Below are 61946 nucleotides of genomic sequence, written 5' to 3'. Positions count from 1 at the left end.
AGCTACTGTGCATGGAGGTAAGTATAAAATACACAGCAGATTTCGGACGCTCAGCATAAAAAGAGAATGTAAAATGTCTCATAATGTTTATATTGATCACATTTTGAAATGATGCTATTTTTTATATACTGGGTTAAATAAAATATATTAAAATGAACTTCATCATTTGTTGCTTTTTACTTTTTTTTAAAGCTTTTTAAAAAAAAATGTTTATTTAGACAGAGAAAGGGAGAGAAAGAGCATGCTCAAGTAGGGGAGGGACAGAGAGGGAGAGAGAGAATCCCAAGCAGGCTCCATGCCGTCACTACAGAGACTGATTTGGGGTTTGATCTCACGAACCGTGAGATCATGACCTGAGCCAAAATGAAGAGTCAGATGCTTAACCGAATGACCCACCCAGGCGCCTCTCTTCTTTCTTTTTCTTTCTCTTCTTTCTTTTCTTTCTTTCTTTCTTTCTTTCTTTCTCTTCTTTCTTTTTCTTCTTTCTTTCTTTCTTTCTCTCTATCATCTTTCTCTCTATTGTCTTTCTCTCTTTCTTTTTTCTTTCTTTTTCCTTCCTTCCTTCCTTCCTTCCTTCCTTCCTTCCTTCCTATCACCTTTCTTTCCCTTTCTCTCATCTTTCTTTCCCTCTTTTCTTTTTTCTTTTCCTTTCTCTTTTCTTTTCCTTTCCTTTCTCTTTCCTTTCCTTTCCTTTCCTTTTCTTTTTTCTTTTCTTTTCTTTCAGTAGGCTTCGTGTCCAGTGCAGAGCCCAATGTGGGGCTTGAACCCTTGGATCAAGACCTGAGCTGAGATCAAGAGTTGAACACTCAACCAACTGAGCCACCCAGGGACCCCCTGTTTCTTTTACTTTTATTCACATGGCTACTAGAAAACTTAAAATGACCGGCATGGTCTGCATTCCATTCCCACAGGATGACGCCACACTAGAAATTCTGGAAGGAACTCCAGGGTGGTCTGAGGGTCAGGAAAGTTCCTGAATGGGGGAGCGGAGGAGAGGATTTCACCAGAGAAGGAGGAAAGAGCTTTATGTTTGGGGGGGGGGGGGAACTATTCTAACTCCCTAGCAGACCAGTGGGCAGGGGCAGGAGGAAGCCACCTGGATCTCATCAGGTGCCTGTTTCAGGTGACTTGTGTGCTCAGGCCAGCCTTCGGTTACCCACAGCACATGGAACCCTCCACAGCACATGGAGCTGGGAAGCTGGGATGTGATCTGTCTCCAAGCCCTTCAGCCCTCCGGGAGGAGAGGGCCCTGAGTTTGCCCTGCAAGTCACTGGTCCAGACAGTGGCTAACACGGAAGCATTTTTGCATCTGGGCGAAAAGTCCAAGAGTGACAGCGGCTGTTTCGGTGCTGCGGCACTTTCCTAAGCCCTGACTGTTCGGTTTTCTCAACAATCCTACCCAGTTGGTTTAATTACTGCCAGTGTTTCCCAAATAAGAGTCGTCCAGGGGTTCCTAACAGGCATGAGGTCATGCCAGGTAAGAGGGGAAGCCAGGACTTGCCCCCTGCCCCTGCCTCTGCACTCTGAGCACCAAGCTCCACCGTGTTCCAGCCTCTGCTGGGACCTGGGCCCCACCCCAGCGGCCCGCCCCGCCTCGCCCCGCCCCGCAGCTGGCTGCTGGCCCGGCGGGCTTTCCTGGACTCTGCTGTCTGCTCCTGATCCAACAGGTACAGCCCGGAGTCCCTGGCCAGCACCGGGCCCCGGGCCCCAGGCTGTGGAATGTAGGAGAAGCATCCAACAGCCCGCACTCCCAATTTCCTGCCGGCTGGGGCAGTGCCGCTTGGGTGAGAGGGGCGGCGGAGGCACCGGCTGCCTCCGCACCCTCGCCCTGCGGTCCCCCCGCCGCTCACTCAGGCTTTGCTCCCCTCGGGGCTCGCGGGGCCTCTGCCTTTCGTCCGGCCCTCTGTTTTCTGTTTCGCCCTGGCAGGTTCCATCTGGCGCTTAGATCTTATAAATAGCCGCAGCTAGGGTGTGACTCGGGTGGAGACGTGGAGCTGGTACTCCACCCTGAAGGGGAAAAAAGCTCATTTAATTCATTTCTGCACTTGGAAGCCTCTCCCTTTTCGAACGCCAATTAGGCGGCAGCTGCTGGGGACTTTTTTCCTCTCCTTATCCCAAGATGGCCGTCTGATTTTCTGCGCCTGTTGACTTAAGCTCTTACAGGAGGCTGGGTGGGGCGGGCGTGGTAGGACCGCGGCCGCTCTGAAGTGGGCTGGCCGAGTTTTGCTGACTTTCCGCGAGAGCCTGTGGGTGGGAGCGGGTGAGGTTCCACAGAGGACCCAGCCCTCGTCTGTTTCTTCCAGGACGCTGGGGTTTGGGGTAAGGAGAAGACTTCCCTGGGAGGGGGAGATCCGGCTGGCCAAGGCCTCGGGAAGCCCCCCCGGACTAGCGCCCTAACCGGATTCCCCGCCGAAGGGCTCTGGGCCTCTTGTCTCCTGTAGGATTTGGGGCTCTGCACCACGCATCTGGCATCCATCCTGTGCTGCCTTGTGGTTTATGTTGGCTCTCAAGAGCCGTGTCCTCATCAGTGTTAGTGGGGGTTACAGTGCCCGCCCAGAGTTCTCGGGCGGGTGGCTTGGTTCAATGCACGGAAAGCATTTGGCACGGAGCCTGGCACACAGTGAGGGCGCACAGATGCCAGCTCTCGCCAGCTTCCGTATTAGGTTGAGACACAGAGCCAGACAAACGCTCAAAGAACAGTTCCTGAAGGCTTGCAAGCAACTTATAGGAAGACCAAAAAGAAACTGGAGGGTTTCCAGGTATCAGCCAAATGTTAATATCTTAAGTGATTTTTAAAAATGAAATTATTAGATAATAAAATGTGGACTGCATATCAATACATAATGAAAGCATCACAAGGTAAAATAATGACAAAGAAGCAGAGCAAGGGGGTATATCAGCAGACAAAAAATGAGAAACACCCAAACAACACTCACCCTCCAGGGATCATTGCTATTGTGAAAACTCCTTGATGTGTGACCTTTTGGCTCCTTTTCTATACATATATTAATTTGCGTGTGTGTGTGTGTGTGTGTGTGTGTGTGTGTGTCCGGGCAGGCAGGAGAGGAGGTTCTGATGCAGTCAGCGGAAGGAGTTCTTTGGATTTCTGTGGATGTGCCTGGGGCTTGTGTGACTGAATGGGGGAGACACAGGCCTGGGGTGTGCAGGGAGCCCCACAGAGAGAACAGGGATGGCGAGAGAGGGATGTCATGGCCTTTGTCCTCAACCCTCCTTGGAATCAGGCTTGAGCGTTCTCCAAGGAGATGGGTAGGAGCCATCGTCTAACGGAACTGCCCTCACGAAAGACTGGGAGACTCTGGGCTTAGGCCTCAGCACCCAAATGACAAGCTGTCCAACAGAGCTGGGGAGGCGGTCTCAGCACTGCCAGCAATGGGCGGTCTCTTTACGGCTCTGGTGGCCCCCAACGATGGTGACTCACTGAAGACAAACCCGATGGAGAGCTCTGTGTGGCTCCTGTGGCCAAGACACTGAGGCCCCTTCAGAATTGCCTGGAAATAACAGGGAGGGTTCAAAGAGGGGCTCAGGTCCTTCTGTTTGGCAAGGGGAGCTCGGAGTCATTGGAATTTGGGTGTAAATGTGGATATGATGTCATTATTAGATAATATTCAGTCATTTGTATCATTTCATAAGTAGCTCCCGCATGGTTAAATTAGGATGAAAACATTGCCTTGATTTGATTATTTTTTTATTCGAGTATAATTAACATACAGTGTTATTTTTTTTTACTTTTTTTTTTTTTAACATTTATTTATTTTTGAGACAGAGAGAGACAGAGCATGAACAGGGGAGGGTCAGGGAGAGAGGGAGACACAGAATCTGAAACAGGCTCCAGGTTCCGAGCCGTCAGCACAGAGCTCGACGCGGGGCTCGAACTCACGGACCGTGAGATCATGACTTGAGCCGAAGTCGGACGCTTAACCAACTGAGCCACCCAGGCGCCCCAAACATACAGCGTTATATTAGTTTCAGGTGTACGATATAGTGATTCAACAGTTCTCTACATTTCTCAGTGCTCATCATGATGAATGTTTTCTTAATCCCCTTCATCTATTTCACCCGTCGCCCCCACCCACCTCCCCTTTATGGTAACCATCAGTTTGTTCTTTAGATTTCAGAGTCTGGTTTTTCTTTGTTTCCGGAGAGTCCATTCCAGCATCTGGAACAAGAATAAGAAGGAAAGATTCGAAGCAATATCCCAATACTCTTTAGATTCTATCAACTGTGAGACACTATGGATTTTCAAAGACGGCTGACTGCCTTTCATGCCTCTGAACTCCGCCCTTCCTTGGCATGATGGAGAAGGAAAATGAACTCAAGACCCACCTAGTACAGCATCTTAAATCTAATTAGGTACCCAAACAAGCGAATTATTTGAACTCAACGCATCCCAAGTTGCAAAAGTGGGCCAAGTCTCTTGGCTCCTAGGACTACAGCTTTGCCTCCTTCAGGAGCTAGAGAGCTGATGCTCAGGAGAACTGCAGGTATGCGCCAGGCCCCGGGAAGAAGCACACCCTCCTGTGTAATGCGAAGGCCACGGCCCAGACTTCATTCTCCCCGGGTCTCAGGGTAAGTGCAACAGCGGAGGAAAATCTAACTACAGAAGCGCGAGCCCTCTTTCTGAGTGATAATGCTGCCTAGCAGGGTGCCTTGGGAGAGCTCGATTGTACGGTACGTCCCTTCTGTACACAGGGCCTGTGAGTCATGCTCCTTAGGGAAGATCAGAGGAGAGAAAGCCTAGTGGCTGGCAGGTGCCTTAGGTCCTTCAGATAGGTCCTTGTCTCGGGGCCCCTGTGACCTGTGAAGATCTTCAGGGGTCAAATCTCTTATTCTCTCTTCTCTGGGCCCCCTCTTCCCAACTGGAAAGAGTATCACCGTCTCCTCAGAGCACCATTTAATTTCCTCTTCATAGACTAAGCCTTTATCAGATGACACAATGTTTTGCACCGAGGCATCAATGTCACTGTTCAGAGAGACAGTATTTTGAAACCTGAAGACAGAGAAGAGTGTGGAATAGCTGCAGATACAGACAGTTGATTTCATTCATTCATTCATTTTTCCCTTGAGTGCTTAGAGAAACACTTAAATCCTCTGTCTCCTCTGCTGCTGCGTTGCTCAAGCCAACGTGCTCTCTGAGCTGGACCGGTGCAGTACTTTCTGAATAGTTCTATTTGCTCCCATTCTTTTTTTAAAAAATATTTTTAAAAGTCCATTTATTTCTTTTTTCAAAATGTTTTTTTTCAATTTATTTTTAAGAAAGAGACAGAGAAAGAGCAACCGAGGGGCAGAGAAAAGGAGACAGAATCCAAAGCAGCCTCCAGGTCTGAGCTGTCAGTACAGAGCCCAACTCAGGGCTTGAACCCACGAACTGGGAGATACGACCTGAGCCGAAGTTGGATGCTTAACCAACTGAGCCACCCAGTTGCCCCTAAAGTTTCTTTCTTTCTTTCTTTCTTTCTTTCTTTCTTTCTTTCTTTCTTTCTTTCTTTCTTTCTTTCTTTCTTTCTTTCTTTCTTTCTTTCTTTCTTTCTTTCTTTCTTTCTTTCTTTCTTTCTTTCTTTCTTTCTTTCTTTCTTTCTATTTTTTTTTAGAGAGTGACAGAGCATAAGCAAAGGTGGGCAGAGAGAGAGGGAGACACAGAATCCAAAGCAGGCTCCAGGCTCTGAGCTGTCAGCACAGAGCCTGACGCGGGGCTCGAACTCACAAGCCATGAGATCATGACGTGAGCCGAAGTCGGACGCTTAACCGACTGAGCCATCCAGGTGCCCCATTTATTTATTTCTAAGTTACCCCTATACCCAGTGTGGGTCTTGAACTCATGATCCCAAGATCAAGGGTCACATGCTCCTCTGACTGAGCCAGCCAGGTGCCCCTGTTTACCTCCATTCTTGACTTTCTCCAACTATTCTCATCAAGGTGATCTTTAAAATTAAAACAAAAACAAAAACAAATTTCATCTTGTCTCTCTGGATCCCTGCTGAAAGTCACTGACTGGCTTTTTCACTTCCCTCCATTCTCCAGGCTACTGCCTCCTCTCAGGGTCAGCTCCCCCTCCTTTCTGTGCTGCAGTGACCTTACCTCTCTTTCAGATCCTCAAATCTGCACGAGCCTCCCCTCTGGCTCCAGAACCTTTGCCTGGACTCACCCCTCCCTTTCCCTCTTCATGTAAAATTAACTCCTTTACTTCAAATCTCAGTTCAAACCTCGCTTCCTCAGAAAGCCTTTCACAGCCTCCAGGCTTAAACAACTTCCTTGAAATACGTTCTCTTAACACTTGGTGATGTGTTTCATATCACTTAACCAGAGTGGGTGCCTGTATGTTTTTCTGGGTGGTTATTTGATACTGACGGGCGTTAGTCTGTCTCCCCCAGTAAATTATAATTGCATGAAAATTGGGTCTGTGCCTGTTCCCTCTTCATTATACTCTCAGAGCCTAGCACAGAGCCCGCCGCAAGAGTGTTCAATAAATGTTTGTCAGATACTTGTCAGATACGTACACTTGGCTCCCAGGAGTTTGTCATCAGCTAGGAGAGAAACATCCCAACTTCTCCTCCAAAGCCCTCTTCTAACGTCATCTTCATTGTGATGCTTCCCTGCCCATTTCCCTTTCCTCGCCTCCCTGGGCAAGAGAAAGCCCCTCCAGCATGTGCCCCAGCCTACTCCGTGTTGCTTAGTAACCCCACCTTGGGCTTTCAGAAGACGGGTCTGCCCTCATCCATACTGTCAACTGGACAGCTCCCCCTGGATGCCTGTATCCCTTTCTTCGGGATGCTGTAACAAAGTACCACAAACTGCTTAAAGCAACAGAAGTTTATTTTCTCACAGTTCTGGAAGCTAGAAGTCAAAAATCAAGGTGTTGCCAGGGCCACGCTCTCTCTGAAACACAGAGAAGAGTCTTTCCTTGCCTCTTGTAGATTTTGATGTTTTCTGGCAATCCTTGGTGTTTCTTGGCTTGTAGGTACATCACACCAATCTCTACCTCCGTGGTCACCTAGCTGTCTTCTTATAAGGACACCAGTCACATTAGATGAAGGGTCTACTCTCCTCCAGATGACCTCATCCTAATAGTAACCAATTAGATCTATACCTACCCTATTTCTAAATAAGATCACATTTTGAGCTCTTGCGGGGGGGGTTGACCCGAACATATTTAAAAAAATATTTTTTAAGTTTATTGATTTGGAGAGAGAGGGAGAGGCAGAGAGAGAGAGAGAAAGAATCCCAAGTAGGCTCCATACTGTCAGCAGAGAGCCCAACGCAGGACTCAAACTCATGAACTTTGAGATCACGACCTGAGCCGAAATCAAGAGTTGGACGCTTAATTGACTGAGCCACCCAGGTGCCCCACTGAACGTATCTTTTTTTAAAGTTTTTATTTGATTATTTTGAAGTTTATTTATTTATTTATTTTGAGAGAGAGAGCGGTGGGGGTGGGGGGCAGAGAAAGAAGGAGAGAATCCCAAGCAGGCCCACGCTGATGGCATGGAGCCCGACTTAGGGCTCAGTGTCACGAACCGTGAGATCATGACCTGAGCTGAAATCGACAATCAGACACTTAGCCTACTGAGCCACCCAGGCGCCCCAAGCGTATATTTTTGAGAGACATAATTCAGCTCATAACAAACACATTATGTAACTCAAATTCAGGTCCCAAATCGCCCTCAGTGTCTTCCCCCCCAAGCCCATTCATCCTCCTATATTCCTTATCTTAACGGGTGGCACCGAGATTCATCTAGAGCAGAATAGACAGTCATCTTATTTTTCTCCTTCTTCCACATTGAATCAGTCATGAAGTTCTACTGACTGTCTCTTTAACCTTTTTCATATTCATCCCCAGTGACTCTATTTTAGTTCCTCCATCATCTTTAACCCGGACAATTGTGGGAATCAAACTGGTCTTTCCATCTCCCGTCTCAATCCTTTTCTAATTCATCCTGCATGCTGCTTCATGAGGGATGCACTTAAAATGCAAAATGACTGTGATACTATGTTTAAAACTCTTCAAAAGCTTTGCTTCGCACATACGGTGGTCCAAACTCCTACGCAAGGCACACAAGATTCCATCATCTTACCCCTACCTTTCTTTCTTTTTTTTTTTAAAGTTTATATATTTATTTTGAGAGAAAGAGAGAGGGAGGGAGGGAAAGAGAAAGCACGAGTGGGGGAGGGGCAGAGAGAGGCAGAGAGAGAATCCCAAGCAGCCTCTGCATTGTCAGTGCTGAGCCTGATGCAGGGCTCGAACTCACAAACCGTGAGATCATGACCCGAGCCACAGTCAAGAGTCTGTCGCTTAACCAAATGAGCCACCCGGGTGCCCCTTCCCCCTACCTTTCTTAACTCAACTTTTGCTACTGCCTGTCTGCACTCTCTTCTCTAATCATTTTGAACTATTCGGTTTCCTAAACGTAGGAAATGGTTTCCTGTCTTTGAGCTTGTGGCAGAGACGTTTGCCACACTCACAGAACAGCCACGTGTCCCTGTACAGTTCACAACCTGATGAAACAGGTGATTAGTTCTGGCCAATGAGTGGGAATGGAAATTATCTCTATCACCTCTGTGCTGAGGAATTCACCTTCAGTGTGTTAGCTTCCAGCTTTCTGTTCCCTGCAGTGCCAGCTTGGAAGCCACATGTTCTGGATGGTAGGGCTATTAGAGCGTATGGACTCTGCTCGTTTCGGGCCTCAGAGGACTGTGTAGAGCAGAGCCTTGCCTATTACTCCTCCTACCCACCCCCGAACCAGCTGACCGGCCTTGGACGTGACTCGAGTGAAAAATAAATCTTAGTTGTATTTAGCTACCAAGGCTTCGGGGTCATTTTGTTACCATGGCATAACTTAGGCCATCCTGACTCATGCAAGGGGTTCCCTCCGCCTGGAAAAGTCTTACTGATCCTTCTAGCCCGATGCTGTTCTCCTTTGTGAAACTGATCTGACCCATTGCCACTGCACCTTGTCTATAATGCCAACGTGGTCCTTATCACCTGTCATCACAATCATTCAATATCCAGTGAATCATGAAATAGTAGATGGTGTGTGCCTCGAGGGCAGGGTCTGTGTGCTGGTCAGCTGTCAGGTTTTTATCTCCAGTACCCCACAGGGTGTTGGGCATAAAGGGGGTACCCAATCCAATAAATAATGAATGAATGAATGAATGAATGAATGACCTGACTGCATGTAATCTGTCAGTAGAGAGTGATGGGGAAGGCCTCGAGGAACATGAAAACACCGTGTGGGACTCCGTGGCCTGGAGACACGAGGAGTCAGTGACTGCAATTTTGAGCTCATGCCATGTTCAGAGCAACATGGCCTCTATGATATATATCCCTGAGGCTTCAGTGAGTGAAAGGATTATAGACGATAAAACTATCGTGTGCAACCAGGAAGTTTAAAAGGGAGTCCAAAAAGTACTTTTAACTCATGAGCGAGTACACTAGAGTGGAATAAAAATGCGCTTTCTTATTGGCAGAAAGTGATGATTTAGGGGGTGCCCCAGGTGGCTCAGTTGGTTGAGCAGTCGACTTCGGCTCAGGTCATGATCTCGCAGTTTGTGAGTTCGAGCCCTGCGTGGGGAGGATCGCGGCTGTTGGTGCAGAGCCCGCTTCAGAGCCTCTGTCTCCCTCTCTCTCTCAAAAATAAATAAACATTTTTTTTAAAAAGAAAGTGACGATTTAGGAAATAGCATTGCATGTTTTTGACACAGCCAGAATGACTGTCAAATTAAAATCGTGTATAACTGGCTCACTGGAAGAGCATGAAACAGGGATTGTGAACCAAATGGAACTCTTCCCCTCTTTCTCTCTCTCTCCATCTGTCTGTCATCTCTCGCCCCTGGGAGCAGTAGGGGCAGATCCAAGTTTTGTGGGGGCCCCCATTGTCTCCTTCAATTTTATTCGATGGCGGCAGCAGCCCTCTCCCTCCAATGATGACTTGGGCCAGTGAACTTGCTGTCGTGCTCAGATAATACAATACTCCTTTGAGTTGCAAAGAAGTAGCCTGCCTTCCGACCTTAACATTCTAAGTCCCAGGTAATAGTTAAAACTCTGAAACTGATTTAGCCTGAAATCTTTTCTTCTCCCTTGGCTCAGACCCGCCTCATCCTGGAAGCCTGCCCTGGGAAAGGGGGCATGGCCTTTCTCCTCGCCTCCCCCTCTGCTCACCTCCTCCCCCTTGCTAGCTGCTGCTTCCCTCCGTGCTTGGAATGAAGCCCAGAAAGGGGAGAGGTAAGGGAATAAGATTGTTCTCACGTGGCTGGGTGGCCTAAGCCCTTTGGGCCGGCAGCTGGCCTCCATGGGGTGGCCTGGCAGATGATTAAAGCTGGCCCTGTCACGGGCTCTGCAGAGGCCTCCAGCTGGGCCCCCCGTCTCCTGTGGTTCCCTTGACCCAGGCTGAAGGTCTCTATCCCTCTGGGTGGTCTCATATGACTCCTTCCCCAGCTCCTGGGATTCCGGAGGTATAACGGCCAGCCCCTTTCTGCTGAGGTCTTCTGTTCATGCCTACAGGCCCCAAGACCACCCCACAGTGCCCCACACCTGCGCCCTTTCCCACGGGGACCACATCTGGTCTTGGGACACTCCCCTCGCTCTGCCACCAAAGTAGTATCCGCCACTGACGTTTAAATGTCTCTCACGCCGTTCCGTGTGCTTTAACATGTGTTATCTCAGTGAACGCTCATAACCACCTACGATGTGGGTAGATCTGGCAGGCCACGTCCGTGAGTGTTTATTTAACAACTTCTGCCTTAAGTTCTGCTGTCACAAAACACTGCAGGCACCTTTCATCTGTCACTGATTTTGATTACAGACCTAGGAATGCAGAGATTGAGGCTTTCCCTTAGCTTGACCGTAAACTCACTGTGAGTCTCAGGACCGATGGGTAATATCTCTGGAATGGACTCATCAACACCAAGGTTCCTTCTCACCCTAAAATTCTGTGACTTATGAACTCATTCTAGGATAAGGAATTGCATGTAGGTGTTCAGGGTAGGAGGTAAGAAAAGGCTAGTTGGGACCTAGGCCATGGAGAAGCCTGGACAGTGTGGATACAAGTAGCCCTGAAAAGTCTCGAGCATATTTAAGTTCTGACAAAATGATCATTAAAATGTCTCAAGACCTAGGTGTCTATCGTTTCTTTTACAATCCTAACGAGAGATCTCAGTAAAAAGAGAGGTTTTCACTCTTGGTTTTGGCTCAGGTCCTGATCTCATGGTTTGTGAGCTGGAGCCCCGCGTCGGGCTCTGTGCATGGACAGTGAGGAGCCTGCCTGGGATTCTGTCTCCCTCCCTCTCTGCCTTCCTCCCCTTGTGCTCCCTTTCTCTCTCTCAAATAAATAAATAAACTTAGAGAAAAACAATTTTAAGAAAAGACTATAAAATTCAGCATGAAAATGAATATTGATTTGGAATGAAAAGAAAAAGTCCCCGGAAGGCTCCTCATTAGCTTTATAGTGAATCTGCTTCAAAGCGAAGGCGGCTTGGTCTGTCTTGTTCAAAGCTGTGTCCTCTGGACTTAGAACAGAGTCCGGCACATAGTAGGTGCTCAAGAAATACTTGTAGAATCGAAGGGTGATTGACACTAGAGAACTGGTTAAAGGAGAGAGCAAGAAGAGGTAGGAAGCGTTTCCGTAACTTGCCCCTAAACGCAATCAGTAATCACGAGAACTGGATTTGAACGTGGGTGTCTCTCCCCTCCTCTCTGGGTTGGTGACTGCACAGCTAGACTCTGTCCCCAGCCTCCCTTGCAGTCGGGGTGATGTGACCATATGACAAAATTCTTGCAAGTTAAAGGTGAGCAGACATCAAGGTGCTACGTTGTGGCTTGAGCCTTAAGATGATGGGTACGCCTCCTCCCCACACCCCCTTTCTACCTGCTGGCTAAAATCTGGATATGGGGGTGATTCGGTTTGACAAGAACACGGAGGGGTTGGCAGAGTCACCACTTGGAAAAAACCATGGTTCCCGAATGATCACAAAGAAACAGAGCTCCTCCGCTGACCTGCACAGTTCACATCAGGATTGTGCCTTGATGGACAAATAACCCTCTTTGTTCTGTAAGCCATGGTGTTTTGAGACCTCTCCGTTTTAGTGTCACACTCGTACCATTTTTCAAACGCAGGCCCTTGGCATCACACTGTACTTTCTCCGAGCAACACTGCCAGAAACGGGGAGAGGGGTTCATTTGCAGTCTGCCTGACAGGCGCCTGGTGTTTTTCTCGTGGCTGTCCCTCACGCTTCCTTCCCTGGGAATACAACCGTGGCCAGCTATGTGTCCGGTACTGTCCTGAGTACCTTCCACGAAAAGACTTATAATGCAGACAGTACTATGATGTCCATTTTACAGCTGAGGAAACTGAGGTGCAGAAAGGTTAAGCAACACAGCTAGGGAGAGAGCTGGGATTTGGACCCGTGCGGGTCACTTCCACTGCTTACGCGGCCAGTCGCCTTGGCATGTTCTTCTGACCCCCTTGCTTCATTTCTTTTGCTGTCCTCCCGTCCTTCAGATCCATTCAATTCTCCCATCGTGAATAGGCCAACAGAAACACCAGCTGGCCATAAATAAAAAGAAGTTTCTGCCTCTTTCTCTCTGTCAACGGTTCCACTTTTTACATCTCTTTGGTGTCTTCATACAGTGTTGGGAACTCTTGGGTCTGGGGAGTGCCATCAGCCAGCATTACACAGGCACACCAGGCACAGTGAAGAGAGCCCCGAATCAGAAGCTGGAGTTTCCATCTCTTGGCCTGGCTCTGCCGTGGCTTTGTGCGCAGGCTTGACCGTGGCACTCCTCTCTGTAAAGTGACAGGCATGGACGGTCTCTAAGGTTCCTCATTGCTCTGAAATCCATAACCTGTGAGTCTTTCCTTCCTTGGTCCACCGTCTGTCCTCTGGCAGTGCCGGCCCATTTGCAGAAGACCAGGGAGCAGGGAGCAGCGCTGTATTTGAGATCTTGAAGGACCTCGTGGTGCCACTGGAGTCGGAGACGCAAAAGGAAAAGATGAGGGTAAGTCGGACTCTGTCAGTTTCCTGGCAGTCCAGCCATCTCCAGGCTCAAAGGTCTCCCGCGTACACAGGTGCAAATGAAATGATATTCGAGAGTAAGAATGGGGACAAGCAAGCTTCCAGGCTTGGAGAGGGAACATGAACCCACTGACCAGTGAAATGGTCCCCAGATCATTCCAGAATCCCAGTTTGCCTGCAAGCGGGGACAGCATGCCCTCCAAGAGACTAACAGATAAATGTAGCTCCAGTGCCTATGAACTTCTCTCAGTCATGGCAAAACACGGATCTGCTAAAAGAGTCTGGGAAAGAAGAATCTGAAGATGCGTGAATGAGTAAACGAAATAAGGGGCAAGGCAGTTTCCCTCCTGTGACCGTCTTGAGCAGTCAGACAGCTCTCCGAGATGGCGTAGATGAATCTCCCCGTCACTACTCCATGCTGAATTGGCCATGGCTTGAACATGGGTAGGTTATGGGAAAACTTGGAGTCTGGCTCTCTGCTGAAATCAAACTTTTCCTCCTCCCTGATTTTCACCATAGTCACTCTTCTGGAAATTACTTGCACATGGTTGATAGAGTATCAGTCTGGGGCTAAGAAAATGGCAGCCAGGACCCATTTGGTCATATGATGAGCAGTAACAGGAAAAAACAGGGAAGAGATAAAACCTAAAACTGGGTGGGCCTCTGCCAAGGGGAGGATGTCTAGAGCTCTTCTGCTTTCTCAACAAAATTACAAAATTATGCGCTTTGACTCGCGTGGCTAAGCAGATGTTCTCTTTGCTGCAAATCTATTAGCTCCTTGCTTACTCTGCCGAGTGGGTGGCGCAAGAAAAGATGAGCTGCAGAGAAGGAGCCGGCAGTGGCAGGAAAGGACACGGGGCGTGAGAGATTAGGAGCTGAGGGACAGCGACCCTGAATTGAGACGAAAGGGGCTTCTGAAGGAGCAAGGCTGCAGCATGTTTAGTTAACGTCTTTCCAACAAAGGAGAAATTTTGTGCAGCCACAGATCATTTGCAATTCAAAGAGCGAGAGGCAAACCGAGTTGAGAACATACTTTGTGTGGAAAGGCATTCATAGTATCCATGCCCCAAATACCTCCCACCCAAGGGAAGTCGTCCGGTACATTTGAGAGCTTTTCGCTGACTTGGGGCCCTCAGTGCCGCCATTTTCCCTCTTTCTCCCTCTCTCCCTTTCCTCTTCCCCCTTCCATACTGGTTGCCTGTCTGTCACTTCAATTCAGTCCAGCCATCTGGAACCTTCCCTACTAGATAATATCTCCACCTCAAATTAAAAAATGGCCCTTTCCTACTTGATCAGAGCCCTGGTATCTGGATGGTTGAGGAAGATTGCCGAATGGCAGTGTGAGGTGGAGATTTCCTGGGGATTTCAATCACCTTGCTCCCCCTCTACCCTTCATGATAAAGGCTAATCAGGAGGGGAATGAAAACAACACGCAATCTTACGAGAAATGAGGAATGGGCCAGATGCAACCCACAGAGGCTGGCTGAGATTTCAATTTTCTTACTGTAATGAAAACTGCATTTCCATGAACCGTTGCGGTAGAAATTACTTACCGGCGGTCACCTGTGATAGCATCACCCCGCGGCTCACGTGGTGGGCACGGATGCCGCCAGGGACGGTTGCTGAAGCGCCTTCTCGTGATCACCTTCCGCGCGGTCCTCAGGGTGCCGCAGATGGGCGGAGGCGGCGCTTCCGTGTGGGAAACGAGGCCCGATCCAGAATATGATGGTGATTTAAAACAGTAGCTCCTTCTACCCTTTTCCTGTGACCTTTCCTTCACGGTTCGAATCTGATTTTCTGCTGGGGTCCTGCAGGATGCCAGATGGAGGCCAACCGTAATAAGTGATGGCATTACGTCATCTGCTACGTGCCAGGCAGTGAACTGGTGCGTCTCTTACGTTCTCCCTCATCATTTCCATTATCCTGTGCACCAAAGATTGTCCTCCAGTGCTCTCCTTTCCTTTCTTCCTTAATAATATAATTATACATTTTTTTTCTTTAAATGAGGCACATGAATTCCTACAAGAAGACCACATAGCCCAGCCTCCCCTGTGGCTACGTGTGCCCATGAGGTCATTGTGTTGGAAGCAGAAGTGTTCTGTGTGGTTCTGAGGAAGTGTCCTAAACAGGAAGAAACATGCCCCTTTTGGTCTCTTCTCTTCTATGCCAGTTGGAACGTGGATGTGATGGCTGGATGTGAACAGCCTTATTAGACCATGAGGTGGAAACCACTTGTTGAGCATGGTAAAGCAACGAGAAGGAGCTCGAGTCGCTGATGATTGTAGAGGAGAATTTCGAGGGTTTTGGTCACCTGATCTGATCCTGTCCTACCAAAAGCACCCAGTAAGAAAGTAGTAGAATGAGGTGTTGGGGAATATGGGCTCTGGGGTCAGACACACCCGGATTAAAAACTTACCTCTCCTACACTTATCAGCTCCATGATCTTAGGCAAATTACTTAACTGTTCTATGTCAGATTCTTCATTTGCAAAATCAGTATAAGTAAAAAGTAAGCAAAAGGGATTTGGGGAAAAATCTTTAAAAATTTTCAGCATAGTGCCTGGCACATGGTCAGTGCATGACAGAGGATAGATATTATTATTCTAATATTATAGATGAGGAAACAAACTTCAGCAGTTAGGAAACTTCTCCAAGGCCATGAACGCAGATAAATAACCGAGAGTATTAGATCCGGAAGCTCCTGAGTTTTCCATGACATTGACCACCATGGATGCCCAGATGTCACCATGAAAAACAAGGGAAAAAATTTGAACTCTTTTTTATACTTTCTAGTGAACACATGTACGCGCACACATACACACACACACACACACACACACACACTACACACTTTAGGTAGTTCAGTGCATTCTTCGAATGTAAAATTAGCAGTTTTACAAAAGAATCTACCAAAATGGAAATGTTTGTTTGAACTAACATGTACTAATATCACTAGGTACAAAGTTTCCAGCAAGCTATGCTACTGTCTGCTGACCCCTCAGGGTCACCTGCTGGTGATCAGTCCCCTGTGACATGGTCACATTCTGCATTTCCTTGTGTCCACACCGAGCTCAAGCTCATTTTTCAATTTGCAGATGAGTTGAGCTCAGAATATCAGTCCTTAGTATGTCAAGCCTGTGCAGTGGTGTCCTTCCGACCCAGACTTTCTGTCAGACCAGGGCTAAGGTTTGGATGGGATTGTTTTATAGCAACTGTGAGCTTCTAACAATGAGGGTGGCTCAGTGGCCTATAAGTCAAAGTGGATGATTTGAGAAGGCTGTGAACTCTATCAAGGCAGGGACTGTGTCTGTTTTGTTCACTGATGTATCTCTACTCAGAAGGACTTAATCACTATGTACTGAATCGTGTTTGGATGAATGAGGGCTCTCAGGATCACCATGCAATAAACCATTATGGCTGAATCAAACCACCGAACTGATGCTCACTGGACTTCCCCATGGGGCCCAAGTATGGGGGTCACTTGTCCAGCACCCAGTCCTACCATTCCAATTGTACTCCTTCTATCTTTTAGAGAGCTTCCCACCATGGGCTGTTTTGGGGAGGGCAGATGGTGGAGGGAAGTGCCTGCTCTTATAAATCAAAGTGGTCAGATCCTCTCTCTGGGAGCTTTGAATTCAAACAACTGTTGCAAGGATGTAAGATGATTGGAGGCTGTTCACTGCAGGACCTGGATGGAGTGTAGACCATATGCTTCTGCTCTGAGTTTTGCTGTGTCTCCTTCAACCTTGCCTTTACCAGCTCCCTTAGTCCTGCCCACATTCCCACCCTCAACTTCAAACCTCCCACAGATTCTGATGTGCCTTAAAGTCATTGAATAATCCCCAGCCCCTTTGTTTCTTAAAATAGCTTTCAAGCAAAATTGCAAGAGAGATTTTGCTGCTAATCTTGGTCTTCACTGATAGACCTAAAGCTTATCTGGTAAATTTCCAAATAGCAACTTGGGAGAAGTTGTGCAGTCAAGGCCAATATTTTTCAGTTTGAAATATGGAGACTGAAGTAATTGGAGAAGGTGACAGTGACTATTTTTGAGATGATTATTAGGAGCAACTCTTTGGCACTGAAAAAGTTGGAGAGAAGTGAGTTGAAAACTGGCTCCATGGCTAAATATGGTGCCAAACACCTAATTTTACAATTGTCGGTGAATTTTTTCTCATCAACAAAAAATGTACTTTGGCACGTTTCTCTCCCACCCTCACAGGATGGTCATCGCTGTGCTCTTCACATGTTGTGAGAATTCTGGGTCATTTTCTCAAGTTTGGAATTGTGGATGTAGCCGTGGCTGTTTCCAGACAGAAAACAGTGGAATCCTAGAAAGAGTCAAACAATCAACTGTGATTTTGTACTTCAATCCAGATGAATTAAGCAAGCAGATCCTTTGGGTTTTACACATCTATGAAATATCAGGCCCTCGTGTTCTCCTTTTGGGGTGTTCTTCCTTGAAAAGAACGTACTTTCGCTATTTAAATCATATCAGTAAATAGTCATATTGTGTCTTATGGTTTTTTGGTCCTTCTGTCTTAAAAAGAATGATTTCAAGAATGAAGTTTCACATGCCGATTTGAATAGTTTAATTTTTGTTGGAATAATTAGTTCCCTTCCTTCTCATCTTTTTCTGAACCCACTGGAAAAAAAAAAAAAAAGACAAAGGAGAGAGGCAGAGAGACACCAAAATAACATCTTTCCTATTGATAAAGCTGACATTGGAGAAAGTGGAATATATCTGTGGCCAAATGGACTTCCTAATCCTGAGTCCACGTGCTGGCTGCACCAGCCGATCTGGTCAGAGGCAGAAGCAGACCACTGCTGGCCTCCTCACACGGTAAGCGTGGAGAGCTTTACTGCTGTGCTTGCCATGGGTTTGACAGCCATCTAGAGCATGTTTTCTCTGCTATTTCCTAAAAGGAAGAAGAGACAGGAAGGGGCTGGGCTGTGCATGCTTGGTTTCTTCTCACAGATTCCTCAATTAGGTAAGTCCCTCTGCTGTCCAGGGGAGGGGTGAAGAAGGGCTCCAGGGAGATATTCTGCTAATGGGGTTCATGCTGCTGGGGAAAGAGCTCCTGAGTGGGAAGAAGCACCCTCCCTAAGAAAGTCTTCAATGACAAAATCTATTGTAGTAGGCATTTTTTATTTACCAGTTTTGATTTCTAACCCCCTCTCCTCCTCACATCTCGTTGAACATTCTAATTTGAGCAAGAGAAAAAACTGCATAGTAAAAAGAACACTGGAGACCTGGGTCCTGGTTGGGCTGGTGGGTAAGTCAAAGGGGCTCTCCGGGTCTTGCCTTCCTGCAGTCTGAGAGTGTAGGAGAGGTTGGTCCTTGCTAAAGCCAGTCCTATGGTCTGCCTCCCATACCTTTCCTTCCGGGAACCTTGCCTTCTCTTGTATTTTCAACTTCTTTTCTCCTCAACTGGGTTCCTTCCATGTGCTTTTAGACATTTACAGATCTTTCCCACTTAAAGACAATATCCTCACTTGACACCTGCCCTTTCTAGAAGCTTCCTTATCTCTGTGTCTTCTTTTTTTAATAGAAAAACTTCTTTAAAATGTTATCAGAATAGGCTGCCTCCTTCATCTACTGCTCAAAGTTACCTGGCTTCTGTCTTCTAGCCTTATGATACCTCCCAAATGATTCTCACGAAAGTGGCCAATAATCTGCAGCTCAATCCAGTGGACATTTTCGTTCTTATTGTACTTGATTTCTCAGCATTATTGACACTGCTGACTGGTCCCTGCTTTTCAGAAATCTCATTTCCCTTTGTTTTCCTGACATAACACTTTCTTGGTTATCTGCTTCTGAAGGCGAATTTTCTTCTAGTCAGCTAGATCTTGGAGTTCTGCAATACCCAGGTCCTCTCTAGATTTCTCTTTATTTTCTTTCAGTAAAAGAATGGTTAGACAATATATTTATCCAACACATTTTTATAGGCCCTTATTATGTGGTAAGCACTATCTTAGGCGTGGAAAATTCATGCCTAAGAAGTTATTCCGTGGAAAAAAATATTCCATGCTCTGATGGAGCTCCCACATTCTAGTGAGAGAAGAGAATCAATTAATCAATCAATAGGAAAATAAGTATATTTCAGGTAGTGATAAGAGCTATGATGAAAAATAAGTTGAGGCGAGGGAATGCATATGTGTGTGGGAGGAGGTGAAACTATAGTTATATGGAAGGGGAGGGCAGAGTCCTGAAAGAACTGCGGGACTAATTTTGGTATCAGAAGAACACTGTCGTCATACAAGGGGTTAGCAAGTGTTCCCCTCTACCATATTTTGGAGGAGATTGAGAAGGATTGGTATTAAATTTTCTTTAAATATTTAGTAGAATTCACCTGTGAAGACATCTGGTCCTGAACTTTCTTCCAATGGGAGGCTTTGATTACCGATTCACTCTCTTTACTTGTAATAGGTCTGTTGTGGTTTCTATTTCTTCTTGAGTCAATTTAGGTAATTGGTGTGTTTCTAAGAATTTGCTATTTCATGTAGATTATCTGATTTGCTGGGGGTACAGTTGTTCACTGTATTCTCTCCTCATAATTGTTATTTTTTTCAAGTTGATTGTAATGTCTCCACTTGCATTTCATTTTATTTCTTTTTTTTTTCCTCAGTCTACCTAAAGGTTTGTCAGGTTTTGAAGTGCATGACTGAACCATAGAGTTATCTAGTGGCAGAGCATTCTAGGCAAGAAGACAAATAATATGAGCCAACATTTACTGAGAACTTTTCTGTGCATCAGACATTCATTCCAAGTGCTTTCCCAGATAGTAAGTGTAGTAATTCATTGTCATCATCGTCATTGTCTTCGTCTCACTTTCCAGATGACAAAACAAGGGCATAGAAAGAGGTGAATGGATTGTGGAGATCCCATGTCTAACGGGGTAGAGCCATGATTTGTGGCAGCAGTCTGACTCTGGGACCCCATATCTACCTCCACACTCTTTTTTTTTTTTTTTAAAGTTTATTTTGAAAGAGACAGAGATGGAATGAGTAGGGGAGGGCCAGAGAGAGAGGGAGAGAGAGGGAGACTCTCAAGCAGGCTCTGCACTGTCAGTGCACAGCCAAAGGCAGGGCTCGAACCCATGAAACCATGAGATCATGACCTGAGCCGAAACTGAGAGTCGGATGCTTAACCAATTGAGCCACCCAGGCGCCCCACTACCTACACACTCTTACCTTACCTAGTCTATGAGTCCAGTGATAAGAATTATTATCAGAACTGATATCAAAACAAAGAAAAAAACACAAAGCCTCATCTCCTAGGTCTCAGTATATCATTTTTCTTTTGTGAGAAAGATATGAGAAATGTGTCCTTTCCAGCTAGGAATAAGAATGGTACAATAATTTCACCACCTAATTTTACTCCCCAGCTGGTTCCAGGATATTAATAACTAGAGCTGGACCATTCCTGCTACATTTTGGTTTTCTTAAAAATCTCCAGCTATTTTCTAATATATGCCATTTTATAAAATATATTTTTCCCAAGTATTTTTTTTCCTTCCCAGGGAAACAAAAGTATGTTTTCACAGCACACAATCCATATGCTTCTGATTTACTTGTACTCAAATCTCAAAAATGTTGCTTTATAAGAGCTATTTTATTCCTCTTCAAAGTGACTTGAATAAAAGTTTCTTAACATGTTCTTCCTCTTGAACACTACGTGGTATTTTGCTAGGGAAAGAATATTCTGTTATCACCATAACTTGATTGGTTCAAAACCAAAAGCCAAAGCTTCTTAAAAGGCCCTGGAAAAACATGCTTCCCCATGCATAACTAAATCATGGGATGATTCAGAACCTCTAGGCAACTAATGGTATAGGTTAAGGGTGATGATGGTTCCAAAGAGACAGAAAAGTTTTTAATCATTGGCAATTCCTATGCACCCCACAGTGGAATTGTATTTTTTCTTCTCTGTATACAAAAAAAAGTGGTGAGTGGGAGAAGAAATTTCTCTTGTCAGCTTGAGCTTTAAAAAGAAGAAGGAAGTATGGGGTGAGTGGATGTTTTTAAGCTCAGGCATATGTTAGAGGGGGAGGAAATGAGACTGAGTGAGAAACAAAGTGCTGACGCTGAAGATCCTCCATGGCCTCAGAATGACCCAGGAATCTCACCAGTTCCTATAACAAATGCCACATGCTAAGAGCAAGTTTTGTCAAGGAAGCACTGGCACTGAGTGGAGTCAGCAGAATTAGGAGTGGTGCCAACCAGGGCTCCTGTGTAAGGGGAGAACTTAATTTCCATCCAGCCATCCAACCATCCATCCATCCATCCCTCCCTCCCTCTCTATTTCCCTCCCTCCCTTCCTCTATCCTTCCCTCCCTCCACTTCTCCATCCATCCATCCCTTCTTCCATCCATCCATCCATCCATCCATCCATCCATTCCTCCCTATTTCCCTCCCTCTCTTCCTCTATCCTTCCCTCCCTCCTTCCTTCCATCCATCCATCCATCCATCCATTTCCCCAACCATCCATCCATCCATCCCTCCTTCCCTCCCTATTTCCCTCCCTCCCTTCCTCTATCTTTCCCTCCTTTCTTCCTTCCCTCCCTCCATTTCTCCATCCCTCCATCCCTTCATCCATCCATCCCTTCTTCCATCCATCCATCCATCCATCCATCCATTCCTCCCTATTTCCCTCCCTCTCTTCCTCTATCCTTCCCACCCTCCTTCCATCCATCCATCCATCCATCCATCCATTTCCCCAACCATCCATCCATCCATCCCTCTACCCATCCCAGAAACACTGAGGAAGGAAGGCAGGAAGGGTAGAAGGGAATGGAAATTAAATTCCACTGATCACTTGCTATGCCAATAATGACAAACAGGCTTAATCTCAGAACAAGGCTGATGGATTGGTAGTGTTTGCCTGGAATGCTGTATTGAGAATGATTCTGAGTTCTGATCTGTCTTCTGTAGCAAGGAGTATTGGGATCAATTCAGGGATATTGGCTATGAGCATGACTGGGGCAAAGGTCCGCAGTTACACACATACTCAGAACCACCATACTGTGCCACACTCCAGCTCAGAGCTAGTCAGGGGAGGAGACAAAGACATTTCTCCTGATACTCACCGAGGGTGGTTGGGAGAGAAGAGCTGGCCATGGTTGGGGGGCAAGGGTGGGATTTGGGAGATGAGGGCTTGGCCTGGGCAGTCCCTGTCACTCTGCCTGGAAAAGCATTAACGACTTGGATGCTAGTGAACCTTTTTCTGCTCTGAGTCCTGCCGTGTTTTACACAGTGTCCTGATCCCTTAGGTCCTGGTTACTGTGCCCAATAAGTGAAAGCTTTCCTGGGTCATCCGCTGAAATGCTGGGAAGTCCAAAGAGGTGAGGAGCATAGCTTTGCCAGTGAGACTGTCCCGGAGTTCAACCCCCCACCACTGAGAAGCACCTTGCACTCCCAGAAGCCTTCCCAGGCTCAGTTTTCTCATCTGTAAAACAAAAAAACGCCCACCCCTACAGGACTTCAGTGAGGATTAAAATATGATATAAAGGGCTTGGCCTCTAGTAACACTTTCTAAATAATTAGTATTTTATAAAAATGCTCTCGGCTTTAATTTGGCTTCAGGCTTTTGATCAGACAATAATATTTATTATACACTTAGTAGGTATGAAAGGGAACAGAAAGAGGTCTGAAGTCTAGGGTGACAGGTAAGACACACACAGAATAGAAAACTGTGATCAGGGACAAGTGGCTTATTTCTACCCGACATCTGGAAGAGGTAGAGAATTTGAATAGGGTGTACATTTGAGGACAAACAGCGAAGTGACTTCCCTTTTCCTAGCTATGAATTTGGGATATTCTTCTCTTTTCCTGTTTGGGCTTTTGTGTTCCTCAGAGAGGAGACCTCTGATTCTGAGAAGTGGGCAAGAGAAGGTCAAACTACTGCTCACAAAACAATGACTCAAAACCCTGAGTCTTTTCCGGATTTACCTACATTTAAAAACAAAAAATCCTTTGCCCCCCTCAGGACTGCTGGAGGAACAGGGGCTCCTGTGGCTTTCTGGCAAAGGCAGTCAGGGTGTGAGGAAACCAGAAGGAACCAAAACACAATGAGAAACCCCGTTCAGCCGACCACGGAAAAGTCCTCTTTGTTGTTTGAAATTTTTATCTTGTTTGTGGCAAATCTAATGATTCAGTAACGACCACAGCTGTGTTGGGGCCCACGAATTTCCTCAGAGGCTTCCCCCCACCCCCACCCCCCACTTGAGAGCAGGAACAAGGCCAGCTGGGTAGGCCACCCTCCTCCAGCTCTCTTCCCAGTCTCTGCAATGTGTTTGGGACAAGCAGCGCTTGGGGCCGCCCGCCCGGAGATTTTATCCGACTTCTCCTGTATCTAATTCCGTGGGGGAGGAAGCGAAGTAAAACTGGCTGTTGTAGGTTCATGGACGATGCATTTCTGGGCATGAGGTTCAGCTCTCTGTATCCTGCTGTTGAAGTAAGTTTGAGAGAGTCAACTCGTTTCTCACTGTGGTCCTCACTGTGGTAATGACAGAGAGTCACAGAGAAGATTCCGGTTTCCCAGACCCCGCCGAGGGGGTGGGCAGCTGGCACCTGCCGGCAACCGCCTGCTTGCCTCTGATTTCCCTGGGTCAGCATCTCCCTACTGTGTGCGCTGAGCCAAGGAGCAGCAACAAGAAGGAAAGACAAGGCAAGGTGGCCGCCGAGTGGCTCGGGGTTCTGCATGATCTCAGCGCGCAGCTGCAGCTGGCGTGGGTGCGGCTCCCGTGGGGAGGCCCTGGGGGCTCGGTCTCACTGGCATGCTAATGTCCCTCCCTGCCTCACATGCCTCATCTGGGAAATGAAGGCACGGGGGTGTGTATGTGCGGGGGTGGGGAGGGTGGGGAGCTGTGCATTTATTCATTCATTCATTCATGGATCTGTCTGTTTATTCATCCACGGAACTTTTTTTTTTTTTTTTCCCCACACATTGATTCTGTGCTAGCTGCTGGGGATGCAGAAATGAGTAAGATTGGGCTCCTGCCCTCCTGGGATCACAGTCTTATGGGCAGGATAGGTAAATACGCAAATAAACCCAGAAAAGTCATCTGTGTGATAACAGGAGTGTAAGGTGCCCAGCCCTGTTTAGAAATGTCGAGATAGCTCAATGGAAAGGATGAGTGAAGGATGCCAAAAGCATGGAAGAGTATTCCAGAGGGAAGCCTAGATCTTGCAAAAGAACTTTGCCGGAGAACGATAGCAAGGCCGAAAGATCTTTCAGGGAGGGAAAGGCAGAGAAGGCAGTGGCGACTCTCCAGTTCTCAGTATCCACCTGAGATTCCAGTTTATCGAGTAAAAGGAATTTTTCCTTCCTCTGAATTTTGAAAACCATTCCGGCCCTTCTCAGACTCTCCCAACTGTTTAAATACCACAGATGGGGCAGCTGACGCTTGTTACCAGGTCAGGCATGGAGAGATCTCTTGTTGTATTTTTCACACAGACCCTTGATGGAGCCTGAAGACTTTATGGAGATGGCTGTGATTCTTACGTTCTGTGGGGTCAAGGGCTCCTCGGAGAATGGGAAGAAAGTGATAAATCATCTCCCCAGAAAATACACATCATTTCCGTAAATTTTCAGGCGTTTCCAGAATCATCCCCCCCCTCCCAACCCACTCATATGTTCCAGGTAAAGAACTTCCCTCCTAGCCTTGAGCCATGGATCAGGGGACTGGCGTGACCCAGTGCAGACGCTGAGTTTTGTGGCTATCTGACCTGATGTGGGCATCCAGCTTGGACATTCTTGAGAAAGCAACACCCCAAGGCAGACCCTGGGCTGGCATGCAGTGTAGACAAGTGCACTTTGCTCAGACTTGCAGCCCAGTGGTCTGGGACCTGGCAAAAGCAGGGAGGCAAGTTAGCTGCCCACTCACGAGCAGTGATCTGTAGAGGTCAGAGATGGACTGAGGTCGGTGACAGGCAGAGGTCGGTGATGGGCGGAGGTCAGTGAACAGCAAATGTGTTTTGTCAGGCTCCCCAGCAATTACACTGAAGTGTGTCCCCGTCTGGGTACTTTCTTTCGACTTGAGTTGGCGAATTGGGTAGGAGGGATGGTGGTGATGCCAAGGCCATTCTCAGACGGGATAGAGCAAAGGCAGATGAGCAAGGAGACCACAGGAGCTGTTGTAGCTCAGGTACCCACAGAGCTTTGAAAGGAAACAGAATCCTTTGTCAGAGGACCTCAGCAGCCCCATACTAGGGTGAAGCAAGAGGAGTTTTCCATGGGTGCACGATGTCAGGGGGGAGTGCCCAAAACTCAGTAATTAAGATAACTGATATTTTAATGCACTTTTAAAAGGTCAAAATTAACGCAAACATCCACGATGAAAAGAATTTCAAAAAAAAAATTTTTTTTAATTTTTTAATGCTTATTTAGTTTTTAGAGAGAGAGAGACAGAGCATGAGTGCAGGTGGGGCAGAGAGAGAGAGAGAGAGAGAGAGAGAGAGACATACACAGAATCCGAAGCAGGCTCCAGGCTCTGAGCTGTCAGCACAGAGCCAGACTTGGAGCTTGAACTCACAGACTGTGAGATCATGACCTGAGCCGAAGTCAGACACAACCAACTGAGCCACCCAGGCGTCCCAAGGATTTCAAAATTTTAAATGCAGATGAGATGCAACCCTTGCATGGATGGGATGCCTCCTACCTCACCTTAATCCCAGCCCTAGGCTCTGGAACCAAGAAATGCATGCCTTTAAAGTCCCAAACTTGCATTTGAGTAAGACTTTGAGTTTCATGAAGTTAGTGCCTAGACAGTGGTGAGTTGTTTCTTGTAGTTGTCTAGGAGTGGTTCCCAGACAGCATGAACGCTGGTCCGTCCCCTTGTACCTGCAGCCCAACAGGGAGCCCACCTTTGCCCAAGGAATATTGTTGGCAGTGACCCAAATATGCCACCAGGTGGCACTCTTGCTTTGCTCCATCCAGGTGCCCCTGCAATGGGGATTCTTAGCCAAGCTAAAGAGATTTAAACTAGTTGCTAAACTGTTGCCAGTTGTTTTCTGAAAGGCCAGAAAGAATCCGGAGCAGGAATGAGGGTAAGCGCAGAGGCCATATGAAGAGGATTGGAGAGCCAGGAGCCAGGTACAGCCTGATTAGTAACAATAGGCCGGACTGCTTTTCAGCAGGTGAGAAAAACGAGAATTTTAAACCATCTTTTGTTCTCCTGTGCAGTATAAACACACGTGACATGGGAGAGAAAAGGGGGATTAATGGTTTTCTGTGAAGCAAAGCCTGGTGGGAAGAGCTCTGATGCTGGCTCCACCACCGGCTAGCTGTGATCTTGGACAGATAACTGGACTTTGCAAGCCTGAAATTCTTCATCTTTAAATGGGGATCACTGTAGCCGCGCCCCCCCCCCCCCCGGGGGATCATTAGAAGATCAAATAAACTGATGTGCAGGAGGCCTTGGACATGGTGCCTGGTACCCAGAAAATGTTCAACAAAAGAGAGGTGCTATGATGGACTTTTAGGCAAAGCCTGAACGGCTAGATTTTGTGCCCCCCTCCCTGCCCCGGCCCCCCCTCCTGCTGGCTGTTATTGATTAAGAGATGACCTCAGAGTGACCCGGAGAAATAACTTGATAATGAACCATGGCTTTAGCAGAGTCAACCAGAAGAATTTCCCACCTGGATTGAGTTTCACAGGTGTGATTTTTGAACCAGGAAATCAAGCTGGGTTCCCTGGCAAAACTGTCTCACCCTTGGCGACCGGGGAAACGTCTGACCACCGGGTGACTGGCCCCGCTTAAGCTGTGCATTGTTGCAGAATGGTTCCTGTTTATCGAGGCTTACTTTGTGTCAGTCACTTCACTAAGCACGTTGCACCCACTGTTTCATTTATTCCTTAATACCACCTGGAGAAGTAACTGAGTCCATTTTACAGACAAGGAAATGTAGGTTTAGCGAGACTTAGTACCTTATCAAGGCTCCTTCTGACAGTAATCGGTTTAAACTTAGGTCTATCTGGCTTCTAAATCAATCAATCTATCCTCTGTCTGGCTACCTATCTACCATCTGTCTAATGGCCTCTCATCTGTCTATTTGATGTGTTAAATACAAACCACTTTGATCTACTAATTAAGACAAGTTCCTTCGAAACCTCTAGACTCTAGGGAAGTCTTTTTTGACCTCAGTTCAAGCTTCTCTTTTGAAAATATAGAGATGTATTCACGGCTGGAGTTGTGCAGCTACATCATCCATAACACATACACGTGATCTTCTGAGAAGCATGTTGTTACTCAGAGGCCCCGTAACCTAGGTTAGGAGCCACTCTTGTGTTGGCCACACTTCCGGGGGTTCTGGGAGAGAGAATGGTGTGCTGTGTCCTCTCCCTTGGGAGGACAGACAATGCCACTCTCCGTTCTGCGTCGAGCTCCCTCTGCGGCCACCAACAAACCTAGTTGACCAGCGCGGTCTCACTTTTCAATGGGAAACTGTTGGGTGAGAGAGGAAGTGTCAGAACATCAAGATCAGCCTGACTTGGTTGCGAGAGACGGCCGAGGAGCAAATCTGCCTTCCCGAAGGAAAAACATCACCAGCCATCAGTGGAGGGAATTCGGCTTTTGGTTCCTAACTGGAGAAGACAGCTACCTGTCAAATGGCGTGGAGTCGACTGGGGAGCCAGTGTGGCTATGTTCCCACTTAGCGATGTTTGGTTTTCTCTCCAGAAATGTACTTTATTTCCTCTAAATTCATATTGTAGCTCATCTCAGATTAATAAAGTTTTCTCTATTAAAGGAGGTCCTCAGAGAGTCTACTTTATTACATTAAATGGGTTTTAATTAGTCAGAGAATGAGTTCCTCTCTCAGACTTAAAAAAATGTGTTGTCAAATATTCCAGTGGAAATATGGTTGGCTTTATTTATTTAGTAACTTTGAAAAGACAGTCACTTCCTGTTTATAGTATCAGAAATTAATTCAGTCTTGGGGTACCTGGGTGGCTCAGTTGGTTGAGTGTCTAGCTCTTGGTTTTGGCTCAGGTTGTGATCTCCCCATTCGTGAGTTCAAGCGCCGCATCGGACTCTGTGCTGGCAGCTGGGAGCCTGCTTGGGATTGTCTCTCTCCCTCTTTCTCTGCCCCTCCCCACCCCCCCCCGCCCCCCCCCGTCTCTCTCAAAATAAATACATAAAAAGTTAAAAAATATTCCAAAAAAAAAAAATTAATTCAGTCTTAAATGTCATTGAGGTTTATGGATTAAAAGAGAGGAAAAAATAATGTTTTCCATTTTTTAAAAAAGATATACATTATTTATTACTTAAAACATTCTTTAATGTTTATTTATTTTTGAGAAAGAGAGAGAGAGTGGGGGAGGGGCAGACAGAGAGGGAGAGAGAGGATCCAAGCAGGCTGTGCTCTGTCAGTACAGAGCTTGATGTGGGGCTCGAACTCATGAACGGTGAGATCATGACCTGAGCTGACGTTGGACACTTAACTGACTAAGCCACCCAGGCGCCCCAATAATGTTTTTCTTTTGCACATAAATCTTTTTTTATTAAAATAAAAATAAGCTAAAGTAGTATAATAAAATATGAAATGACCACAATCTCTTAGGGAAGTAGATGTGTTGAGAGACGTTTTGACGTGTCGAGGCTGGAGGAAAGGGCCCACTATTTTTCACTGCTTCATCCTCAGACCCTAGCACTGGGTCAACAGGCGGTCTGTGCTCAGCACTTGTTTACTGAGTGGAAATGAGGTCCAGCATGCGGACTCCCTGAGATGGAGAGGGCCAGTCTTGTATCAGCCCTGGCTCCCTCTTTAGAAGGTACGGCACAGGAGCCTGGCTTCCGGGTAGGGGGAGTAGAGAACACTGGCCCCATCCCCCCCTCCGTATCCATGTGGACGGGAGAGGAGGGTAAGAATCCGCTGAGCTGCAGGGCAGAGTGGAGTGGAGGCCCTTCTATTGAGCACCCATGAGAGCGCATCAGAGCTCTGTTCGGTGCTTTATTTATTCTTCTTCCGCTGAATGCCCACAGGGAGGTTGTGAAGACACTCCCATCCTTCATCACCTGCACAAGGGAAGGACCTGGGGTTCACATCTGGGACTTTGGAATGGAAGCTCTTTCTAGGAGGCCGAGCTTCCTCTCTGCAGTCGGGGTCCATGCGGGAACAAGGGCTCCACCTGGATGGTACTAGGTGTTCGAACTCTTTGAACAAATTTGAACGAGGGCATTTCTAAGGCACTAGAGGACAAGTAGTTGACTTGGCAGGCAACTCACCAGAGAGCCAGGAAATGAGCCAACTTGAAACTGAGCAATTTCATGTTTGAATTTTTTTTTTTCCTCTGCATCTACCCACTGAAAAATCCTAGGGCAGGAGGGGACCTAAGAAAAGTGTCAAGATGAAAGCTAGTAATGTCTTTCTTTTGCATTTATTTATTTTTTTTGAAAGAACCTTATCTAAAGCTCCTTACATCTGCTTATGTCTTACATAGGAAGATGAGTGTGTCCCAACTCTTCAATTAGAGAACCATCTCCATAACTCAAAAGAGCCAAAGGACTCCACTCTGAGGTTCTATTTACATCTTCGAAAAGAAAAATTCATGGCTAAGTTCAATACCCATTCTCCTTTCACTGACCCTAATTAAATTTCCATTTGTCTTTTTGTCTGGCATGCGTGACCCTGAAAACTACTGTGAGTGGCCAAGCTGAGATGCTCATTTCCTGCCCTCTCACTGCATCCCTGCAATCTGTGAGCTCTGTTTATCCTGGTCCCTGCATAGGAATCGGGCAAAGAAGATCAGTCTCTGTGCCCAGGAAAGGGCTAGGCAGGAGAATTCAGTAGAACAGCCACGAAGATTGGGTTTGGGATGAGATGTGAGGGACAGAGTCCTCTCCCTTGAGGGACTCAGCAGCTGGTGGGAGGTGTGCAAGCCACTGTTGTCCAGGAACCCCTGGGCCACCCCGTGGGTTCCTCTGGGGGGGGGGGCTGATTAAGGCCCCCCTGAAGCTTCCTTTTGTATCTGGAAACTGTCCCTACAAATCCAGCTCCTGGCCAACTTCTAATTCTAAGAATTTTTTCCTTGCCAGGGAGACCTCAGATTTTTAATCGATTAAAGAGAAAGGCTCCTTTGATACGAAAAAGGAGAGCATCGCAGTTGCTAGGTGATTTAATTCAATTACCTGTCCTGCTGCTGACAGGCTGAAATGAGCAAGGGAGAGAATGGAGTGCAGGAATGGACACAAACCAGTTACTTTCTCAGTAGCTATCAGCTGGTCAGGATGGTCACTGAGATTTACGATGCTTCCTGCGGCAGTGTGAACCGCGTTAAACAAAACAAAATGATTTCTTTGAGTTTCCAAATAGTTTCCAAAGCTTTCCAGCAATTTCGCTACCTAGAGAGATTCCGGTTTTTTGTTTGTTTTAAAGTCCACTTGGAACATTTGTGTATGGAACTTCTGTTTGCTGTTTTGGAGGAAACTCCCCGTGTGGGCTTGCTAGGGCTACTGGAACAAAGTCCCACAAACTGCGGGCTGGAGGTCCGAGATCAAGGCGTCAGCGGACTTGGGTCCTGCTGTGGGTGCTGAGGGAAGGATCTCATCCTGGCCTCTCTCCTGACTTCTGGCGGTGTGTTGGCAATCCTTGGTGTTCCCTGCATTATAGATGCATCACCCCGATCTCTGCCTCCATGTTCACATGATGCTCTCCCTGTGTGTGGGACTGTGTCCAATTTTCCCCTTTTTATAAGGGCACCAGTCATACCGCTTTAGGGGCCAACCCTACTCTGGTATGACCTCATCTTAACTAATTATATCTGCAGTGACCGTATTTCCAATTGAGGCCACATTTTGAAGTGCAAGGGGTTAGGACTTCAGCAAATGAATTCTGGTCGGGGAGGGAGGTGGGGGGCATAGTTCAACCTCTAATCCACCTGAGGCACCTCCCCACTGCTGGCTGGAATCAGAGGTGTGGGCATGCATACACCCGCTTGCTTCCAGTGCAGGAACTCTCAGCCCTGGGTGCAAACTTGGAATCACCCGGGAAGCTTTTGAAAAAAAAAACCCAGCAAAATGAGGGGTGTCTGGGTGGCTCAGTTGGTGAGGCAACTGACTTCGGCTCAGGTCACGATCCCGCATTTTGTGAGTCTGAGCCCCGCGTCAGGCTCTGTGCTCACAGCTCAGAGCCTGGAGCCTGCTTCGGATTCTGTGTCTCCCCCTCTCTCTACCCCTCCCCTGCTCACACTCTGTGTCTCTCTGTTTCTCAATAATAAATAAACGTTAAAAAAAATTAAAAAAAAAAAACAGCAAAACCAGATACCCAACAGGATCTCCCATAACACATGAAAAGCCTGGGAAAATACTGTTTGGTGGGGCTCCTGTCTATGAAACAAGTTGATTATAAAACATATTGCAGGAGCGCTTGGATGGCTCAGTCGGTTAAGCGTCCGATTCTTGGTTTGGGCTCAAGTCACGGTCTCATGGTTTTGTGAGTTCAAGCTCCGCGTTGGGCTCTGTGCTGGCAGCACGGAGCCTGCTTGGGATTTTCTCTCTCTCCCTCTCTCTCTCTGCCCCTCCCTGACTCGCACTGTCTCTCTCTCAAAATAAATAAAGTTTAAAAAATATTGCAAAACTCATGGGCCCACGTGAGTGATTTATTAAAAAATATTAGAATAATAGGTACAGAAAAGCTGTTTATATGTTTATTGTCGGGTATAAAACAAGTCGATTACAAATGTATTATAAAATTCGTAGGCCCACGTGAGGTATAGTGATTTACTGAAGAAAAATGAGAATTATGGGTTGAAGAACTACTTTAGGTATTAATTATCAGTGTCCAGTCATTGCACCTGAAGATTCTTTATAGGGTCCAGACACTTTTTTTCTCGTTCTTTACGTTGTCTAACACCGCATTCCTGGGTAACTGCACGCCTCCCAGCACTGGAAGAGAACAGCACTGTCATCCCAATGCTGGGGCTCCTCGAAGCCAATCTGTATTGAAATGGAATAGATCCTTAACACCATTTAAGGTTGTGCCTTTCTTACTGGCAAGCTGTCGCGTCATAGCATTCCGGGTGAAGATTCCGCCCCCCCCCTTGACCCTCTCGAAGGCTGGAACCTTGCTTCCCTCTTGATGATAAGCACGAAACACAGGTGTTCCCCCATACACAAGAAAGTGTGAAGGCTAACATTTCTCTTTGGTGACGTTAAATTTGTCATTTGCGATTTTCCAGCACAAATGTTAAATTATCTTCCACGGTGTTCTGAACCCTTTGGGTGGTAATCATCACCTTCCTAGAATGTGATCTCTTTCAGTGGGGACCACAGCCTGGCTGCACAGGGCCACCAGCCCAGAAGGTAATGGCCTACGGCAAGAGTGAGCAGAACTGTCCCATTCCCGCAAAAAACATCCACCGTCATCAGGCGTGGCTGAAGACAGGGACAGCACGAGGTCACTACCAGCAGGAGACAAAGAGAGGAATCTGACCAGCACCCTCCTTTGGTATCTAGGAGGAACAGCCTGGAAAGCCACCTGCGGACCCTGCCCTGGGGTGGTTGTTCGTCCTATGTGTCAGCCGGGGGGCGGCGGGGGGCGGGGCTGGCTCACAGGGCCAGGCTTGCTCCCCATACCTCTCTGTGCTGTGGACCCAACGGTCTGAACGGGGAAGGGCAAGAACCACGCATGTGGGGCCCACACGTGCAACTCGATAAGGGTGGATGGCGGGTAAACCAGAGCCCCAACCATGCTGCATGTTTGATGGGAGTTGTCCCCCCCCATCAGGTGTTAGCACCACTGGCAGCCAGTGCATCAGGCAGGAGTGACCCAGGCTTCCCTCCTGGAACCACTCAGGCCACAGGCGTCCTGACAACGACAAAATCATGAGACATTGAGCTCTGAGAGCATCTGTCTCCTGGTCCCTGCTCGGGGCACCCAGGGACAGCCCCGACAGCCCCTGTGGGTCCAGGCATCCACATAGGACTTAGGAGATTGCAAGGAAGTTGCCCCAGAATGCAGAGCTAGGGGGTGCTGACTTCCTCCCCAGGTTGAAGGGCCACGTGGATACCCACACCCAAGCCGCAGAGATTCTGATCTACTGGGCTGGAGACGGGGCTCCTCCACCATATGTATAAAAAACCCCCTCAGGTGATTGTAATGTGTGGCCAAGGTTGAGAACCACCAGGATCCGGCCCACTGATTTGCAAACTGGTGGCACATTGGAATCACCCTAGAGGTTTAATAAATTCTAACGCCTGGACGCCACTCTGGCTTAATTGGTCTGGAGTGTTAACCTGGCATGGGGATTAGGGAATCATTACCTTTCACCTGAGGTGGCATTTTAAAACCTCCAATGGCGGGGGCGCCTGGGTGGCTCGGTCGGTTAAGCGTGGACTTTGGCTCAGGTCATGATCTCATCTTGGGTTTAAGCCCCGCGTTGGGCTCTGTGCTGACAGCTCAGAGCCTGGAGCCTGCTTCGGATCCTGTGTCTCCCTGTCTCTCTGCCCCTCCCCTGCTCGCACTCTGCCTCTCTCTGTTTCAAAAATAAATAAACAACATTTAAAAAAAATTTTAAACCTCTAATGGTGGCCTGCATCTAATTGGCGATCAATGCAAATTCAGCCTGGGATTGCTCTAAATCCTGATTTTTTTTGGAGAGAATCCACTTTGTCTGCTCTGTCATTGCTGACTGGTTCCCAGTGGCTTTTCCTCCTCTGGTATTTTCCTCAAGTCAATCAACATGGCAGACAGCCATGGCAGACAGAAGGGGAAGTAGGACAAACTTACTTGAAGAAGAGTTTTTGGAAGACACTGTAACTGGTCAAACTCAGTCAACAGGCGTAAATATGAGTATGAAAAATCACGTGTGTATTCAAAGCTCTAGTCTCCAACCATCTTTAAAAAATATTTTTTTAATGCTTACTTATTTTTTTGAGGAAGAGAGAGACAGAGTGTGCGTGGGGGAGGAGCAGAGAGAGCGAGAGGGAGAGGGAGACACAGAATCTGAAGCAGGCTCCAGGCTCTAAGCTGTCAGCACAGAGCCTCACGTGGGGCTCGAACTCATGGACCATGAGATCATGACCTGAGCCGAAGTGGGACACTTAACCAACTGAGCCACCCAGGCGCCCCTCTGATCATCTTTTAGTCTTTGTAGTTATTAGGCTGGATAAAGACTGCCTTTCTCTCAACCCAAAAGGTCAACAGGAAGCTTCTTTTTCCATGGAGGATAAATTTTATTTGACAGTGTATGTTTGGAAAGTCAATCTTACTGACTGAAAGTTGAAAACATTATTTTAATATCAAAACATGTGAGACTGTTACAAACCATACTACACAAAGTATACAGTTTTCAAAAATGAAAATAAATATCTAAGAAATTTCATGCTACCTGAAACTAATCTAATGTTATAAGTCAATTATATTTTGATAAAAAAAAAAAATTCAGGGACGCCTAGGTGGCTTAGTCAGTTAAGCGTCCAACTCTTGATTTTGGCTCAGGTCATGATTTCACGGTTCGTGAGTTCAAGCCCCGAGTCGGGCTCTGTGCTGACAGTGCGAAGCCTGCTTGGGATTCTTGGTCTGTCTCTGTCTCTCAAAAATAAGTAAAATTTTAAAAAATCATAAAAAAAGAGATTTCATGTTTGTACTAGATGCTTTGGAATACCCCTCAGTTATGTCAGTCTGCAGTTATGAATTAATTATTTGTTAGACAAGTTTGAAACCCATTGAAACAAGGGAGTTCAACCTGTTTTTCTATGATTTCAATCACTTTTAATATGCTTTCCCCTGCCGGGGTTGCTCTTCCCTTACTAGGCTGGTAAGTTGGTAAGATGAACTCCTATTTTTGCCTCAAAACCCCATCAGGTCTCCCATCCTCTGGCACACCTTTTTTCCCTGCCCGTCAGCACCACTTTCTCTGTATCGTGCAGTCTGTATCTCTACCTTTGTACTTATTCCATGTTAGTGTAACCTCCTTGTTCATGTATGTATTTCATCTTTAAGACTGGATACCTTTGAGGGCAGGAATGATTTTGATTCACTTCTTTTCCCAGTGCTTTGCACTGGGCCTGACAGAGAGCAGTGAGAATTTGTTGATTAAAGAGTTTGTTGATTAAAAGCAATGGTTTTTTTTTTTTTTTTTTTTTTGATTTCTTAAAAAACAACTGAAGAATCTCAAATGCTCCAAGTTGCTGCTACTTAAAATACAAAAGGAGATTGTTAGTGTTTGGGTTTTTTTTTTTTTTTTTTTTTTTTCTGAGTCAGCTGTGTGACTCTGAGTTGTGTTCAGAAAACATAGGAGTTGCCCTGGCAGGGGGCTCGGGGAGGGATTGTCACTAGATCCTGACCCCTTGGCGGGAGGGAGAGAGGAGGACATGGGGGGGGGGGGCAATCCAGCAGCTGGCCCAGCTGTAGGGCCTGCTCCCTCCTCCCTCCTCCCAGGCTCTTTGAACAGCTCTGTACTTCCAGCCACTTGCACAAGCCCTGGCACTGTTTGCCTCTAGTTAGGGTCAGAGGCCTTATAGGAATGGCATGATTCTACTTCCTTAAATAGCGACTTGGGAATGAAATGAGTAATCATGTCTTTAATTAGCCATATCCCAGAGGCCAGGAGGGGGCTGGTAAATGGTGGGCCCCCAGCCAAGATCAGCATTGTGCTGCTGGTACTCAGTCCAGGCAGACTTAGCGCCATGTTTGATTTGCCTCTCTCCCCCGACTCGTCCGGTCAGCCCATCCTCCATTCTGCCATCATTTCAGCCTGATGGGCTGCTCAAGGTTGACAGAAGGGAAGAAAGGAGGAAAAAACCTAACTTTTTCTGAGCATCTCGAGTGCACCGGGCTCTGGGCCACATGCTGGGAACAGTAAAGAGGAAGACCCGAGAAGCACGAGGGTGGAACCGGATAAAAGCGTAATCCACGCGGTCCGGCCCCCGTGTCAGAGAAAGAGGGTCCCAGTGACCAAGAGGTATTTCAGAATAACGTAAGTCCTTTACTTGTATTTTCAAGTTCTGTAAATGGAATCCATATGGATTCCTGAGCTACCCTGATACAACCTCTTCCCTTCTCTGTCCACCTGCTCGCAGCCTGATCCTCCCCGGGGCACTCTTTCTTCAACCCCACCCCCACCCCACCAGAAAAGTGCCCTGATCCATGCCAGTTTCGTTTCCTACCTTTGAGAAAACATCTTTCTGTCCCTAGTCCACATGCCTCTCATCTCTTCGAAACCTTCTTCTTTCCTTCTGTCTCTTCATTTTTCTGTCTGAGCCTTTGGGTCTGTACCACGGAAAAGAAAGATTCTGGCAAGGGAGACCTCTATCCCTGGAGAGTGACAGAACAGTAGCAACCAAGCGGGAAGGGTCTTTTTAGCCACTAAGGAAGGAGAGCACAGGCTGGGAATATCTAGAGGTTGATCATCTCTCTGCTGCCACTCAGGCGCATAAACAATATGGAAGTGTGCATGCAGTGTGGCGAGCATAGAGAAAGTAATGACAGCTCTCCCCGGGGTGCTGAGGGATCGCCTCCCAAAGCAGCCCTGAGATGAGTGTTGAAGGCAGACCAGGAGCTCACCATGAGGTCAAGGAGGAAGGGATTCCCATTCAGAGGAATAATAGGGATGAAGCCACTTTGGATACATCAAGAGAAGGTTGGGGGAGCCTGTGTGGCTCAGTCCGTTAAGCCTCACACTTCGGCTCAGGTCATGATCTTGAGGTTCGTAGGTTTGAGCCCCGTGTGGGACTCTGGGCTGACAGCTCAGAGCCTGGAGCCTGCTTCACATTCTGGGTCTCCCTCTTCTATGCCCCTCCCCTACTCATGCTGGGTCTCTCTCTCTCTCTCTCTCTGAAAAATAAATAAACACTAAAAAAAAACCAAACCCCAAAACCAGAAGGTTGACTCCCTCAGTAGACTGTGTTAGGCCCCCACTCTATTTTCTAGGTCTTGACCTCAGGCTTTCTAGAAGTGTAATGATGGGCAGGGTCCCTTCCTTTTGGGTATTTATACTGAAATCTCAGATCCCCAACAGGGACCTGATGAAGGGTATGTTAATGAACTGGTAGGGCAAGGCGGGCACATGTCCCTGTCTTTCCCAAGGCAAGAGAACGCAAATGCAGCCATTTGTGGTTGGGAGGTAAATTTACTCTCCTGAGGCAGAAGAGAACACCTCGGGCAGGTCTGGGCTGCACAGGGCAGGGCTGACTTTGCCCAGACCAACTTTGGGACAGTTAGGAATGAAGTGGAAAGACTACCAACAAGCCTTTCTCTGCAAGTCCTTTCAGCTTCCCTCAGTCCCCTGTCCCTGAGACGTGTATTCTGAAGTGTCATTCAGCTCGGGCTCAACCTGTTCACCCCCTCTACCTCTCACTTCTCGCACGTTTGTGCTTCTGGGATTTGAAAGACCACGTCGTGCTGGAATTGTGTTTTCAGCTGTGAGTCATAGGAATGCGTTTGCTGGTACTAACCTGGCACCCAGAACTCTACAGCGTAATCTCTGGAGACACAAAGTAGGGCCCCCAGACCAAGAGCGTCACCTGGGAACTTGCTAGAAGTGAAGCCGCTGGGGCTCCCTCCCAGACCTATGGCACCAGCGGGATGGTGCTGGAGAACACAAGCGGGGGTGTTTGAACAAGCCCTGTGGGCATGCTCTAGTTTTGCGGGGGAGGGTTTTTGCTCGAGGGTTGTTTAGTGTCCTGGTGTTAACTGGCGATGACTAGGACTGAGTCCCCAGGTTTGTAGGGCTTCTGAGGCCCCAGAAAACGCAGTTTTCCTAAGGGCCTCTTCTAAGAATGCATACAAAAGCACTCTCTGCCCTTCTCCATGAGCACTGAGCGCTTGACAAAATGCCAGACATGTTGCATCAGAGGCCAAATTCTGACTTCTCGGCAGGCAAATGAACCTTTGCTCTTCAACGGTGGGAGGAGCGCAGGCTTCCACCAGGATGTAACCAGGGCTCCCGAGGGCTGCAGGCGACCCCCAACGCAGGGGCCCGCACCGCAGGCGACCTCCCCCCCCACCACAGGGGCCCCCGACGCAGGCGACCCCCCACCGCAGGCGACCCCCCCCACCACAGGGGCCCCGGACGCAGGCGACCCCCCACCGCAGGTGACCCTCCCCCCCTCCCCCCCCCGCCGCCGCAGGCGACCCCCCACCGCAGGCGACCCCCCCCACCGCAGGCGGGCCCCCACTGCAGGGGCTCGCACCGCAGGCAACCCCCCCCCACCACAGGGGCCCCGGACGCAGGCGACCCCCCACCGCAGGCGGCCCCCACTGCAGGGGCTCCCACCGCAGGCGACCCCCCCCCCCCACCACAGGGGCCCCAGACGCAGGCGACCCCCCACCGCAGGTGACCCTCCCCCCCCCCCCCGCAGGCGACCCCCCACCGCAGGCGACCCCCCCCCCCCATCGCAGGCGGGGGCCCCCACTGCAGGGGCCCCCACCGCAGGTGTTCCAGTCCTGGGCATGAGGAACACATCTCTCCCTTCAGTGCCTGCTCTAGGACCAGAACTGCCCCTTCCCCTTCCACTTCTCAGAAGCTGCCATGCCTAATTCTGCAGCTCCCCTTGGAGCTGAGCAAGAGGAAATGGACTGTAACAGAAGAAGAGAAATTCAAATTCCCTGGAAGGGACTTTCTGAGGGCAAGCCTGGAACGGATTTTCAGGGCAGGTTGCACAATCTTTTCTGGACATCTCTCATAGGGGCCGAGAAATATAGTACCTAAAGCTGGGGCCTAAACTAGGTCCAGTCCTGGCTTTCTGTGATTTAGCTCTGTGATCTTGGGGAAATTACTTAGCCTCTCAGCACCTTCATTATTCTTGGTCATAAATTGGGAGTCATAACAGCAAGACACTCATAGATGAATGGGAGGATTAAATTAGACAATACATCCTAAGTCAGTACTAAGTCAGTACTCAGTACCTGGTCTGTAAGCAGGTATTAAGTATCAGCTATTAGCTATTGTCAGTGCCATTCGGTGCATGCCTGCTGGAAGAATGACAGCCGGAACACCACCGAAAATATATTCCACTGCTACCGTGGATTCCCTTATGTTCTGAACAATGAGATTACCGGGGAGTGGTCCTATTTCTTAAGGCTTAATGAAGCTCTGGGCAGTTATTTTTCACAGTGGTTTTCTATTTCTGGAATGTCTTCTCTTTTCTGGTCTGTTGTCATCCAGTAGGCTGTTAGTGGGGAATCAGAGTGACTTAAATCGCTCCCCTGGACGGAGGCAGGAAACAATTAAAAAGAAATGGGAAAAGAGGCTCCTCGGGTAGAGTTACAAGGCTTAACACCAGGTAGCATTTCCTGACAAGACTCAGCTTGGAATCTCTTAGCAACTTGGAAGAGTGAGTCCTCACATCTGCCTGACCCCTCCCTCCATGCATTCCTAGCAGCCAGAACTTTATCAGTGTTGATGTCTGATAGAGGCTCCCTTCCTTGGCTGAGCTGCTTACGGGGAGAGAAACTGGCTTTTCTCACTCACACTTGTACTCGTGGGCAAAGGCACCCTGGGCAGCAACACGTCCGACCCGGGACCATGTAATCACCTGGAGATCTGTATTCTTCATATGCTTTTATATTCACATAACGTAGGTGGTTTCTCCCTACTGTTGATGGCGGGCAGTTTTTGGTGAGGCTGTTAAGAGATGCCAGGGCAGGGGCAAAGGGTAAGGGGTAGGAACGTCTGCAGAGTAACTTGGGATCCACTCCCTGCAGCATCCTCCAGTCTGCCGGGGAACAGGACCGAAAACCCAGCAGCAGTGACCTGGCATGCATGCTTTCGGTTTTGCCCAAGTGGCCTGATTTTCTCTGGGGATGAATCATCCGGTTCCTGCAACAGACCCCCCCCCCCCCCCCCCACAGCCCACCTCCCCTGCAGGGACCTCCGGGTCACCTTGATGGCTGGACATTCCTCTGTGGCTGTCACTAGAACTTCTGCTTGTGGCTGAGTTTTTAATCACCATTTAAAAACAGGAACTCACAAAACAGATGAACTGGGGAAATGGATGATTATTTGTATTTGCTATATATAGGAAAGAGTCAGTTTATAACAGAATTATTTTTATATGCTCTTTTTTTCCAGAGCTCAGAACAGCCATCCAATCTAATGATGCCTCTAAGCATTTATTTTTATAGTATCTCCTCTCTCCCTCCTTGGGGTCACACATGAGCTCTTCCCGACTCTTCTACCACGTATATGACCTTTCCTAGTGCCTGGCTCTGAGCTCAGCACTCAGCAAGGTCCCGCGACTGATCCTGACTGCTGGTGATCCTGAGGCGTGAGCTAGGGGAGCCATCCGGGTGTCTTGGAGTGTCAGCCATGCTGCTAGAAGAAGGAATCCTTCTTCCTCCAAGGTAGCCTGGCAATCAGAGGGCGAAGCAGGTGTGTTCACCCCACCTGACCTTCCCCTGTCCTGGCTGGAATACTCTGCAACGTTGGAAACAGCCTGGGGGTGCTCTGCACGGGCCTGCCTACGTGACCCCATTCCTCTGTGACTTGGAAACAGGCAAAGCGTGAAGCATGAAAATATATGGGCTGCAAGGAAGAGGGCTCTGCGCATTACTGCCGTTTGACTTTCCACCTCTCGGATTAAGTCTGATTTATTTGGCTGTGATGGAGTCTTATGTCTGTAACGAAGGGGGTTGTTTAACAATGAGGCGTAATCTCTGAGCCTTGTGAGGGTCCAGCTGTCAGCATGGACTGCTCAGCCAGGGGTTCTATGCAGTCTGGGCTTGGTGCCCACAGTCCCTCTTCAGCTTTATTCCTAGGATGTCCCCATCACACCCATTTTGCACCTTCTCTTGAACACGGCCCCCACCGTTGTGCCTCTGGAGTCTTTGCTCACACTGTTTATCTAAGCAGGAAGCCCTTGCCCTCTGTCCAGATTGCCAGCCCCTGGAGGGGACAGAAAGTTCTTTTTCTTTACATCTCCAGCGCCTTAAGATGATGCTTGGCATAGCGAAGAAACTCTATAGATGCCTATTAAATGGGTGGATGGATGGATGGTTGTTTCTCATCTCACCTGTCCTGCATGCCCTGCAGGTAGGGAAATTTATCGAGTGCTTATCATGTGCCAGGCTCTATTCTAGGCACTTGGGATACATCAAAACGCAAAAATCTCTGCCCCTTAAGTAGAGACCTTACATTCTAGTGGGGATGACAAATAAAAAACAATACATAAGTAATGTGGCAATAAGTTCCCTGGGAAAGCAGGAAGAGCAGGAGAAGGGAGGCGGGAAGCGTGTGAGGTGGGGCAGACTGTGGTATTAAATAGGGTGGTGAGGGCAGGCCTCGGCTGGGATGAATGGGTCCCCACCTGAACAGTCACAGAACTTTATCTGAACCTATCCTCTGGCATTTTGCATATTCTTTGTACGTGTGTATTTATACACACACATTAATACATGCACTTACACATACATACACATCTGTACATACATGTTGGACACGTATGTTGGCTCTCTTACTAAGCTGTCAGCGTCCAGAAGTGGCTTTTATGCCTGATTAGTATTTATGTCCTTTCCAGCATCTAACACATAAAAGTGCTCCATAAAAAGTGGTCAGATGAATGCGTGCTTAATAATTGATTTGCTGAAAAGAATTATACTGACTCATTTTTTTCCTTCCTACAGAAGTAATAAGTGGCATATTGACTATTTTACACACACACAGAACTTGATGTCTTTATGTGGGGTAGCAAATACCTTTGGGTGCTTTGTGAAGAGCACTCACACTTAAATTCGGCTTAAGGGTTGATCTGGGACAGTGGCCTTTAGGAAGAAAATATAATAAGCAGGGAACACGCACAGGGTGGGCGGCGGCGGGGGGGGGGGGTGGACAGAGGCAGGTGGGGCAGTGCTTTCTGTCTATAAAGGATCTGCTTTTCTAAGCTGCACCAATTCTTTTAGCCTGGCCAGGCAAGCTTTGGTAAATGTTTTTGCTTCGGGGGACTGATGAATGCTTTGGTGTCCCTAAAGTATTAATGTGGTTTTTACAAAGGATGGTGACATGTGGACCCTGAGGAAAAGCCATGGGATTAGGTCAGGTAAATCCCTGTTTGGGAGGGAAACCAGGTGCAGAGAGATGGGGCGGGCAGCAGAAATGAGTGGCGTGAATGCCTGACCTAATCTGGAGAAAAGACCTTCCCCTAAACCCCGAAGGGGACAACTGGTCTTGTCTGTTGCTGTGAAACTTAGATGAAATTTACTCTCTTGAGAGTTCCTCTGTGCTGTGCTATATCCTGTTTCAAATTTCTCAAAGAGAATAATAAAAATGTTGCTATTAATAAAACAGCTTCCATTTACCACCATGGACCCATCTCCATGTTCAATTTCTATCCAATATTGCGATTCTTATAGCAATTCTGGGAGCTAAGGGTCACCGTTCCTTTTTATGGGTGACAAGACTGCTGTTTCAAGAGGCCAGTTTCACGAAAGTTGCCCAGATAGTAAATTGTCAAAGCGAGGGTTTGACTCCAGGCCTGTTGGACTCCAAAACTTGGCCTCACAACCACCACAGGAGAAGAGAATTGTTTTTTCTTTAAAAAAAAATCTGGAGTACCCCTTCAAATATAATTGTGGAGACCACAGAAACACGGAGCATTGGAGGGGCTGCATTTGCACATCAGCGTGTGTTGTAGTGATAATTAGGGATGACAACATGGTACCCATGTGATGGATGTAGTAAGTGGGCCACTTATGCGTGCCAACAAGTGCTAGAAAGATGTGGCAAAAGTGGAAGAGGTTAGGTGAGCTTGGTGAGATTATGGAGGGTTTTCTTTAATATCATTGATATATATTTTTAAACTCTCTCTCTCTCTCTCTCTCTCACACACACACACATTCACACACACATACACACAAGCATGTGCAGTATGGTTAGCCTCTTCTTGCTTCCATGATCCAAGGCCAGTCCAATCCAAGGTTACAGTGATGTCTGCCACCCCCCACCCAACACTCTTCTACCAAATTCCCTTCTTGGGTTCATATCTACCCAAGTAAATCAACAGCTTTCTCAACAGTGATCGATGGTCTTGCCCATTCCTTTCGATCAGATCCTTTTCTTCTGTTTAATCTACATCTATTTCCATATACCAGTCCTGGAACAAGTAGACACTCTGGGAATATTTGTGTAAACAAGTCCCATCCCACCAAAGTACAGATTTACTCTCTTGTACTAAGCTTTCAAGTTCATTTTGCTTAACAGCCACAGTTAGTCCATGGGTGTAAATGTCCGAGACTATAAAGCACCCTTTCAACTTCCTCTGCTGCCGCTCTCCCCACCCACCGTGCTAGGCTCCAGCCAGACAGACTCATTTCAGTTCCTCAGACCCACTAGATTCTTTCCTGCCTCAGGGCCGCCGCAGATACTGTTCCTTCTCCTTGAAGTGATCTTTCTTCCCTCTGCCTCCAATCTGACTCTTCACCGGTCCCACTGCTTCTCATCTTTGGACTCTCAGCTTGAACATGGTTTCCTGAGGGAGGCCCCTCACCACTTTCTGCACAGTAGTGCGGGGGGAGGGGGTTAACACCTTATTTCCTTTGTAGTCAAGCATTATTTGTAATTATGTGTCTATTTGTCTGCTGCCTTGCTACCTTTTTCCGCAGGATGTCAGCTCCACCAGGAAAGGGATGGATTCTGTCATTTTCTTTTTTTCTTTTTTTTTTTTTAATTTTTTTTTTTAACGTTTATTTATTTTTGAGACAGAAAGAGACAGAGCATGAACGGGGGAGGGTCAGAGAGAGGGAGACACAGAATCTGAAACAGGCTCCAGGCTCTGAGCTGTCAGCACAGAGCCCCACGCGGGGCTCGAACTCACGGACTGCGAAATCATGACCTGAGCCGAAGTCAGCCGCTTAACCGACTGAGCCACTCAGGTGCCCCAAGGATTCTGTCATTTTCAACAGCCATACCCAGCACCTGGAAAAGCCTGGCACAGAATAGTTGCTCAAGTATTAGGTGAATTGAATGGATGAATGAATGAATGAATGAACAATTGAATGAGTATTTTTCATGATCTTTTTTTCTCCTTTTTTTTTAATTTAAAATTAAAAAACTTTTTTTTTTAATTAAAAAAATTTTTTTTTTAAATTTTTCTTAAAAATTACTGAGTACTTTCTCACTGTTGTTCTTCTGGTTATATAAATGGATGACTTTTCCCCTTGAATGTGGTTTTAGGGTTTTATCTGTAAATTTTTCTCCTTTAATTTTCAGGGGGTCATTTTATGTTCTTTGAACAATGATGACAGATCTTCTATCCTGTTGTTCCCCGCCCTAATAAGATGGACCCCTTGTCTGGACAGCAAACTGGGAAAATCAACGTGATTGTAGAGAACACTATGTAGAAGGGAGGAAATTGGGGAGTGAGGCCCTGGAATTAAGGCAGAATATCAAAGAGAAGAAATACTGCCCTGGGCATGTGCCCCAGACTACTTTCCAGGTAGAGGTACCTCGAGGCAGAGATAATTTAGGGTTGAAACTACGTATTCAAAATGTGCTCTGCTAATCAGCAGCACAAGCAGCACCTGGAGTGTGTTTGAAATGCAGAAGTTTTGGGCCTGGCATTGGACCTAGTGGATCAGAATCAGTATTTTTGACAAGCTACTTGGGTCATTCGTATGACCAATACAGATTCCGAATCACCAGTCTACTCAAGATAACAGCTGGAAATTCAGTTTGCTAAAGGCAGAAGAAGCATCTACTAAATTATTGGCACATGTTGCTGACAAGTTCATCCACCAGGCGTGAGGGATACTGCCTGCGTGAGCCCTTCCTCTGGCCGCAAACAAGGCTGAAGCGGACGTGAGCTGGGATGATTTAGGTGATCTTCTCACTTAACTTGGAGTTCTTGAGAGCCAAGATGGGGACTTGGGGCGACGGTCAGATATTGTTGGCGACAGAGGAGAAGATTTCAAAGATAAGCTCCAGGCAAGGTTTTTTAAGGGCAGATGGCATGACAAGGTGAGAGCCTTTCCAAACAGAGCCTCTGCTATGTAAGAAACCAAAAATGGTGCCAGTGAGGAAGAAAAGGAGAGTGTCTAAAAAGGTGGGTGTGGCTGCCTAAGGTAACTTACAGAATCCAGACATGCACAGAAGGAGGAAGGAAGAGCACACGATCAAGCATGAATTTAGAAAGACTTAACTTGGATCTATACCAAGGGTGGCAGGTGGTTAAGGAAAGAAAAAATGTAACTTGTTAAAGTGTTGACGACAAGAGCTTCTCTGAGTTAGTGTGGAGCGAGAAGGGCTAGAAAGGACTATTTCTGCTATTTGGAAAGCAGAGACTGTCACTGGCTCAGTGAGGTCAGCCTGACCACTGGTCCCGACTCTGTCACTGTCTATCACATCGTTCTTTTGTATTTAGTTCATGGCACTTTTTCCTGCTTGGAATTGTGTAGTTTATTTATTGCTTTCTTACTTGTTATCTATTTCGATCTCTTCTAAGATGTAAGCTCCATGAGAGTAGTGCCTTCATTGGTCTTATTGGCCACCAGATTCCCAGTGCCTGGCACACGACAGAGCCACAAAAATGTGAATGAACAAACCCAAGTCTGAGACAAAGCCAAATGCCTCAACCCTTGTGTTCTGGGAGAGGCATCCAAACTCTATTCACTTCTTTCTGCTCTGTCCAGGTCTGGACATGAGGCTTTCCAAAGCACAATAAACTTATAAAGAAAAGAAGAGAGTTACTCACCTTTCTTGAGAACCCTTGCTGTGTCCACATGTGTGATATAAATTATGCCATTTAGCCCTCACACTAACAGGGGCTGGTATTCTCATTCCCCTTTAACAGATGAAGAATCAAGTCCAGGGAGGTTAAATGACCTGTCCTAGGTTACTCAGGAAGCTAGATAGGAATTAAGTCTCTCTGGGCCCAGAACCCATTCTCTATTATATTGAGGCTTGGCAGGAAATGGAGTAAAAGAGGGATGAACCCTTTAACTGCTTTAAATACGCTTAAATCGCCAAGCCTTGGACAAGGTAAGTATAAATTATTGCCACAATAATGCTGCTTTAAAAACCATTTCAAAACCCTGTGGTGGACAAAAATGAGCACTTATTTCTTGTTCGTGTGCTTGTGGGCTGGCTGGGGTTTGGCTGATCTAGGCTGAGCTCTGCTAGATGTGGCTTCAAGCTATGCATTGGGTTCAACTTTGCTCTGTGTGTTTTGCATTACCCAGGTACCAGTAGGCCTTCTGGGGCATATCCTTCCCTCGGTCATGGCAGAGCACGACAGGATGAGAACTATATGATACGATGTGTAAGGCTTGGACTCAGAAGAGGCATATCGTTCCTTCTGCCCACATTCCAGTGGCTAAAGCGAGTCACAGGCAGCCAAGGTCAACGCCAATGAGACGGAAGATACACACCATCTCTGGTGGGGAGAACTGCGAGTCACATGGCAAAGGGTATTGATCCTGAGAGGAGTGAACCAAGGGGAGTAAAGGTGTGGTTGGCCATAGGAACGCGCGTGGAGCCTACATGGTATACGGGGGCCGTGCCGTGCGCTTTAAATATGTGATTTTGTGGAAGCCTCACAAAGACCCCATTTGGTGGGATTACTGTTATCCTTATTTTTTCAACAAGAAAATTTAGGCTCAAGTTGGTTAGTTCTCAATGAAGTAAACGGCCTCGTGGGGACAGACGTCCAGGTCTCTCAGGCACCGAAGCCCATATTCTTAGCCCTGACTCGACTCTGTTGAAACAACCAGCAGCTGTGATGGAGGAGGAGCTGCTAGGAATGTTGCAAAAGCCGCGGCTGGTGGAGAAAGGGCCGGAAGACAGACACACCCCAATGGATGAATTTTCAGGAGGTGGGAGAAACCGTATATAAGCTTGAGTTTCTGTTTGTGTCCTGGATGGATGTCCTATAAAATACTCTAGGGAGAAAGCCTGTGGTTGGGCTAATAATTCAGGCCGGGCACTGGTAGGAGTTCGGTGAATTCATCTGAGCGTCCTCATGCCTCAGCTTGGGTGGGTAACGTTCAGTCAATCCCTTCTGCTTCCAGTCTTGGTTTTCTACTCTTGCGATCAGGTGCCGCTCTGTCATGCCTGACCACCTTAATTCTCAATTTACCTATTCCCCAGACCTTTGACTGCGGTCACTTCAGGTGTGGCTTTGCAGACTCCTTGTGTGAATGCCCACGTACATTCCTGCTGCTCACCCGCACTGCCTTGCGTGTGGCTCCCAGACAAAGATCGGCACCTGACGCCCTTCTCTCCTTACTAACCTGGCATGCCATCAGGATTCTCCCAAGGCCTATCACCCCAAGGAGAGATACCTCCCTGGAACATTCTAGAACAAATTTAGAACAAGTGGCCTGTGGGGATTTCTACAGGATGCGTGGGGGTAGCACGAGCTCAGGAAGGATGAACCTGGTGTAGCAAATCTGATTTCCTTTGTGAAAAAGCTGGACAGGCAGATCAAGGGAGGGTCATGAGGGTAGCGTCCTGGATTTTAAGGGGTTTGACAAATCCTTTCATGATCTCTTTGAGAAGATTGGGAAACACAGGCTGATTTAGGACAAATAGATTAGTTCTTGGCTGGTTAAAAAATTTTGCTGTCATTAATCAGATGTGCTGATTAGTGACAGCTTGAGGGAGGCTGCTGGCATTGAACAATAGAACTCTGTCCTCAGTCAGTCCTGTCCGGGTCCTCCCCCACCTCGCTCCCCTCACCCCTCCCCACCCTCCCTTCTGTCTTTTTGAACAACTTAGATGAAGATACAGGAGGCTGGTTTATAACATTAGTGGGTGGCAAAAACAAAGGGGGAGTAGCTAACACCCAAAAAAGCGAGGGTCAAAGTTTCAAAAATAATAATGTACATATACAGCACCTTACAAAGCCCTTCTCTAAAGAATGATCTTATTTAAGTCTCTAAACAACTTTCAGTGGTAGGTATGACCAATTATTCTCATTTTTTAATTAATTTACTTATTTATTTTTAAATTTGAAGTAATTTTTTGTATTAAATGTATTGTCAGATTGGTTTCCATACAACACCCGGTGCTCATCCCAACAGGTGCCCTCCTCAATGCCCATCACCCACTCTCCCCTCCTTCCCACCCCCCATCAACCCTCAGTTTGTTCTCTGTATTTAAGAGTCTCTTATGCTTTGCCTCCCTCCCTCCCTTTCTGTAACTTTTTTCCCCCCTTCCTCTCCCCATGGTCTTCTGTTAAGTTTCTCAGGATCCACATATGAGTGAAAACATATGGTATCTGTCTTTCTCTGACTGACTTATTTCACTTAGCATATATACTCTCCAGTTCCATCCACGTTGCTATGAATGGCCAGGTTTCATTCTTTCTCATTGCCAAGTAGTATTCCATTGTATATATCAACCACATCTTCTTTATCCATTCGTCAGTTGATGGACATTTAGGCTTTTTCCATAATTTGGCTACAATTATTCTCATTTTAGATGAGGCTCAGGGCTTACATAAATTCCCCAAGATCATTCAACACAATACTGCAGAGCACCCAGGTTTATATCCTGGTTTTTCTGATTTCAAATTCTATACTCTTTAAAATGGACCAAAACAAACAAGAGAAAATTAATAGCAACATTTAAAAAAAAATACAAGCACAGGTTGGGAGAGAGATCTGGTGTACCAACTGCCATGGGAAGGCCACTCAGCATCACCCCCAGGTCCCAGATCAGTGCCAGTAGACCACTGTCTTGCTCTTTGGCAGAGATGACATTCTTCTCCCCAGCATGGCCTCCTCCAGACAGCTAGTAAGTTCATCTCGCTGGAGCTGAACAAGAATGTGAACTTGGCCCCCACTCTCATAAAGCTACCACCTCCTGGTCTGGTCCAGGGGTACCTGTAGCATGGAAAGACACGAGCTTAAGAGTCTTGCCAATTACTGGCACCATACTCTCACCCTTTCTGGACTTAAGACCTGGCTTCAGTAATTCAGGAGACTTGAGGAGATTTTGGTTTCTCTGGAGAATGCCCACATATGGTTAGCCATGTTTATTCTGCTATACCTCCTGGGACCTTCTCATATTGCAAAAGGTTGGAACTTACCCTTTTTAGAATCATCCAGGTAGGCAAGTAGATTGAGTAACTCATCTCCTTTCCTTTACCTCCTGGGCTGTTTGGTAGAGGGGAGAAGAAGGGCAAGGTGGAGGAATGTGCAGAAACTGTAGGCAGAGACGCCTTTGTGAATTTCTTTCTCGGTGTTGCATTTTGTCTTTCTGAGTCCCTCTGTCTTCTGGGTGATACAAGGAAGCTACTGTTTGCCTAGAATTTAATACTCCCTTCTGTTTGTTTTAATCCTTACCAGGAACAGGTGTTCCTTTTGGTTTTTGAAGTTTTCATCAACAGAAGTTTACTCGTTTGGCACCATAAAACTGTACTGTAAAACAAGACAAATGATTTTATACATTGTAAAAGTAGAAACAAATTAAGTATTTTCAAAGCAATAATATTTTGGACTACATCCAAATACCAAGTACTTACCTAGGGCAATAACTGAACTCTCCCGGAACAATAGATTGTCAAGTTGATTGGTTTCTTTTGTACAATAGTAGATAATAATTTACCAAAAGCTTCTTATGCTGGGACTTTACTAGCAAAATGCGATGGCCAGAAGCTACGTACCCTCATCTTACCTACAGCTTAAGTTTCTGATGATGGACTTAATACCAACTTCTGATCTCCTGAATTTACATTAACAGGCGTCAAAACTTGATGGTGGTCCTCTAGCCTAGCGCTCAACACTTTGCCTTTCTGTTAATCACTTTCCCTCCTCCATTATTAACATCAAATACATACCATAACACCTATTTCCTGCATTGTAGCTTTCACTACGTGTCCTTCACTCTAACCCTACAGCCAACAATCCCTCCTGTACACATGGGCCACTTTCACCCATTTCTCCCCACTTCCTAATTAATCTCTTTGAGCTTCACCGTAAATGGCACACTTCCTCCTTCCCCTCCTTTTGTTTTTCTTTTATCAACTTTATTGAGGTATAATTTACATACCATAAAATGTGTCCATTTTCAGTGCACAAATTCAGTGATTTTAGTACATGAACAGAGCTATGTAACCATCACCATAATCCAGCTTAAGCACATTTCCGTCGCCCATGATATCTCTCATGGCCATTTTTCCGAACCCCAACTCCAGGCGACCCCTAATGTACTTCCTGTCTCCTCAGGTTTACCTTTTCTAGATATTTCATGCAAATGGAATAGTTTTTTTGTGTATTTTTATTTCACTTAGCATAACGTATCTGTGTTTCCTCTTTGTTGTAGCATGTATCCGTACTCTGTTGCTTCTCATTGCCGAACAGAACCCATTGTATGGACGTACCACCTTTTGTTTATCCTACCACTCAGTGAGGGACATTGGGATTGGCCCACTTTTTGGCTCTTGTGAATACTGTTGCTACGGACATTTGCATACAAGTCTTTGTGTGGACATACACACGTTCTCGTTTCTCTTCGGTAAATACTCAGGTGTGGAATTGACGAAGGCACACGTCTTTTTAATAGTAATTTTAACAAAGTCATGACTGGCTACATACAAATATACTAAATTTGGGGAACAATTAGCAAAGCCAGTTGACCATTCGGTTCAAACATTTGAACACTTATTCAATTTAGTTGTCATAGCTTCATTGAAGCGGGACGTTTTGCTGCATCTCTCAACTGGCATTGCCCCTTCCACCATTCTGAATATATGCAGAATTATGCATTTACTCAGTGAAAATTGATTAACTATAGCATTTTTATAACTATGCTTTAAATACTTTAAATACTTCACCAAATGATATTTGCCCTGCCATATTACAACGTCAATGATTCCCCTTAAAAGCCTGGACCCAAGTGGTCACTCTAAAAATGGTATCATACTTAATTAAGAAGCACAGTACAATGGCCAAAAGGAATTAAAAAGGAATTCCACTCCCTCCTCACGTGTCCGGAAGGACAGCAAAGCAGAGCTAAGCACACAATAAACAGAAAATCCCTTCTTCACACATACATACTTCACGCCCTAGGTTCAAGTCCCCCCGCCCCAAAACCCTTCCCTTTCTCTACTATGTGTTATTATTTTTTGCCCCTCTCCACACCCTCCTTTCTTTCCTTATGTGGATGCACTTAGCTCCTCTCCCAGTATGAAAGAATTCTTTCTGGATAGAGGAGGAAAATCAGGTTGGCTCTTCAGGATTTCTCTTGGAAGGATGAAGGACCACGAAGTCTTTTCACATGTTATAAAGTATAAAACATGATGAAAATGTAATATATTACTCTGATTTTTGCAGCCATCAACATTATCAATGATATAAGATGATAGAATAGATATGCCTTGTACCCCAAACAAATCACTCGTCTGCTAAAATACTCCCAGGGCTTTAATATTGTATTTTGTCCATTTTAGAACCCTCTCTCCCACTTTTTAACATTTCTGAAATAAGATTGTGCCTTTTGACGAATGATGTTTTATAATCACCATTAGCCACCCCCCCACCCCCATTTTAAAGTGTCTGAAATCTTATAATCAGAGAGGCCTGAGATAAACTAAGGGCTATGGGTTTCACCTGTTTGGTGCTGTATACCTTTGTGGAGCAGGTAGTTGGGGCAGCTTGCCCAAGAAGGGGAAAGATCTGTAGCGCTGTCAGGACGGTGGCCATCTCACTTATGAGACCCGGGTAAAAGGGAGGTTGGGGATTCCATATGCACCTCACTGTGTACATTCCACTTCCCGATTCCTTGCTGGGCACGTGGGATTCCTCACCAGCCACTTTCAATAGAAGGCAGCCTATCTTGGAAATATATACCACGTCTCACGTCAGGCTTTGCATTCCTGTGACATTCGCTCCCGAGTTGCTGTAAGCTCCTGCAGGGCGCCTTAAGGGACCCGTGATTAGAAGTTCTATGGAACAATTTCGACTGATGCCAAATGATGGTGTATCAGCCCGCCTGCCGCCCAGCGGCGCCGGGAATGGGCGATAATGTTATGGTAAGGAAGTGCAGAAGCACAGGAAATGAAAACAATACAGTGGCCTGGGATGGAGATCCAGGACAGAAATGACTTCAGAGCGGTCAGGGTCTGTTTGTAAAAGCATAGGCTGTCCAAGCCAAAAACACTTGGGGCAGAAATCTATAGCTGCCGCTCCCAGTAAGCAGCTTGCCCGGAGAAGGGCAAGTTTTCAGAGGCTCCTCCAGTCTAACGGGGTCTCTGGTGGAGACAGCAAAGCCGCTGAGTGCAGGGATGCTATTTGGTCTGGCTGATCCCCAGCAGGGCCAGGTGTCCAGACCCTAAGTAAATAAAGGGCAGTAAGAACGTAGAAGGGCTCCTCTTTCAGAAGATGCATTTCTATCTTCCTGCTTCCTCTTACGGTTTGTTGATTTAGCACATACTGTGATAGTTTTTGCTTGCTGGACGGTTGGTAGGCCGGTCAGGGAGTCTGGATATCTGGAGAGAGTTTGGGATTTGGATCTCTTGTCACACATGGCCGATCTGACTCCTTGTGGCCTTTGAGTAGGCTGACCTGGGGCTCTTCTAGTTTTAGAAAGTACCAGATGATGTGGCCATCATAATCCCAAACCTGCAGGAACCCCGCAGTAACACCTGAACTCGTGGCTCTGAAATAAGTGACTTTGCTCCCAGGATATTGTGGGCAGGGTGGCATGTCATCGTATCCTCCTCCTGCCTAAAGCCAAGTCTTACATCACCTGTAGCCTATGAGATAACGGTGCAGGGGTGAGGCTGCCAGCAGCTGGGGCCCTGGGCTTGTGGGGGTGGAGAGAAAGAGGGAAGAAATGGAGCCAGCTAGAATCATTTGTCTCTTTTTACCACTTATGGAGAGATTTGTGCATACCAGGCACTATGGAATTCAGCATTTATAAACCTTATCTCATGTTATCCTTTTAAGAGTTCATATGTATCCGTCAGGGTTCTTCGGAGAAACAGCCCCAACAGAACTGTGTGTATATAGATATAGTTACAATACACATAAATGTAGATACAATATGGATAGAGGTGGACTTTTATGTCTGATACAATATACATACAATAGAGAAGATACAATAAATAAATGTCCATATATAATATATGTAATAATGTCTCTCTATATACACACAGCACATAAAGTGTTATATAACATATATATGTGCTATGTGTATCTCTCTCTCTCACACATATATATATATATATAATATACATTTAAAATATAAATTATATATAATATATATATGTGAGAGAGAGAGTTTTTAAGGGATTAGTCCATGTGCTGGCAAGCACCAAATCTATAGAGTGGGACTGCATGCTGCCTTGGGAAGAGTTGATATTGTAGTTGAAGTCTGAAGGCATTTTCCTGGCAGAAATAACTCTTGCTCAGGGGAGGTCAGTCTTTTCGTTCTGTTCAGTTCTTTGCCTGATCGGGCCAGGCCCACCGACATTACAGAGGGTGATCTCAAACTCTATTGACTTAAATGGTAACGTCATCCAAAAACACCCTCACAGACACATCCAGAGTAGTGTTTGACTATGTATCCGGGCACTTTGGGCAGCCAAGTTGACGTATAAAATTAACCACCACAAGTATGCTTTACTGTACACATTTCACCGATGGAGAAATTGGGTTCAGACATTTGAAGCAATGTGCCTGAGACCACAAAGCCAGTAAATGGCAGCTGTAGGATTGTTTGCCCTTATGGTTTTGAACCCAGGAACTCTGTATTTAAAGCTTAGGCTCGTAGCCACTTTGTCGTATTATCTCCTTACGTGCAGTACTGCTGGAGGGACCTGACGCGGAGGAAAGTCAGTGTTTGTGTGGGAGCTACTATGAGGATAAACGGAGCCTAAGTAGCGAAGAAATGTTGGCCAGAGGAGGGCCTTTGTGGCTCTCAGGAACCAAACAGGAGCGGGGAATGGGGGCTAGTCAGACCAAGCAGACACTGCTGGGTGGTTTTTTGGCGGTGAGCTGCACAGCGTAGGGTCATTTGGGCAGGATTAGTGGCCGGTGAGAAAATGGAGCAGGGAGAGACCAAGAATCCCAGCATCCAAGAAGTCGAACGGATTGGTGAGGAAGCTCACACTCCAGAAACCCTCCCATTTCAGATAAGGGAGGAGAGACTCCACTTCTCAAAAAGGGGTTGTAGGGGGGAAGAGACTCGCCTAGTTCCCTGGCCAGCAGTCCCGCTGGCCCGTTCCGAGGGGGGAGGCTGGTCTCGAGGCAGAACTCTCAGTGCCGGCTCATCCTTTGCTTACCCCAAGACCAGGAATCAGACTTAGGAGAATCCTGTCTGTGAGGAAATCCTAGCTTCAAAATGCTTCTCCCCTGAGAATGAGGTAGACATTCCGAAATCTGAAGGAAAGCCCCAGGGGCCTAGGTGCCCCAACACAAAGCTCCAAGAAGACTTACAAAAACTGGAGGGAGGAATGTAGGAGACTCTCCGAAAGTTCCGTGGCACAACTTAGGATCCTATGACGTTAGAGATAAAAGAGACTCTAGGAGTTTTCTCAAAAAAGACCTGTGATGATTTATAAGTTTTGAGCAAGCAATTAAACAAACAAACAAACAAACAAAAAAATCAAGGGGCGCCTGGGTGGCTCAGTCGGTTAAGCATCTGACTTTGGCTCAGGTCATGATCTCGCAGTTCATGAGCTCAAGCCCCACGTCGGGCTCTGTGCTGACAGCTCAGAGCCTAGAGGCTGCTTCAGATTCTGTGTCTCCAGCTCTCTGCCCCTTCCCCGCTTGTGCTCTGTCTCTGTCTCTCTGTCTCTCTCTCAAAACTAAACATTAAAAAAAATTTTTTTTTAAATCAAAAGAATTTAAATAAAAATCCACATTTCAGGGCTCTCTTAAGAAATTGGAAGTCTGCCAACACAGAGCTCACATTCCTGTGGTGGTTGAATGGTGTTGCTGTAGTCGAGAGCAAGTCCTCACTTCAGGAGGTGCCTGTGCCAGACCTCCGCAGTCCCCACCTCTCCCTATTGCCTCTGGACGCCAGCGCTTTTCTGACAGTGCACTTCCTTCCTTCACGTTTGCTGCCTGACTCTGGAATTCCTGCGGTAGACCAACATTTCCTTTACCCAGGAGGAAACTGGGGCCCACAGAGGAGATATATCCTCCCCAAGACGACCTAAATGAGGACTTTAATCCAGGACCTTTCATACCCAACCCATCCTTTTTTTTCCACACTCAGAAAAGAAACCCTTGTAAAACGATGATCTCCTGACTCCGGTCTAGCGTGCCCTCCACTATCACCCTTGGAATGCTAAAGGACTCTGGGAAATAAGAACCAGAAAGGGAATGTGAAGGTGATGCTGTAAGATTTTTTTTTTTTTTTTAACAGTAAGAGACTGTGACTCGGAGAGGAAAAAATTTCCCTAATCGCAAAGACCAAGGAAGCAAAACGCAGAAGAGAAAGAGGAAGGAAGTTCAAGCTTTCGGAAACACCAAAATCCCCCCTTGACTTGGGAACCTAATTATTACAGAAAGCCTTGCTTAGTTCAGAGTCTGGGGACTGTCAAAATTGAGAAACTTTAGAAATTGCAAATATTTTTTTTTTGTAGATGAAAGATAAAAACGAGCTTGGATGGGGGAAAGAGGAAGTTCTATTTTTGAAGTGGACCCCGGGGTAGAATAAATACCGTCATAAAAGTAAGACAGTGATATAGGCATGCTGCTTCAAAAACTTCAAAAAAGCAACTTGATTTGCATTATCTTCCTATGTCATGAAAAGCTTATAATTGTTTCATGGCCAATAGGGTCTCCTAACTTTTTACTCCCCTGATGGAATCCTGTGATTTCAGATAGAGATGCCTAAACTCTAAGATGCTTGGAAACGTCTCAGACCAAATGGCCATGAGAACAGAGTCGTTGCTTGAAAAGTGGTTTTATTTCACATAAGGGTGCTTGGTGTTTTTTGTTTCTAGCGACCGTGTGTAGAAATTAGCTCCTCCAGGAAAGGAGTCTCCATCTGTACTAGTCCGGGCAGGTCTTTAGTGATCTCTACAGGGTATGTGAGGCAGGCACTGGCCGCTGGGAGGGTAGTGGGGAATCCGAGCTTTGTGGCTCCTGGACTCACTCACAGGGCTGCTTCAATCCTACTGTGCACTGTGACTCACCAAGGCTGGATATGGTATGACATTTCAACAATTTCCCTTCTTCTTTTTTTTTTTTAATGTTTATTTTTGAGAGAGAGAGAGAGAGAGGGTGCGAGCAGGGCAAGGGCAGGGAGAGAGGGAGACAGAGAATCTGAAGCAGGCTCCATGCTGTCAGCACAGAGCATTAATATAAAATTTCAAAGTGTTTTTCTTCCCTGTCTCTCTGAGAAATGCACCAAGTTTCTGGGGAGAAAATGCTATATAGTGAGAGAGATTTATATGTATTTCACTAATACAGATACATACACATGTGTAAGCATGCAATACATACATATATACATTTTTTAAAGTTTATTTGTGTATTTTGAGAGAGACAGCATGCCCACGTGCAGGGGAGGGGCAGAGAGAGAGGAGAGAGAAAGAACCCCAACCAGGTTCCACGATGTCAGCACCAGAGCCCGATGCAGGGCTGAACCCACAAACTGTGAGCTCATGACCTGAGCTCAAGTCAGATCAACTGACTGAGCCACCCAAGCGCCCCTCGACAATTTCCAATAGCCTTTTGCTCTTCCCAATATTAATTTTTAATTGACCTGTAATATGGACCAGGCACTGGGCCTTCCATACATGTCCCTCCAAAAATGCCACGCTGTGTCCCAAAGCCTTACGAGTAGCAGGACTTGAATTTACACAGCATGCAGAAGATATCTTGGAACTTTCCCTGCTCCTGTAACCCGTTTTTCCACAAAGTCAGCCTCGGGTGGGTCCTCAGGAGATTCTCTCTTGTGGCTCCTCCCTCGGCTTGTCCTGCAGGCCAGGATCTCCAGCGTGATGCCCAGTACAAGTGGCGATAGCTGTTGACTGTTCCCCATCCGCAAGGGAATGCTTTTGGTCCCTGCGTTCTCTGCACTCACCATTTACTATTATGTGTGGGGTAGGTTTTAAGAAGAATACTTTCTTCTTTTTGTAGTGTAGCAACTATTTCTTACCATGATAGATGCTGAATTTTGTAGAATGCTTTTCTGCATCTATTAAGACGATCAGGAGCTCTTTCCCGTTTGATCCGTTATACAGTCAGTTCATCCTGTCGTGTTGTCTTTTTTATTATTTATAAGTGGATTTGATTTGCTCGTGCCTTGTTGGTGATTTTGTGTCAGCGTTTATGAGTAAAATCATCTATGAGTAGTTTTCCTTTTCCAGACTATTCTTGATGGTTGGTATGGGTTATGCCAGCCTCCTAAAGTGAAAAGAGTTACGTATTTTCCTATTTTGTGGAAGAATTTATCCAAGACTGGAATGGTATGTTTATTTAGCGGGAACATTTTTAACTATGGATTTGATTTTTAAATTTTTCACCAAATCATTAGGTTTTATTTTTTTGATAACATTTTGGTACTTTTTTTTTCCCCTAAGAATTTTCTTCTTTTACCTGTTTATAATTCGTTGGCACAAATCTATGTAGAATAATCTATTTTTACTATCTGCAGCAATTACTTTTTCATTCATAATGTGATTTTACTTTATTTTGTTTTTTAAAGTTTATTTATTTTGAGAGAGAGAAAAAATTCGAGTGGGGAAGGGGCAGAGAGAGAGAGAGAGAGAGAATTTCAGGCAGAGAGAATTCTGGATGTGGGGCTTGAACTCACAAACCAGAAGATCATGACCTGAGCCAAAACCAAGAGTCAGATGTTTAACAGACTGAGCCACCCAGGTGCCCCCATAATATGATTTTAAAAAATGATTGTTCTTTTTTTTCCCTCTTTGATCAGTATTATCAGAGGCTTGTCAACTTCAGAACACTTTTCAAAGAATTATTTTGGATTTATTGATCCTCTCTGTTGTATGTTTGTATTTGTATTTATTAATTCTGTTCTTAATATTATTTCCTCTTCTGTGGGGTAAGTTTATTTCCCATTTACCCTAACAATAACAGTGTTGCTCTTAGAGATCTACAAGGGGGGACCCTCCACACTTCTTTCTCCGGATGAGACTGAGGCTTTGAGTTTTCACTGTCAAAACAGAAGTTCAACACCAGGGTTTGGCTTACACCCCCAAAAGCAAAGTGGATTACCTATCGGAATTCTCACTTTTACTTTATTTTTTTTAAGTTTATTTATTTATTTTTGAGAACGTATGAGCGGAGGAGGGGCAGAGGGAGAAGGAAAGAGAGAGAATTCCAAGCAGACTCCACACTCAGTGCAGAGCCTGATGGGGGGGGGCTCGAACCTACAAACCAAACCATGAGATCATGACTTGAGCCAAAGTCAGATGCTTAACCAACTGAGCCACCCAGGCGCCACCCCTAAATTCTCACTTTTACGTTATTTCTGGCTTCTGAGAACGTCTTTTCTTAGCAGCCCAGCGATACCCTTAACAGCGATAAAATGTGAAGTGTTTGTTAAGCACGTTAGCCGTCTTCAGTAGGCGGCTGGCTGGGGGTGTCTAATCTCCTCTGCCTCAAGAACTAGAAGACATTCTGCTTGTTTCTTCCCTGAGTCTCCTGTCTTTTGCTCCCAGGTTTCTGGCTTCAAATTCCAGGGTGTGCATCTGATCCTTGGGTCTTGTGTGTCTTTTCTAAGGTGGCTTTAAATACTTCAAAATGTACCTCCAAACACCAAATAACCTTTTTTAGGGCCCATGTTGATGGTCCTTTACTACCTCACTAACAGGCCATATTATATTCACACTGTCTCTGCTTCTTTGGAAAGGCAGGGGAGTGGAACCGGGGAGAAGGAATAGGAGGAGAGGTGGGTGTAGAATAAAATCCCTGTCAGTCTCCCGAGCTCTGAGATGTCCTGGCTGCTACCACATGCATAGGAGGGACCCATTCTACACCAGCTTCACAGGGCAGGCTTCTCCCTGAAGATGAAGCAAAAATGATCAAGGGCTGCCCATTGTTTTTTCAATTATATACTTTTAGCTAATAAACAGTTTCTTTATACACACACACGAATATAAGTTTTCATAAATGTGAGCATAGCCTGTAGTCTTTGTTGTTGTTGTTGTTCCTTGTCATTTTTTCCTTGATTTTCCCCTCAAGTTCCTCCATATTTCTCCTTGTTCATCATCCCTGGACCTCAGTCTCCACCCGATAAAACATGTTATGGCCCAGGATGTGTTCTTCTAGATTTTTCTCCATGCCCATGTAATCATACAAGTGAAAATTTGCCGTTATTTATTCTACAAGAATGGGTTCATATTATACACACTTGTGTTTTTCACTCAATAATGCTTCATGGAAATCCCTCTAAGCCAACTGGTATAGCTCTAACTCATCCTCTTAATGGTTATAAAAATCTCCTTTTGTGTGGATATACATAATTTATTGGATCATTCCCCTACTGATGGGCATTATTTCCGGGTTTGTCACTACAAACAAGGCTATAATAAATATTCTTGTGAACATGTCCTTTGCACCAGCAGTTTTATGTTTATGAGATAGATTCCCAGGAGTGAAATTGAAGGGTAGAAGGGTATGTGATATTTATTACATTTTAATAGACATTGTCAGATTGTTTCCAAAAGGCTGTGACAGTTTCCACTTCTATCAACAATATGTGAGAGGACCCTCTTCAGTGCATCCCCGAGTTTTTACTCCATTTGTATTCATTTGATGCTTTCAATTTAAAAACCTTTTGGCGTATAATAGGAGTAAAGTGATATCTCATTGTTGCATACATTTGCATTTCCCAACCGTAATTAATTTAAATAATTTTGCTATTTGGATGAGCTCTTTTCTGAATCCTGTATTTACTATCTTTTGTGTATTTTTCTGAATTGCCTTTTTTTTTTTTTTTTTTGGCCAATTTGTCAATGCTCTTTTTATCTTATATTAATCTTTGGTCTGTTACTTGTGTTATATTTTATCCCAAATCTATTATTTTTCTACTAATTTTATTTGTGGCTTTTTTTTTTTTTTTTTGCCCACAGATGTATAAGGATGTTTATTTACATAGTTAAATGTGTTTATCTTTTATTTTCAACATCCTTCTGGTTTCTAGTCTCAGTCTGAAAGGTGTTTGTCAACCTTGGGATTATAGGTCCTAGCAAAGAGTCCCCAGAGCCATTGTGTGAGAGGGACTTACACTAAGATCCCTTAACCTGGATAATGGATAATGAAGTGAGGACGTTTTGCTTATGATTGGGTAGACTCAGCTCTGACGATGGCTAGTGAATCGGCTTCTGGCTAAAGGACCATCCAGCAAGAATTGACCAGTGGGATGAGATCATACCTGTGCCATATCCAGGGAGGACGACTGATATCGTCACTGCAGAATGACCCGGAGCCCAGGGAGAGACCTGAAGGAGGGAGGACAGACTGACAGGGAAGTGTCTTCCTCTTCCCCCAGAAATAGGGTAGGACTTGAGAGATGAGAAACCCAAGTGTGGGTGAGGAAATTAAAATTCAGAGAGAGACAGGATTGGCCCAAGATCACACAGCTTGTTCAGGGGCAGAGCGGAAATTTAAATCAGGTCTTCTAACTCCAAGACCTGTGCATTTCCCAGATTCCATAGACACAACTGTTATAGTGTTGTGGTCATAACCATGTAAAATTCTAGGTCAGGGTGAAAACTTACTCTGTTACAGGCACTGTTCTAAGCACTTAGCATGTAATATCGTATTTCACCCTCATAAAAGATTGGAGCTGGTATTTTCTCTACTTTTTAGAGGAGAGAACTGAGGCATAGAGAAATGAAATACTTCATCCAAAGTTACATGGCTAAAAAGTTGTAGAGTTTTGATTCAAACTCAGTGTGACTCCAAAAACCTATAACACTAACCTCGGGCTACACAGCCTTTTGACATAAGTTCCCTGCCTCTCTTCCTCTATTTCACTTTCTATCCTTTGTACGATATATTTATTAGTATATATATTCATTATGTTTGTTTGCTTTCCAGTATATCATTTTTAAGGTCATTTCTTAGCCACTCCAGTGAGTTGAGGTGAATAAAGTTCGTTGGGGAGTTGTCCTGTGGCCAAGCCTCGGTTATTGATGTAATAATTGACCTTATGAAATGTATTTGCTGATGTTCTAGATTACAAAGACAAACCGAGCAAAAAGGAAGAATTGGAGAGGAGAGACCGTGAAGACACGGAGAATTCTGGGACTCTGCTGTCTATCTCCGCATGGGCTTGCTGGGATCGGGATGCTGCTGATTAACACTGGCTCTTGCTTAAGAGAAAGGAGAAATATCTAAAATAAAAAATAGTGACAACTGAGGTTTTCCCATTCTCTGTGGTTATGTTCACATTGCTGAAGGGGTTCAGGAATTCTTTTCTTCTGGTAGAGTCAGCACTATTTTAAGCACTTGCTGTGTGCAGGGCATAATGGCGGGTCTCACCGGAGACCCACACGTGCATCGGCTTTAGTCGGTGCTGGATGGCCTTAGGGAGGCAGAGATGTATTAACTTTGACATAAAATTGATGTCGTTAAATGCCCTACTACAGGTCAAATCAAAGTACAAAGGGAAGGTAGGAGAGAGAGGAGAGGGTTCAATGGGATTATGGGAAAATCATCCTCGCATGATGTGTTAATAAAAAAGCAAATACTATATTTGAACAGGCAGATTTGTGGGAGTTGTGGGGAGGTAACAGAGGTAATGGTTTCTTTTAAAGTTTTTTTTTTAAGCTTATTTATATATTTTGAGAGAAAGAGAGTGAACAGGACAGGGGCAGGGAGAGAGGGAGCGAGAGAATCTCAAGCAGACTCCTCACTGTCAGTGCAGAGCCTGATGCGGGGCTCCAACTCACAAACCATGAGATCGTGACCTGAGGTGAGGTCGGACGCTTAACTGAGCCACCCAGGTGCCCCAACAGAGGTAATGTTTTTACTCACAAGTCAGGAAACCTGGGTTCTAGCCCCACGTCTACAATCCTTCCCAGTGGTGTGACCTTAGGCAAGTCGCTTAATCTCTCT

At 46.2% G+C, this 61946-nt stretch overlaps 2 long non-coding RNA genes across 4 annotated transcripts; both read left to right on the top strand.

The window, feature by feature from the left end:
• Window positions 1-1603: 1603 nt before the first annotated feature.
• Window positions 1604-13424, top strand: LOC122238079. Its single transcript, XR_006217048.1, has 3 exons — window positions 1604-1667; window positions 4130-4587; window positions 12901-13424. It is a non-coding gene; the product is annotated as an uncharacterized LOC122238079 (long non-coding RNA).
• Window positions 13425-14585: 1161 nt separating this feature from the next.
• Window positions 14586-23685, top strand: LOC122238078. 3 transcript variants are annotated; one of them, XR_006217046.1, is made up of 5 exons: window positions 14586-14754; window positions 17245-17865; window positions 17949-18013; window positions 22295-22366; window positions 23536-23685. It is a non-coding gene; the product is annotated as an uncharacterized LOC122238078 (long non-coding RNA). The 3 variants fall into 3 exon arrangements; XR_006217045.1 differs by lacking the exon at window positions 23536-23685 and having other exon boundaries at window positions 22295-22761; XR_006217047.1 differs by lacking the exon at window positions 23536-23685 and having other exon boundaries at window positions 14586-14911; window positions 22295-22761.
• Window positions 23686-61946: the final 38261 nt, after the last annotated feature.

The sequence above is a fragment of the Panthera tigris genome, chromosome B1 (genome assembly GCF_018350195.1).
Source record: "Panthera tigris isolate Pti1 chromosome B1, P.tigris_Pti1_mat1.1, whole genome shotgun sequence".
NCBI lineage: Eukaryota > Metazoa > Chordata > Mammalia > Carnivora > Felidae > Panthera > Panthera tigris.
This window is presented reverse-complemented; position numbering and strand designations above follow the sequence as displayed.